At 42.4% G+C, this 66,734-nt stretch overlaps 1 protein-coding gene across 1 annotated transcript; it reads right to left on the bottom strand.

Annotated features, from left to right (window-relative positions):
* Window positions 1-38,089: 38,089 nt before the first annotated feature.
* LOC133385841 (toll-like receptor 7) lies at window positions 38,090-56,914 on the bottom strand. Its single transcript, XM_061629425.1, has 3 exons — window positions 56,883-56,914; window positions 46,705-46,794; window positions 38,090-42,613 (listed from the first exon to the last, which is right to left on the bottom strand). Exons 2-3 carry the CDS (start codon window positions 46,747-46,749, stop codon window positions 39,506-39,508), a joined length of 3,153 nt encoding a protein of 1,050 aa, XP_061485409.1. The 5' UTR covers window positions 46,750-46,794; window positions 56,883-56,914; the 3' UTR covers window positions 38,090-39,505.
* Window positions 56,915-66,734: the final 9,820 nt, after the last annotated feature.

The raw sequence follows: 66,734 nt of genomic DNA, 5'->3' as shown, positions 1-66,734 counted from the left end.
GTGGTAAATTGTTCCTGGACTGTGCCACTTCAATCTGCAGTTGGGGGGGGGGAAGTGTGTTTGAATGCTCCCCTATGGAAAAAAAATATCTACATACAGAAATCTAACATGTCATATTGAGGGCTGGGCTAGAGAACCTGTCTCCCTGACATCTAATTTTCTACACAGAAATAGGTTTCTTTTGTTTTGCTTTAATTTGAAGGAGATTCATTTGAAGAATTCCCCAGCTGCAGTCCTAAACTGGTACAGTCCAAAATCAGTTTTACTGCATAATCTGCTGTTTCTGTAGACAACCCATACCGGTGAAAATGTACCCAGAAATGTATGTCAACAGGAAGACTGAGGGGGTAGAGAAGGCTAAACAGATTTTTAAACAAGGGAAGGTGCATTCAAAATTCGGTTCAGGCTTTCTCACTTTGAATTATGTTTCTTATTCATGAGCAGCCTCAACTATTCTGGGAAAACCTATACGAAAAAATGTGATTAGACAACAATTGAGTGACAGACAGATGCAACTAGCAGTGATTCCTGCTGTTGTCATCATTACAGAAAGCAGATTTCCACAAAAGTTTCTTCACAAAAATGGTGAGCATGCACATGGCCGAGGAGGCCTGCGCAGGCTGCTTATATGTGGAACAATAAGTCCTGTATCAACCAGCTCTCTGTACTAGACTGCTTAGATGGCCCACAAAAACCATCACAGCTTCCTGATCCAGTTTCTCATCTGTAAAATACTACTGGGTTTATTTTTGTTTGTTTAGAAATGACATTCATAAAACATCTGGCACACAACAAAAACTAAATATAAAATGTTATAAACTAAGGTTATGTGTGTGTTTATGTTCAGATATATAATTGCTGTGTTGGTCTTGCATGAGAAAATAACTTTTGAATTATTGCAGGGCCTGAAGGGACCCAACGCCTCTCTTTTCTTATGATCCCCTTGGCTACTGTTTTAAGAAAGCTACATAGAGCTCACTTTTCATGTATAGTTTATTAAGGTTTTCACATTATTACAATAAAACAGTATGATCCCTTATTCCCTCCCCCACCCTTCCCACCTCCCCTCCCTCCCTTTGCCCTCATGCTCCCCCCTTTTTAAACATACATTTTAATTTCTGATGTTCAGTTGTTTGGCATGTTATGCACTGTTAAGGTTCATATGCTCAGATAAGATTTAAATAAACGACTGTCAATGTTCTGCAGGTTCATTAGGAGTCAGGGATCAGGCTAAATTTAATTAATGGTCCCCTATCATTTTCCCCAGTCATTTCAGCACCATGTGGAATACCCCCCCTCCCAAGACCCTGGCTCAGCTCAGTAGAGCTAAGCTAATCATTCCACATATCCAAAAATCATTAGACCGGTTACCTATGGAATTGGTTTCAAAATCACCATTGGAATTGATGGCTTACTGAATTTGTAAACAGTGCTACAATTATGCTTGACAGTTTTGCACAGCCTCAAGTAGTGCAGTGTCTAACTACATTTGAAAGGTGACAACCCTGTACTTGTTTTTCTAAATGTATCTTGTAACTTCTTAGGAAACCCCTAAAACCACAAGGCTCTCACTTTATCACAAGAATTGGCAGCTCTGCTGGAGAGGAAGACTCTCTGTGTATTGTCTCTCTTGTCTTGCAAGCATTCTGGGTATTGAGAAGGGGGAAATGAAAGGACCAAGTTTTAGCTTGGCCGTTCACCCTGTATCAGGGTGTGGCCCTCCAGATGTTGCTGGACTACAACTCCCATCATTCCTGACTGTTATCCATGCTGACTGGGACTGATGGGAGTTGGGGTCCAACAACATCAGGAGAACCACAAGTTCCCCATCCCTGCCATATTTTCATGACTCAGTAACAACAGTGGTAAGATGTTAGTACCTGCAGTATTTTTTACATTGGTCACGGATGTGTTTTTCTTTCTAGAGTAAATTAAGAGAGTTACACCTCTGCCTGGTGCATTGTTGAGAGACTACTACCAGTACCACTCTGAGGTTCTAGTGGGGAAGATTCTTCCTTCACAGCCTGTCTTCTTTGTGTCTTGTGCTGCTATTTCACTGCTGCCAGTGGTGTAACACTCTTCTATTCATTCCTGTACTTCCAATCACTAGAAATAACTGCCGCAGTATCATTGCCTGCGTTGCTCTCAATGTGTAGTACACTGCCTATAGCCCATACACAATAGTATGCCACTATTATTATAACTCTGGTTGCCACAGTTGTGTATATAATGCATGAGTTACACAAGTTCTGGAGAACTGAAAAGTTTGACACAATTTTGTGTCATCTTGGGTGGCCCCAGTAAAGGTATTACCCAACTGTGGATTTTGGAGCCCACCCCTGCCCCCGTATAGATATTTTTATTGATTTTTATTGGTAATTGTATTGATAATTCTGGAATTATTTTCACCAAAAATTCTGTCTCACAATCATTTTATATACTGATGATACAGAGCTATTGTCTCTTTTTGAGCTGGCACTCAAAAGGAAGCTTGAAATTTTTAATTACCATTGTAAAAAGGAAGTTGTCTCTTAATTAAAACAAAATAAAGTTCTTATGCTTGGCCATAAACCAAATTAAATCTTTCTTCATTACTTGGAATTACTTGGGTTCAAGTTGCAGGAAGCCAAATTTCGACTGAACAACAGGAAAAACTTCCTAACTGTTACAGCAGTACGGCAATGGAACCAATGACCTAGGGAGGTCGTAGGGCTCTCTAACACTGGAGGCATTCAAGAAGCAGCTGGACAGCCACCTGTTGGGCATGCTTTAATATAGATTCCTGCATTGAGCAAGGGGTTGCACTTGATGGCTGTATAGGCCCCTTCCAACTCTATGATTCTATGGTTCTGTGATTCTATGAATCACTTTTTTCTGTTGACTGCCTCAGGACAGGAGTAAGGTACAAGATTTAAAATGGAAAGACAATAACTCATGCCTTGCATTAATGTATATGCTTTGATGAGCAATGTAGTCATTTTAGCTGTCAAGGTTTTCACATCTAAAATGTTTTTGTGCTACTTTAAATTGCTGAGGTGTGTGGTCTGGGGATGATAAATCATCATCATCAATTTATTATGGTCAAGAACTAAACAAAAAACAGAACCATGCAATGTACCATAATTTTAATTACAGAGTAAAATGTAAATTAAGATACAACATAAATGCCATCAGCTCAGGTATGCATATATGTATAACAGATGACCTAACCAAGGGGTTCCCAAACTGTGGTCTGTTGGCCATCAGTGGTCTGTGAGCTTCATTCAGGTGGTCCATGGCTTGTCTGTGGATTTGTGGTTGAAGACGGGAAATGGTTCATCATCACATTTAATATTTAATATTCACATTGATTATTATGTTTTTATTGCTTCTTTTATTTTTATATTGTATTTTATTGTATTACAGTCTGAATTCTATGGAATTCAAATTGTAATACAATAAAATACAAGATATAAGAAATAAAAGTGATAAAAATATAATTAAAAATCATACAGCATCTAGCACAGCACATTAAAATTGCTATATCTGGCTGAAAAATAATAAAGTGGTCTGTGAAGACCCTCAGCAATTTTCAAGTGGAAAGTTTAGCAACCACTGACCTAGGTAGTTCCCCCCCCAAAAAAAGAAGATTCTTACCATTTCATATGGTTAATTGCCTCCCAGTTCTCACTTCCATTGATGAAAAAATTGGCCACTACTAAATGACAACTGTTGGATTTAATCTCCCAGTAACAATTTAACATAAAATTGAACTGACTTTGGTAGTTTGGCCAAAAAAGGGGCAATCATTTGTTGATGAGCTTCAGCATAAAAATTACACAACAACAGAACATGTTTCACAGATTCCATCTCCTGGTTATTGCAAGGGCAAACCCTTAAGAAGAGAGGAGCACCAACATACAATATCTACCCCAATCAAAGCAACTGAGAAGGCAACACATTAAATCTGGCTAGAGTAAATGTCTTAGGATATTTAACTATATGCAAATTCCTAAAATAAGCAGCTAATGGAAAAAGATCACCATAAGAAATGGAGCAAGGTAAGCAGGTTGTGCATGTGTGAGATAAAAAGGCCCTGAATAAAAGTATCTAGTTGTCTTTGCTTTACCAAAGCTAATGCAGAAACAAAACACAATGGAAGGATAGGAGGGTAGCAATCCTGCTGTTCCAAATTGTAAACCGAAGCTTCTGGGCTGCTGGCTAGGCTCTTGCCTCAAGGGAAGAGAAATGATCTTGAGGTGCAAGGAGGAAAGTTGGTTGCTCCATTTGCCACCCCCTATATTTGCACTCAAAACTCAGTCTGTTATTCTCAAGAATATTCTCAAGACCCAACAATCAGCTGATTATTGCATCTTGCTGAGCCCGTTGTAAAGTGTTGTGCAAGGCAGGTGATTGACAGGTGAGTAGCTCCCTCCACATGTCAAACTTCACCCACAAGAGGTGGGGAACATAACAATTTGGCCTGTCAGCCAAATCCAGTTCTCCACCCCTACTGTAAAAATTGATCTTGCAGTTTGCATTCCTCTTGGATTGGTTTCAGCATTGTCTCTGGAAGCACAAGTAACCTGGCTCAGAGCATCTTTTAGCAGCTTCAGCCAATATACCAAATGCAATTCTATCTGGCAGACAGAGCCTTGCTCCTGTTATCTATGTTTTGGTAACCTCCTGCTTGGATTACTGCAGTGCCTTTGAAGATGGTCCAGAAACATCAGTTGGTCCGAAATTGAGCAACACTTTGTTAACAAGAAGTGGCTGTTATAACCATATTACGCTTTTCCATCAGCACTGGCTGTCAGTGCATTTCCAGGCTCAATTCAAAATGCTAGTATTAATCTTTGAATGGTTTGGGATCAGATTACCTGAAGAATCATCTCCCACCATGTATAGCTGCTTGTACCCTCTGGGTGCCCCCCTCAAATAACCTATGGCAGGGGGATACTGGAGAGAGAGTCTCTCTAGTGGTGGCACTCCAGTTACAGAATACCATTACCAGAAAGGGCTGCCTGGTGCCCACCAGGTACAGACTTTTTATTTTCACAGGCCTTCAAAATTCTTACAGTCTTTTAGATGCTGTTTTATTTGGTTTGCTGCTGGTGGTTTTATCTATTTTTAATTTTGATTTTCTCGTTTGTTGCCTTTTAAAATTACTTCTAAATTGTATTGTTCACTGCCCAGAGTATGTTTGGCAGTATATAAATGTTGTAAACAAACAAATAAACTCCTGTTATAGGAACAAAGTTAGGGAAACCTCAGGCTCATACAGACCCCCTTCCCTGGCATGGCTGTGAGAAAGGGATTCTTGTCATTCTTGTGGAGTAGATAGGTCTAAGATCCTGTGCACCCCTCCCCTATATTATCTTCATAACAATCCTTTGAGGGAGGTTAGGCTGAGAGATAATTATTGGCCCAAGATCACCTAGTGACCTATGAGGCTGAGCAGAAATTTGAACCCAGATTTCCCTGTCTGACACACAACTATATCATGCTGAAAACCGTGGGTTATAATTATATACAATATAAACTCTTAAAGGAACAAGAGACTTCTCAGGGTCTGAACCTAGAAATCCTATAAACAGTAAGGTGTAGCATAGGATGCATTTTACCTAAACCTAGTATTTTAGTCCTACTGAAGCCAAAACAAATTATTAAATAAATATTAGTGGCAGTTACTTAATCAGAAGAAATATCTGTACATAAACCCTCCCCTTGTAATATTTAGTTCAACAGTGGTGAAATTACAGAATTTGATGGCAGTTAGGAAGTTGCCTGTTGTGCAACCTTAACTCATTGCAAAACACCCATGGAGAAAAAAAGGCCCAGAAATGCATTTTAAGGCTGCATTTGCATTTGAATTTATAAACTAAATATTGGCTTAAGATAGTGGTGGCCTGCTAATTACTTGTGCTATGTTAGAACAGTCTTACTTTGAATTTAAACCAATGTGTATTTAAGCAATTTAACAGCAGAGTGGTGGGATGGTGTGTCCATACAGTTTCCTCCTCCCATTGGTTTGTATGGAGAGAGTAATCTGAAAACACATTTTTTCTTTTTCTTTTTATATGAGGGCTTTTTGTTTGTGTTGTGATTTTGCAGACCTTATATAGATCAATTGTTCCCAAACAGTGTACCTTGGACTTGAGGCACGCTTTAGAAAGGGGGTGTCTAACTTCTTTCTTGGCCTGAGGGCTCTATTCATCCTTGGCCAACCCTCCATGTGTGGCATGCTTGTGGTGGGTGTGGCCACCATACACTCTGTCTCGCATATACAGTCTCTCATGTGGACACACACAGACCCACAGACCCCCATCCTCAGCTGATCTGGAGGGTTATTGCCCCATGCAATGTCTATGTTATTTTTTTTCTTTTTTGCTGTCTCTAAATTGGTGGGGTCTTTGGAGCCAAAAAAAGTTGCTTAGGAAGATATATCAGCCCCCCACTGATGGTTAGCAGCCCCTGCCTTAGAAGCTTAGAAAGAGTCCCATAAGGAGATGCTTGGGAGGAGTGACGAGTGTCCCTGAAAGTAAGCTTCACTATTTCTGTGCTTCTGCTCTTCAGCAATGCTTAGCGACATGTTTGAAGCTGTGCTCTTGGTTCATACTGTGTGACAGCAAGACCCTATCAGCATCCTCTACCCCTCCTAATCCTGTACTACAAGTCTTCCATGGCAGATTTCTAAGATTCCTTGGCAGACAAGTGCATGTGGAAAAAATGTCATAAAGTAGGGCCAGCCCAAGATATTTTGCTGCCTAAGGTGGAAGCCCAAGTCAAGATCTATAGTGCCTAGGGTTGCCAGGTCCATGGCCTGAGACTGATCCTGTATCTTTAGGAGAAGAGAAAGTCAGCCAAGTGCAGGTGTTCTTGCAACTCTGTAATGGGAAAAACCACAAGGTGGAATTCTCCCTTCCCCCCTGCACTACTTTTAAAGATACAGAAGACTTTTTCATTGCCAGGCCCAGCCTCCAACAGGTCTTCTGTATCTTTAAAAGTTGTGCAGGGGGAAGGGAGAATTCCACCTTGTGGTTTTTCCCATTACACAGTCACAAGAACACCTGCACTTGGCTGACTTTCTCTTCTCCTAAAGATACAGGATCAGTCTCAGGCCATGGACTTGGCAACCCTAATAGTGCCCCAATCCACATAAGCTTTTTTTGGCACCAGAGGCAGAAAATCCCACAAGCACCTTTCTCCACCCTGGACAGTAAAATACAGCAGTGACGAAATAACTAACCATTTGATGCCCTTTCATGGCACCTGAAACCAGCCAGGTGCCATTATCTCTTTTTGTTTGTTTTTTGTTCTATTTATATTTGAATGGTTTTATTCTTTTTTGTATACTGCTTTGGGAATATGATTGAAGTGGTCACACCACTTGTCCTACAACAAGAAAGGTTAGTGAAGGCTTCACATCTTCCCTTTCTTTCAAGGCAACTGTTTCTTTTGCAGGTTAAGGAAAAGCAGAAGCGTCCAAAAGGAAGTAAGTGTGTAAGCACAGAGCACACACAGTAAAGTTGCCAGCCTTTTCACTGTAGCTGTGCCTTTAACAGCAATTAGATTTTCTGCAGTTAGCAGGTGAAAAAAAGGGTTATCATTAACTCCCAGCCCAGCCTGGAAATGCATTCAAAAGAAGAAAACCAGCTGAACTGTTGTCATTCATACAGCTTTTAAAGGTAGAGAAACCCCATAAAAGAAAAAAATTGACAGCCCTAAAATAAATGCTAAAGAAAAATATGGCACATATGACATCTCAATGAAATGAGTGATTCTAAAATTATTATGTGCCTTGTTCATTTATTTGACACACTTATATACCACTTTTCATCTCTCAGTGACCAGAAAACTGTTTCCAACATACCATGAAGCAGCATATTGAAACTTTTATAACAGAATTAAAAATATCAACAATTAATTATAACAACAATAAAATGATCAGGACTGCAGTGCAAAACAATACCAAAACTCAGAGCAATCTAAATAATAAAGTTTGATCATCCTTTGCAAAAACTGTAAAGCATGGCGACTTTCATGGCATGCAAAGAAAGTTCAGCCCACACACACAAAAAAGCGTTCCTACTCCACAGCCCATCTCATCTTTGTTTGGCTCTGTTTCACCTTTTTTTGTTTGGCCAGCATGGAAAGAGGACTAACAAAGAGTCCTTTTGTTTTATGTGCCAGCTGATACATAATTCTGATATGTCTGCTGTTTCTATTTATGAAGAAGCTTTAATGCTGCAAAGCCACAACCCACTTATTCCTGAAGATTCCCTGAGTTTGAATAGGGTGACTCCAAACCAGTTTTCCCACTAGTCCCACTTTCCTGCAGGTGTTTTGAACTACAGCCTAAGCCAGCATTGACTCGGGCTGATAGGAATTGTAGTCCAAAACATCTGGAGGGTATCAGCTTGGGGAAACCTACCCTGACTGGTTAATTGTAGCCAAATACCATTCTTTCAGTAAAGGAACTCCATGCATCCCTCTGGCTTTTCCTGCAACATATCCTGGAAAGATGGTTTGCCAGTATTATTTGAAAACATAACACGAGATGGAACAAACTCCTAAAAGGCTGAGTGTTGTACAACATTATCCCACTCTGGGATGACAACCATGCTCATTTACCAGCTGTAAAGGTTAGCCCCCCTTTCGTGGTAGAGGTTGTGGGAGACTTTTTTTTAAAAAAAAGCAACCTCTTGTACTTGCAGCCGACGGCACCTAGCACAGCACCTAAGCACGTTAGGTCAGATCCATGGCCATGTCATTTACCCCATTGTGATCTCCATGGATTGCCCGTGAGTCATTGACTCATGGCTTGGAAATGTTGGTCAAAGAGCTAGTAAAAAGTCAGTGTGAGTTCCATAATATTATGAACTAATCCCTTCAGCAGGGAAGGACTGAGAAACAGGCATGCTATTTTATTTGTTAATTGCATTTCTATCCTCCCCTTCCCCCTTGGAACTCGAGGCAGAATACATGGTTCTGCTACCCCCCACCTCATGTTACAAGAGTCACGTGAGGTAGGTCAGACCAAGAGACACAGCGAGGTTCACGGTCACATGGGGATTTGAACCTGGGTTTCCCTGATCCTAGTCCAACACTCTAACCACTACACCATGCTGGTAGCAGAGAGGACGATATGAGAACACAAACCTCACACAAGGCTGCAACCATATGCAAGCTTGCCTGGGAGTAAGTCTCAGTGAACTTAGTGGAACGTAGGTCAGAGTTAATGACATTGAAATAGGCACCAGGCAAGCCTCTCTGGCAACACTCTTCCCAGGAGGACTGCCCTGGCAGTGGCAACCACCTTAATGGCATTTCAGTGCCCTCTCCGTCCCCAGATTTTAATCCTAAATAGCACATTAATCCTCTGCACATTGCTGCCTAGTGCTTGTTTTACATTTTCCTAATGGCTTTACTGCTTTTTTAATACGGTGGAGTTTTAACGTTCCAGTTAGTGTTGGTGATGTTAACTTTTTGTAAGCCACCCTGGGAACCTGCTGAAGGGTGCAGAAGAAATTCCTTATAAATAATAATAAAAATGTGTTCAGTCAGGCTGCACAAGAGGCCTGCCTATTTCACTAGGACTGCGTAGCTGTGAAAAGGCACAAGAAGTTTATCTGGTTAATTGGCAACCTTTCATTTTGGATAGCAATCTGAATCCTGTGCAATCTTATACAGGGGTCTACTCAGAAGTAAGCCTCATTGTGTTCAAAGTGACTCCCAGCAGTAAGTGTGTCTAGGATTGTAGCCCTAGGCCCTTACATATGTTTTTGAATGTGCAAAGGGCCTTATATAAATATCTCAGAAATCATGATAAATCCTACATGGATATTCTATCTATGTCATCCACCCATTGGGTTTTTTGTTTTTAATGAAGCATAAAATGGGTTTTTCCTCCCTTTGCTGTGTGTTGCATTCACCCTTTCTTCCTTTCCGTTTAACTTAGGAAAGTAAACTTGCAATATAGGAATAATACTACTGACCTACTGTCCAGGGTTGCTGTAATAATTTATGTAAGGCACTTTGCGTGCTGAAAAAGCACTATATAAATGTTGTGTTACTATTATTGTATTCCCTAAGAGAACCATAGCACAGTGGTAGACTAGATGTGTTGTGTGTAAAAGGTTCCAGGTTCAATCCTGGCATCTCCACTTTAAAAAGCTCAGGTAGCAGGTGCTATAAAATATTCAGTACTGGGCAAGCAAAATGATCAAGGGAGCTGGAGCAACACCTTTATGAGGAAAGATTTCAACATCTGGGACTTTTATAGGAGGACATGATGGAGTGGTATAACATTATTAATAGTGTGGAGAAAGTGGATAGAGGAACGTTGTTCTCCCTCTCTCATAACGCTAGAGCTGGGGGCTGTCCAATGAAGCTGAATGTTGGAAGCTTCAGGACAGACAAAAGAAAGGCCTTCACACAGCACATAGATAAAATGATGGAATTCACTCCCATAGGAAGCAGTGATGGCTAACCTCTTGGACAGCTTTGAAAGAGACACATTCGTGGAGGACAGGGCTATTGATGGCTTCACGTCACAAGAGCTATGTTCTCCCTCCATTGTCAAAGGCAGTATGCCTCTGACTACCGATTGCTGGGAATCACAAATGGAGAAAGTGCTGTTGTGCTCACGTCTTGCTTGCAGGCTTCCCATAGGCATCTGGCTGGCCACTGTGAGGCCTTTGGTCTCATCTGGTAGGGCTCTTCTTATGCTCTTACGCAAAAGATCTGTGCCTGAGATCTTGGAGAGCCATTGACAATCAGAGAAAAGGATATTCAGCTAGATGGGCGTATACTCTTAGTATAAACATTTTCTTATGGCCCTGTGAATACTTTTTGGATAGCGTACCATACTTACCTTGCCAAATATATTTGGGAAAAGACTCTAGCTCAGTGGGTAGAACATGTACTTCTCTTGTAAAAGTTTCCATGTTAAATCCCAGGTATCTTCAGGTAGAACTGGGAATGTGTAGAGTTGGATTTTCATGGTTTTAATTCTGTTTTTAATCCGTGTTTTAGATATTGTTAGCCACACGAAACTCTGTATGAGGAAGGGTTGGATACAAGAAATAATAACAGCAGCAGCAGTGGATCAATGGTCTGACTTGGTATAAAGCAATTTCCTGTGTTATTAAAAATACCCAATAGTCAATGAAATCCCTCACATTTACTTCTGAATAGTGGACAAGATCCCAAAAGCCAGTTAAATATACACAATACAGAAATACTTTCCCATATGCTCTGAGATTTACCTGTCTGAACAAGGTATAATGCAGGCGTGGAAAACTTTTGGCCCTCCAGATGTTGCTGAACTGCAATTCCCATCAGCCCCAGCAAGCATGACCAATGGCTAGATTCCTTACAGCTGCTATATGATGTAAGTAAGCAGGTAATACTTTTTCCTATAATGATATTAAAGTACTCGTTGTGGCTCATTCCCCAGGTTACATCTGAGGGCAGTCAGTGTAAGAATGACACCATGAGATGCATTCTCAATCCTGGGAAAATTTAGGACAATAAACTACTTTAAAAAAGAAAAGAAAAGGCACAACAAGAGGTTTGTGTACATCCATTATTAGGAAGGACTTCCTAATTGGAAGAGCAGGTTAATTCCAGATCAAGCTGCTACAAAAATTGTCTTTCTTGGAAGAGAGGAAAAGCTGCCTTGATGTTTAGTTAAAGTCCTGTTTTGGTACAGAGGGTTCGATGTAGTGCTAACTTTTGACATACAGGAGCTCATAATGACATCCCCCAGAGGCACACCCCAAACCAAATCCATAGCCATACTCCAAAGGAGTTAAAAAAAAAACCATGCACAAGTTGGCAAGGGTGATGTCTGCCTTCATGTCAGACTCTGGCTGTGGAGACCTGGGTTGACATCCGTAATCAGACATGACGTTCACAAGGTGACCTTGGGCAAATCACTGTCTGAGGCTAGCCTACCTAACAAAGGAATCATCTGTAAGGCCAGACCTGTTCTCTGCAAGCTTTCAACGTTAACCAATACCACTCCAGCAGATGTCCTTGCTCTTGCTGTGAAAAAAGTACTGGGGCTCTTCTTCATCAGATTCCTGCTCCATTATAACACAGGATGGACAATGATGAGCCCTCCAGAAGATGTTGTTACTATAACCCTCCTCATCCCTGATCATTGACTATGTGCTGGGACTGATGGGAAATGGAGTCTAGGAGCATACGGAGAGCCAACAGGTTTACCACCCCACTTTAAGTCATTTCCAAACATTTTTTTAAAAACATGGGAAGCACAATAAACTCTTGTTGTGCCTGTGCCATTTTACAGTGTGGATCTTTTCCTGCATTGGTGTTAATTCCTGTGCACTGTATTCTTTTTTGATGTGTATTTTGTATTTGTGTTTATTTTATTTTATTTTATTTTGTGAGCCGCCTTGAGGGCCTTTTGGCCAAAAGGCGGCATAGAAATAGAATTAATAATAATAATACTCACCAAAGTATTTATAAAGGAAAAAGGAACTGACATGAGTAATTCACAAAGAAGTACATGAACACTTTTGCCTTCTCCAGGGGTCACAGGGATGACTGATTTGTAGAAGCCCTCCTGTAACTAGAAATGGTCACCTGAGAAGTAGAATCCACAAAGGCCACTTCCTGTTTCTGCTGCAAATGAAGATTACTGCATTGCCACAGATTCTCAGGGCACTGCATGCAAGGACCACATAAGAAAATGAATAGAATATCTCCTCCACATCTTTGAGTGTAAACAGAGCTAATTAGTTTTGAAAGGCAAATCCATTGTAAACATTCACAGCTTATGGAACAAGGACAATGGAGAGAAGAATGGGCCATTGTCATCACCTTATTTAGCTCAGTATCTTTGCAAAGATAAATTTGACTTTGCCATAGTTTCAGTATACAATGCACATACAAATCCCAGGCAGGAGAGCATTGTCCATGGAAACCCCCTTTGGAAAAAAAACCTGGTGTATAGGACGAGGGTTGGTTTAGCTTTGTTGCGCATGGCTACAGTTTCAAACACTCCTCATAATAACAGGAAAGGGAAAAAAATAACTCTCAAGTTTCCCAGCAGCCACAGACCTCACGTATGTCCAACTGCTCTGAAACATCAAGTTCTTCAGAGATATGCCGGCGGCTGCTTGATACAGAGAAGCTATCACATCACAATGCTGACAAAGCAATGCCACACATTTTCTCACAAGGCTGCCCCTTGCCTGACCAAACAGTAATGGCATTTGGCTCTGATGAAGGCATCCCACACATCACATTCTTTTTCACATAACTTCTTACAGAAATGGATAGTGTACTATATATGTTTGCTTTCAAAGCCCATATTCCTATTTCATTTCTCTTATGCAGCATGACAGAGGCATATGCGATAGGCATTTACTACCACTAGTTACATGAGAGCTGAAATAATTAGGCACCTAGGAATACGAGCTATGAGCAAGGAAGCCTGCTTCAAAATTTCACCTCAGTCACCAATCTGGTAGGAGAACCTAACAGAAGCCATTATTTTTTAGCCTCAGTCCCTCAGTTGCAATGTGAATGCATGAATGAAAGAAAGAAATTTATTTCGGTCATAGACCAGCCAACAGTTGCAATGTGGGAATAATAATAGTAGCCTACCTTTCAGGGTTGTTGTAAAGTAAAGCATTATGGTTAGAAATTCATTTAAATGTGACAAAGAAAGAAAAAGATAATTCACTCCCCCTACACAGTGGGGCTTTATTTCTCTTTTCTCTTGGCAGGTTACATGTTACAAGATGGGGGATACTTGGCTCAGCAGTACGACATGTGAGAAGGATCTTGGAATTGTCGTTGATCACAAGCTGAATATGAGCCAACAGTGTGATGTGGCTGCAAAAAAGGCAAATGCTATATTAGGCTGCATTAACAGAAGTATAGTTTCCAAATCGCGTGAAGTATTAGTTCCCCTCTATTCAGCACTGGTTAGGCCTCATCTTGAATACTGCATCCAGTTCTGGTCTCTGCACTTCAAGAAGGATGCAGACAAACGAACGGGTTCAGAGGAGGGCAACAAGAATGATCAGGGGACTGGACACATAGCTCTATGAGGAGAGACTGAAAGAACTGGGCATGTTTAGCCTGGAGAAGAGAAGAATGAGGGGAGATATGATAGTACTAACAAATACATGAAAGGTTGTCATACAGAGGAGGGCCGGGATCTCTTCTCGATTGTCCCAGAGTGCAGGACACGGAATAATGGGCTCAAGTTGCAGGAAGCCAGATTTCGACTGGACATCAGGAAAAACATCCTAACTGTTAGAGCCATCTGACAATGGAACCAATTACCTAGAGAGGTCGTGGGCTCTCTGACACTGGAGGCATTCAAGGGGCTGCTGGACAGCCATCTGTTGGGAATGCTTTTATTTGGATTCCTGCATTGAGCAGGGGGTTGGACTCAATAGCCTTATAGGCCCCTTCCAACTCTACTATTCTATGATTCTATGTGTCCATCATCTCCATGCTCTTGTATATATCCCTCATCCTCCTAGATTATTATTGATACAGCCCATTAAATTTATCCTAGAACATGGAATAAGTTGACAAGCAAGGGAACATGTGCTTTGACAGCAAATGAATTTTATCATAGGTATGCTACCCATTTCTGAGGTGGTTTTTTTTTTAAAGAACAAAAGGTCTCTTGTTGTCCCCATTTTATCTGTGGGGAAGTAGGCTGAGTCACTTTGTGACTTGCAAGGCCACAAAGAGCAGTTTTAGATGTTAATTATATGCCCAAACACAGGCAGTGTGAGTAAGTCGTGCTTCTTTTATTGATGCATGTCATTAAGGTCAAAAATAGGGAGTTGCACATCTCTCCCACAGGGAAATGCATCTCATCAGGGGCTTATGTTTTCAGGGTTAATAAAAGGCATGGATATTAGAAATGTGTTTGAGTTGTGCTTCCTATACTTGAGGACATTGTTAGCCTACAGAGGTGCTCTGTGACCATGCCAAGTGTGTCTCAAATCCTAGACTCCCAAATCCAAGCCAAGGACTCTAGTCACTGGAAAAGAGTGAGGTTGTAGCATGTGACAACTGCTGACAAAGCCTCTTACCAGCTGACATGCAGCCTCTTCCACCCTTGCCAATCCTGTAATATTACACACTGCTATATGTTGTGGCAGTGCTGGCTGGGCCTAATGGGAGTTGTAGTCCAGAATATTTGGAAGGCATCTGTTGTTTTGAAGCCACCATTGCTAACTCACATTTTGCATGGTTTGTGGCACCAGGCCCCAAAGCCAACTGTAGGTTTGGCAGCAGTATATATGTGCACACGCTCGATTGCACAGACAAAGATGAAGTCTCTAGAAGCTAACGCGGACTCCCTTTGCCCCATGCCCCGCGTGGTTGTGACACTAGGCCACATCCCTTATTCATATGGATGATGAAGGGAAGCTGCTTCAGAATTTGCTGATTACAGTTCACAGCTGCTGCTCCTGTTTTTGAGCATTGTTTATTATCTCTTTATTATCCACATGAGCCATGGATAACAATCTGGCTGAACTTTAAGGATTGTCAAGAGACAGCTCATTTCATAATGGTTATCTCCTGCACTTGGTTGCTGTCGGCTACTGTACAAAAGGGTGATGAGAACCCAGTGACTTTGGACATCTCAGAAGTTAAAAATACTTCCAGAGTCCATTTCCTGTCGTGGCCACCAAGAGACCTTTATGAAATCAACACATCAGTCCTCACTAACGGTCTAACTAACTGCTGGCTATTTTATTTTTCAAGGGACAGCAGCCATCCCTACTTTGCCCCACTGTATGATGATGGTAAAGGTGTACCTCTTTTTGCATTGGGCAAAATCCAGGGGGCTCTCACACAGATTTTTTTTTTTTGCACTGCTCATGCATGCAAGGTTTTGGATTTTTTTGCCACATCTGCATGACAATGTCATTTTCAAAATGCCATCCCATATATCCCCCTCCCCAATTTAATCCAGATTTATCATTTACATATTTTGCTTTTACTTCTCAAGTTTTCCACAGAAATGACACACCCAGATTACATGCAAAAATATGGAACATTTTTTTTAAAAAAATTATTATTACATTTATACCCACTTTTCTCCAAGGAGCTCAAGGTGGCATACATGGTTCTCCTCCCTCCCTGTTTTATCCTCACAACAACCCTTTGAGGAAGGTTAGGCTGAGAGATTGTGACTGGCCCAAGGTAACCCAGCAAGCTTCATGGCTGGATGGGGATCATAAACCCTGGTCTCCCAGATATTAGTCCAACATGCCAACCACTACATCACACTGGCTCTCGGTGATAATAATATCAGTGACATAATTTTCATGAGGACTTTGTTGTGTTGTCAACACAGTATGTGCATGCATGGGCAGCACTGAGTCCACAAGACACTGCCACGTGGAAGCACCCCTAATCAGTCTGGAAAAGCTTCTTGAATGACCACTTCATAATATATTGCAGGCTAGGATTCAATGGGTATCAGCAATATCACCTATTTTGTTTGTTTAACACAGAAACTTGGGTGTTTCCGGATGGGTGTTTATGCTGGGATGGATGCTCCTTTTGCATGCATGTTGTTGGCATCAAAATGACAGCCTGTATATCCCCTCCCCCTTAATGACCCATCTGTAATATTAAGGTACTATCTGGAAGTGCGCCCTTAGGTCAAAAGCTCTGTGATTTTTAGTTGATCTCAATATAGATAATCTGTTTCTTTTTCTGTTTGCATTTTTGCTAATGATACTGCTAATTTTTACACTGCTATCTGAATTTTTAGTCTGGGAATATATGCCGAGAATATTTAATCATGTTTAGCTAGTGAGAAAAGCCTGCAACTGTTTATATAACATTAATGTTTTCCCATTACTCCAGCATATTATGTTTGGTGGTGGTGAAGGAGGAATGACAAGATACAAGAAGAATTGTCCTGTGTTTTGACCATGATTTTTTCCCTGCTAAAATAATAGAAGGTTTTGCAAGAACAAGACAGGGCCAATACTGTCTGTGCTGTTGCTGAATATATGTCTGATAATAACATCTTATCAGAACAATTGGACAAAGCCACTTATTTAAACGTAGATTTCACTCCTGATTACTACACACACACACGATTTAAAAAATAGGCAAAATTTTACAACTCTGGTGGTTTAAATCGGAATTTGATGCCAACAGCAATGAACTGCTGCCACCTACAGGAAGGAACATTAACGAGCACATATTTGTTATATTTGAATATAGATTCAAATCCTATTATCTCCCAAAACAATTTAAAAATCAGAGGAACAAGAACCCCAATGCTTTAATCCATAATTAGTCAGCACAGGACATGAGGCAAAGCTTTTGCTTGGCAGAATTCCTATTGTAGCTTTCTATCATTTATGCCAGAGTGACCAGATTTATGTCAAGAAGACTAAAGTAATGACAACAGAAGATTTATGTAACTTGAAAGTTGACAATGAGGACATTGAACTTGTCAAGGATTATCAATACCTTGGCACAGTCATTAACCAAAATTGAGACAATACTTAAAAAATCAGAAGAACGCTAGGACTGGGAAGGGCAGCTATGAGAGAACTAGAAAAGGTCCTCAAATGCAAAGATGTATCACTGAACACTAAAGTCAGGATCACTCAGACCATGGTATTCCGGATCTCTATGTATGGATGTGAAAGTTGGACAGTGAAAAAAGCGGATAAGAGAAAAATCAACTCATTTGAAATGTGGTGTTGGAGGAGAGCTTTGCACATACCATGGACTGCGAAAAAGACAAAGAATTGGGTGTTAGAACAAATTAAACCAGAACTGTCACTAGAAGCTAAAATGATGAAACTGAGGTTGTCATACTTTGGACACATAATGAGAAGACATGATTCACTAGAAAATACAATAAAGGTGGGGAAAACAGAAGGGAGTAGAAAAAGAGGAAGATCAAACAAGAGATGAATTGATTCCATAAAGGAAGCCACAGGCCTGAACTTACAAGATCTGAACAAGGTGGTTTATAAGAGATGCTCTTGGAGGTCACTGATTCATACAGTCACCATAAGTTGTAATCAACTTGAAGACACATAACAACAACAACAGGGCAGCTTCCATGAAAAGTGAATTCTGTTTTTATACTTGTAGGGAAGGAATCCAAAGCTGTGAGATGAAGACAATAACAATGAAAAAAGAAGGCATTTTCAAAGCAGGCATCTTTGCTAATCCAAAAGAGTTGTGTGTGTGTGTGTGTTAAATAGTGTAGTATAGCATAGTAGTTAGAGTGCTGGACAAATCTCAACTCAGCCATGAATCTCACTGGGCAACCTCACTGTCTCTCAGTCTAGCCTACCTCACAGGGTTGTTCTGAAGATAAAACAGGAAGAGAGAACCATGCATGACACCTTGATCTCTTTTGGGGAGAGGTGGCATGTAAATGTATGCTATTATACTATATTAATCATTATCCATCAACATATTAGACTGAATGCAGAGAAAGTTCATCACCTAGCAGACAAGAGTACTCTGTTAGTGTTTATATGGTAATGTTAATGTCAAGCGGAAATTAATCAGAAGCATTTATCACTGGATATGAAAACCATATATAGCTTATGATATAATCATCATAGTGCAAATGGAACTAAATATTATATATTAAGGGGACATTCTTGTGGTTCTCCTTAAAATGCGCTCTCATGAATGCATGTATCCCAACACCAGGATGCGTGTTTGAACCAACGATGGGGAGCCTCTGGCCCATGGGCCTAATTAGATTCGCCCGGCCTCTCTATTTGATACATGAGGCCATTTTGGCCAAGCCACCACATCCTGCCCTACACCTGGCAGGTAAAGACAGGGCTAGGCCAAAGGGGGCATCTGCAAAACCCTGTGCAAAGCCTGTTCACACTGCTTGGTAACCAAGCCTCTGAGCAGATCCAATTCTCTGCCCCTGCTCTAAACAGTACTTATCTGAGCAATAAGTTAGGCTCCACTAGGACCACGTTTCTGCCCCTTGCTTTTGGCCTTCAGCAAGTGGACACTGATGTACACATGGAACATCTCTGCATGCAAGGTCATTTCCCATTCACTTCTCTGGTGGGGTCAGTTCTCTGCAGGTGCATGCTGGGCTGCCCCATTCACTGAAATGAACAGGGCATCTGCAGAAGCAAGATGCGAAGTACTGCAGCTCTGTGGTAGGTCGCATACTTTTCCTTGCAGTAGGTTCTAGGCTCAGTTCTTTGTATCTCCAGGTAGAAATGGGAAAGATCCCTGTCTGAAATCCTGGACAGCTGCTGCCAGTCATACCAAACTAGGTGACCAATGGTCAAACCTGGAATAACGCAGCTTCATATTTTCATTTTTTTCTACTTGTGCCAATTGTAACCTCTCCTAATGCAAATAGGATTACCTGCTATCTACAGGCTCATTCACAATGGAGCTGAACTTCATATTAAAGACGCAGCTTTTGTCATTGTGACAGATTTGCAAGGTTCACACTTCCTACCTTCCAATTCGCTGATTTCTATTCACACTAGTCGGAGTTCCTCTGGAAAGATTTAGTATTGCTATTTCCTTTTGGCCCTGCCCCCAATTTTACATGTTTACTCCCACTGGAGCATCGATATTGCTAATGGAGAAGGGGAGGGTTTTTAAAATCAGTTTAATTGTTCATGTCAATTGCACACTGAGGCTGGAGAGCATGAGGGTGCAATTGACACGAAAGTATATATGAAGCGAGTGAAAGGCAGAGTAGGCATTCACCCCTCCTTTTTACTGTCGGTTTCATTTCCTCCTGACATATTTATAGTAAAAGCCATTTTTAAAAAAGTAGGTATGAAATGCAATTTCTCTGTGTGTGTGTGTGTGTGTGTGTGTGTGTGTGTGTGTGTGAGTGAGTGAGTGAGTGAGTGAGAGAGAGAGAGAGAGAGAGAGAGAGAGAGAGAGAAAATGGGATACAGGTGCAGAGAGGGACTGAAGAGTTCTCTCGGCAAAGATAAGAGAATGGGATGTCAGAAAGAATGTTGAGAGGAATTCTTTTTAAAAAAAAAATAAACTTAATTGAAAATAAAATCTAAATACGACATACAATTCGATTACATGAAAGTATTAAAAGAGGGTAGAGGATAGATGAAAAAAGGAAGAGACAAAAAATGGATAAGATGAGAGAACATTAGGATTAGCTCTTTGCACATTTATATTTTTAAACATACTAATAAGATATAATGTTACTATATTGAAGTAAATAAGTTAAATGGGGCTATTTCATCTACCTTATCATTCCAAAATTGTATAAACAAAGCCCATTTCTCTAAAAATTTATTTTGATGGTTATGATCCACCACATTTCTATTATAAGTAATTTTTATCATTAATACTGTTTCCCAAGTTTTTTTCAACCAATCTATCAATGTTGGGGGTTTGTTATTCTTCCATTTTTGGGCAATACATATTTTCACCACCGTGAGCAGAGTTGCTACTAATTGAGAATTTACATTAATAATTTCTTCCCGAAATAAACACAAGAGAGTTGTTCTAGGATTTTTTTGATATCGTTTGACCTATAATTTCCTGTATTACATCTAAAATTTTGTTCCAAAAAGGTTTTAACTTAACACAACTCCAAAAAACATGTATAAAATCTGCCTTACTTCTTCTACAGCTCCAGCAGTACATATTTTGATTAAACATTTTGCTTAACCTGTGTGGTGTCAACTACCATTGATAAATTACTTTAAAGAAGTTTTCTTTCAGATTGCTATTTGATAATGTGATTGGGATGTTCTTAAACAGCCAAGTCCACTCCTCTTCTGATATTGATAAATTAAATTTCTCTAGGTCTCCATTCCATTTCTTTTTGTATGTTGAGTGTGAATGTTGCATTTTCAATGAAGAGAGAATCTGATATATTTTAGCAATAGCATTCTTTTTCTTTGACTGTATTAGAAAAATTTCAAAGGCAGTAGGAAGGCGTGGAATTCCGTATTTTGTTTTTATTTGTTCTACTATATGTCTTAATTGGAAAAACTGAAATAATGGAGGTCTCTCATTATTCAAAATTGCAACCACATTTTCATAAGAAATAGTAGATCCTTGTTTAAACCAATCGCAATACTTAAGCAATCTTCCCCATATATGGTAATTGATGGTTTGTCGTACTTGATTATTTACAAATTCATTTCTCAAGATTGAAGTCATAGGGGAAAATCCCGGGGCCAACTTTTGTGCACAGTTGATCCATACTTTAAATGCTGTATTTGTGGATGTAAGAAAATTTTGTTTAGTTATTATTGTTTTTGACTTAAACCATATTTCCTGTAGTTTTCTACTATACAATTCTTGCTCCGCTTTTAATAAAATATCGCTATCTTCAAACCATTCTGAGATAAGCGATAATTTGACTGCTTGGTAGTACCTAATAATATTAGGTACTCCCAGTCCTCCATTACTAGTTTTTTGATACAAATGCTCATTTGCTGTTCTGCTTGGCTTGTTTGACCAAATAAATTTCAGTATTTTTTTTTAATTGAATGAGTTTGTGATTTTCTATTTCTAACGGTACGGTCATAAAAATAAATAATATCTTAGGGAGGATCATCATAGATATAGCTGCTATTTTTCCTAGCCATGACAGTTGTAATATTTCCCATTTTTTAAAATCTTCTTCGGTTTGTTTAATCAATCTTTTATAATTGTAATCTTTAATTATTTGAAGATTAGGATGTAACCAAATGCCTAGATATCTTATTGGTTTGTTTTCCCATTGTAAACCCATGTCACTTAGTTGTTTTTCTATTTGCCTCTTAGATATATTGATTCCAAAGCACTTGGATTTAGCTGTATTTATTTTGTATCCAGATACTTCACTGTATAGTTGTAACACATTAAGAGTGTTTTCAATGGATGGTTCTGGTTGTGTTAAAGTTAATGCTGTATCATCTGCATACAAGTTTATTTTAAATTCCTCAGTACCATATTTAATTCCTCTTATTTGTTGATTATTTCTTATTAAAATTGCTAATGGTTCCAAAAAGATAGCAAATAATAATGGTGAGAGTGGACATCCCTGACGAGTGCCACATTTCAGCAAAATAGGTTTTGATAACTGATTGTTAACAAATACTTTTGCTGTGGGATTTTGATATAATAACTCTATCCAAGATTTGAATGTACCTCCCAAGTTCATTTCTTGTAGGGTTCTAATCAGAAATGTCCATTCCACCCTATCAAATGCTTTCTCTGCATCTAGAAACAAAAATAAAGCTTGTAAATTTTGCTTTTGACTTAATTCTATGCAGTCAACTATTTTTTTGACATTATGTTGTAATTTCCTGTTTTTTTATGAATCCTGTTTGGTCTTGTTTAATATAACTTGGTATTATATTATTAAGCCTTTTTGCTGTAATGGAGGTCCAAATTTTTGCATCTTTGTTTAGTAATGAAATTGGCCTATATGACTCCGGCAAGGTGGGATCTTTATTTGGTAGTATAACTTTAATTATAGCTTCTGACCATGATGCTGGTAATTTTCTTTGTTGTATAGATTCATTTATCATTGTTAAATAATATGGTGTTAATATCTCTACAAATGTTTTATAAAATTCACTTGTTAATCCATCTGGACCAGGAGCTTTTTTATTTCCCAATGCCTTAATTGTACTTCTTATTTCTTCTTCTAATATATTTATCTCTAGAGTACTTAAGTCTTGTTCTGTAACTTTAGGCATGTTGATATTTAGAAATATTTTGTCCATTTGTTCCCTTGATGGTTTGTGCGAAGAATACAATTGTTGATAGAATTTTTGACAACATTCTGCTATATCTGTTGAGTTTTTTTTATCTTTATATTTGATAGATGGAACTAGAGCTCTTGTTTGTTTATCTTTTAAGAATTTAGATAACACTCTAGATGGTTTATTAGCATATTCAAACCATGTTTGCTTCATACTATTAGTATATTTTTCTAGTTTTTCAATTTGCATCTTTTGATATAATTGTCTCAATGTGTTTAGTTGTTCTAATACTTCTGATGATTGAGTCAGCTTATGTTCAGTTTCTTTTTCAACAATAGATGAGATCAATTCTTCTTCCTTTTGCTTAAATTTTCTCCTGAAAGAATGTTGAGAGGAATTCTAAATGCCTGGATATAGAGTGCATCGTTAAATAATGTGGAAACAGAGCACATCACTGGTTTCAAGGAGCGAGGGAAGGAATTTAACGGGGTGAAGGGGGAAGGGGGGAAGGCTATAGCAAACTCCGATGCAGGAGGACAGAGTGAGTCAGAAGTGGCTGGTTAAACCACTGGAAACAAAATGGAATTCATGGAGAGTTTAGTGGGCGGAGAAAGGGGAGTATTTGAAAGTGACAATCCACTTGCCCAGCAAAAACCATCAGAGCAAAGCACCTACATGGAGGAACATAGTGAAGCAGAGACAGTTTTTCCTTCACTTTTCCCATTATCAGCGGATTGGGTTAATATGAATTTAAAGGGGAAAACTGCATCATAGCTTTGACTTACCTGCAAAGTCATGTGAACCATGCAAATTAAACTGTGAACGAGCCCTACATTTCTAAAAAGGTTCATACAACTTAAAGAGTTACATTTAGTGTCACATTAGGGAAGGGCTATGGCTCAGAGGCAGAGCTCCTGCTTTGCATGCAAAAGGTCCCAGGTTTAATCCCTGGCATCTTTGGGAGGGCTGGAAATGTCCTCTCTCCAAAAACCTGGAGAGACACTGCCAGTCAGTGTAGACAGTACTGAGTCAGATGGACCAAATTGTCTGTCTCAGTAAAGGATATTACAAGGCCTATGTTGTTATATGTAGTGTGGCCCTAACTTGGATCAGAAATGGAAAAAGTTCCAAAAAGTTAACACAGGGGCAGTGTCTGTTCATTATTTTTAAACAAACCACTGAATGTTAATCACATAATCATTTTGATTGATCAGTTGACAATGCAGCTTTACTGTTTGTTTTACGGAGTTTTGCATCTCAGGCAACAACATTTCTTAGTTAAATATTTGCTGATTAAATATAAGTAGTATAACGTCCACCATATGGTGGGAATGTGCGTGAAAATATGCTCATAAAGATCATTTAGCTGAGTGAAAGTGCCACATTTAGCTTCCCTTCTCAGCTGGTTTCATCCCACTTCAGTTGCCCTTTTTCCTGCTTTTCACCTTCTCTTTGGGACCCTCATCTATGTTTTCTACCTCAGTGTCACCCTTGCCTAAGCTTTATGTCTGTGTCCATATCAGTTAGGAACAAATGGTGCCTTTGTGACATCAGCAACTATCACACCAGTCCACACACTTCTCAGATCTCTTTTTCCCTTCCCTTAGGCATGTCTGAATTGAGCAGAATGATTAGCAAGATTACTGCTGATGTCACAGAGGTCTTGCATTTCCCCTAAAGTGTGGGAAAGTAGACAGTTCCATTTGGGAGACTGAATTCCAAGTGAAAGGTTACAAGTTCCTTAAATACAGCCCATTACATTTCCTTTCCTCCCAGGATTATGATGGTACAGTAGGGCCCCACTCATATGGCGGGTTACATTCCCGACCCCCGCCGAATGCGAAAGCTGCCCAAAAGCGGAACTCCGTCAATAAAGTGGCTCCCAACGCCTGAAAAATGCCATAAAAGCAGAACAAGCGCCATATGAGTGGGGCCTTACTCTAATTGAAAACTGTTGTATTAGCAGAACGCTGAAAAGCTGGCCGCCGAAAATCGGGGCCCTACTGTACCTCTTTCACCCATGACAGCATTTTGGTTCAGGAAGAGTAGCTGGGTGAAGAGACTGACAAACTCGCAGAGGTATGAGACATTACTATATCAAAAGTTTTCAATTCCAGGCTGATGTGTGAGTTTTGCCATCTTTGCTACTGAACCTGCATTTTTTGAAGTTTTCTTTATCGAGACTTGGAAAACCATGGAAAATCTTCATAATTTGGTATTGGCAAACTAAACTTGGAGTTTCCTCTAATGGAATCTCAAAAACAGAATACATTTTCAGTAAACAGTTATTTCTTACAGACTGGGGTTAGATTTAGGGCACTCTGTCCAAGTATTCAGTTATTATATAATTGAAGCAATTATATAATAATTCAAGCAATAATTCAAGCATTCAAGCAATTAATTGCAGCACATAAACTCCATGTTGGATAACTATATTGGATCTGCTCTAACTGCAGACATAATTTCCCTTCAGAACTACATCAGGGAACGTAGTGGAAGTGGGGGTTTACTTAAGAAAGGAAGATGACTTCTTGTGTTATTGTAACATGGGGGTGGCTAACCTTTTGAAGGGCAGCTATTCATTCCTCTGAGGGCCACATGCCAACTTCTCTAAGGAGTGGCTTGTCAGGATCCCACCTCAGGCCACCACCTGTCAGGTCCCTCCAGTCAGGATCATGGTTTATTTGTTCTCTCACCGGCTCTAGCACAGATCTCGCAAGATCCCACTGCTAGGCAGCACCACCAGCCACTCCCTATTTCACAATATTGCCTTGGGACCTTGCCTTAGTCTCCTTCTGGCTTATTGTTACTTTGTGTCTGGGTGCACTTGCAGACCACAACCCCCCTGTATCTTTGTGCCTATAAAGCATACAGCCCTGGGTTGCCCTGGATACCTGATGATGTTACACTATCTCTTCACCGCTGCCACCATTTGATACTGTTTCTCCACCTTGGTAAATACCCCGCCCACCCCTCTGGTCTGTGAAAGCCCCAGCCAAGGATCAGGCTTTTGGTAAACCAAGAAAATATTTATTTATAAACACCAGGAAATTACAAGATTACTTATGGTATATTTAACAAGCGTATGGTTTCATATATTGTGTTACTCTTTAGGTTTCTAGTCATATATAATCTGCTTCACTACCAGCCTAATACAATCCAGCCCACAACCAACTCCAACCCACAACAACCTCCAACAGAATTCCCAAACTCACTCTCATTTATACTTTCAGACACTCCAAACGCTCAGCCAATCACACTACAACATTCTCCAGCATTCCAGCCCATGTACTCCCCCTCTCACTCCACCTGCTTACCTCATTTACTCTAATAAACCCGCACTTACCATATTTACAGTAATATCTATATACAGGGACATCACATGGCCCAAGAGATCTTTTATTTCTGATCTCAGCACTAATCACTACAGTGCTGAGATCCCTTTGACTGCTCTTTGGGGGGATAAAGCTTTCTGTTCTTTAGACAATGATCTCTAAAAAGCAGATAGAGACCTTTATCTGCTGAACAGATTGGGAGATAAAGCTACGGGGCTTGGCAGGCCACATCTTCCAGTTTAGTGAGTCAGATCAGGCCTACAGGCCACAGGTTAGCCACCTCTGTTGTAATGGAGTGATGCTTTAGAAGATTGTTTATTAATTGGATGCAAATTTTCCTACATTATTTATGCTTACAAGCACATACAATCTAGGACCATGCTGTGCCTGAACACATCTATGGATACTGCAGTATATAACTTTCCCAATTCTGCCTACCTCACTTTATCTTCCTCAGTACTTACTTTTGAGAGGGAGTGTAATGATATGAGGATCCTCTTCAGACATAACAACCAAATAGACTCTGGCCAGTTTGTGATGACACTCACAGGACTCTCCTTGGAAATGGACTTTTGGATTTGGCCATATATGCATAGCCAATATAACCACATGAGTGGGTGTATAAACACCAGAAATGATATGAGCACTACACATACCTACATGTTTCCCACTACCATCTAGAGCAGGAATGTGAAACTGATGACCCTCCAAATATTGCTGGACTTCAGCTCCCATCAGCATCAGTCAACATGGTCAGTGATGATGGGAATCATAGTCCAACAGCATCTGGAGGGTCACAGGCTATCTATCCCATTCTAGATGTTTAACAGCAATGTTAAAGTTTACAAGGTTGCTATGGTCCTAATAACTGGTAGTTTCTAACCAGTAGAGATTCCAACATGAATCTTCTGGAATTCATTAGAAAATCTAAAACTGTAGAATTTGTTATCAGTAAATCCTCAGAATAGCTAGTTCCTCTTGATGTGTTTAGATACACCATTGATCTTTGTCTGTTCAATACCAGTGGTTATTAACTGGCTGTGGGTCATACAGCTATACTGACTGGATATTATTAATTGAATTGGATCCTATATTCAGTTATGCTCTGCATGATACCATGATACACCTGCAGCGGTCTCTTGCATTGCTTGACTTCTGGCCTCACAAAAGGTTCACTCCTCTGCTGAAGGGGTTCTGTTACTACCCTAATTAGATACACAAGCAAGTTAAGAAAGAGAAATATATAGATATCTTCATATGATATCACTAGTATATGGTCAATGTGAGTTGAATGGAGCTAATCCCTAGATAGATATGCAACTCTTCCTTAGGCTTATGACCACCAGTTACTGTCAGAATAGCTCCGATTACTCATCAGTTCGTAAACCACATTTGAAAGTTTAGCAATGCCTTGTGTGCACTGATCAGGTGAAAAAATAACAGAATACAAAAAAGTCTATGGAACTCCCCAAAGCCAAAACCAATGAAACAAAAACAAATCTGTTAACTGTTTCAAATCAGTTCTCCCCCAGCCCCCATTGTTAAAAACTGAGGTTGTGAGCCTGTGAAAACCACAGATTCTGTGCTTCTGGATTCATTTGGTAGAGTGCAGTGGGGGTAGGTCCACTGGGGCAAAGGGGGCATTGCCCCACCTACCTTAACATGCTATCAGCCACCTGCACCACCTTCCTGCCTGTCTTCTTACTTACAACCAGTCCAGAGGAGGCACTACCTGTCACAATCCTCCTCCTTAGTCTCAGTGTTGCCCTATACACCTCAGCAGGTGAGTTGGCTCTGCCTGTCATTGGTTCTGGCTCCACCTCCTGTTTGGGCTCCCTGCCTTCTGCCCCACCAGTCCTGATGGGCACCAGCCCAGCCACCACTGGTAGAGTAGAAAGTGATCATTTCATGATAAACCCCAAAAGACGATGGGTGTGTTGGTATGGACATCTTACAGTTTTGTGTGGGGCTTCATCCTATGGGTCAGGTTTGCATCCTGTCTTGTGAAAAATGGAAAGCTCTGGATTTTAATGAGAATGCCACCACTGGTTTATCCATGCGCAACCTCTAACATCTCTTCTAATTTCCTATAGCAGTGCTCTGTGAATGCTCTGGCTGCTTCCCTTTGTCTGGATAGCAATCCCTCCAGTTAGCATCACTGGCTCAGCAACCTGTAATGAATGCATTTATGGGAATGTGTTTGTGTAACATAATGCTAGTTTCTTTCTTTCTTTCTTTCTTTCTTTCTTTCTTTCTTTCTTTCTTTCTTTCTTTCTTTCTTTCTTTCTTTCTTTCTTTCTTTCTTTCTTTTAGTTTTGAAAAAATATATATATTCATCAACAATCTAAACAATACTACGTTACCCCATTCCCCCCCTCACATAAATCTTCCCTCTTCCCACCTATTCAACATCTTCCATTTTCCATTGAAATACACAGTTACAGAGTCTAATGAGAATGTTAACTTAGCCATAGTCTTTTAAAAGGAGCTGGTACACATAATGGTAGCTTCATTCCACTGTAGTTAATGGAAATGTATTTATTCCATTAAAAACCTCAGATTTGAGCCCACTAGTACTGTAACCCTCAGAAAGGTGATGAGGAAGAAAAAAGCTTCCTTCTTCCTTTCCCTCCTCCTGTAACATTTCCCCTTCCCTCTTCAGCTCCTAAACAACATAACAAGCTCCTGTTCAGATTGGGTAAAGTCCCTCACAGGAGCGCTCTTCAGATGGACACTGCAACATTTTGTTGCTGTGCCCACATGTTATATTTTTTCCAGAAATAAAATCAGGAATACAAGGATTTTAGTTATGTATATATGAATAAAAATAATATTGATTTTTGAGAAATCAAACTATTTCTTCTCATTCTGACAAAGTTATATGACTGAAATACATTTAGGGTGCAATCCTATGCTATGTTTAACCAGCTGGAGCCCTTGGGGTTTTTGGAGCTCTGGTGGCTTCCAAAACTGGTGTAATGCCAAAGATATCTCCTCTGTTGGTGCCAGTGCAGCAACCAAAAATAGAGGTGGGGGCTTGTTGGGGGACAGGTGGAACAAGTCCCTTAGACTCTGCTTCAGGTCCCTAAGCACACAATGTTCCCCTATCAAAAAGGCAGCGTAAGTTAAAAACACTCTTGTTATAATAATAATAATAATAATAAAATTTAATTTTTGTGTCACCTATCTGGCCGAAGCCACTCTAGGCGACGTACACAGTCGTGTATGTGCCTTGTTCCGGTTCTCCTCATACCCACAGGATTGTTGGTTGTACTGTCAGCCAGCTCTCGGATCTCCAGGTGCTGCTTTTAAATGCTAGGTCGGTCGTTAATAAACCCCCCCTTATCCACGATTTGATTGTGGAAAAGGGCGCTGACCTTGCGTGCATTACCGAGACCTGGGTGGATGAGGAGGGAGGAGTTGCTCTTTCCCAGCTTTGCCCACCTGGGTATTCGGTGCAGCACTGTGGTAGATCTGAGGGCCGGGGAGGCGGGGTTGCTGTGGTCTATTGGAGTTTTTTCTCTCTCACCAAGCACCCTGTCCAGTCGGCGACTGGTTTGGAGTGTCTTCATCTTGTGTTGGGCCATGGAGACAGATTGGGAATACTGTTGGTGTACCGCCCACCTTGCTGCCCAACGGCTTCCCTAGCTGAGCTGACGGAGATAGTCTTGGAGGTATTGTTGAGGTCCCCCAGACTGGTGGTACTGGGAGATATCAACATTCATGCTGAGGCTGTCTTGTTCGGGGCGGCTCAGGACTTCATGGCCTCCATGACAATCATGGGACTGTCTCAAGTTGTTACTGGCCCTACGTATGTATCAGGACATACTCTTGATTTGATCTTCGCCACTGGTCATGGAGATGGTGATCTGAGGGTGGGGTATTTTTCATCTACCCCATTGTCATGGACAGATCACCGCTTGCTGAGCTTTAGACTCACGACAGCCCTTTCCCTTTGCAGAGGTGGGGGACCTATTAAGTTGGTCCGCTACCGGAGGCTTATGGATCCTGTTGCTTTCCAGAGTGCTCTGGGAGTTTTTCCGGCCGATAGTACTGGCGCTCCTGTTGAGGCCATGGTCGACCTGTGGAACACGGAGATGACCCGGGCCATTGACATGATTGCCCCCGCGTGCCCCCTTCGGTGCAGAACACAAACAGCACCGTGGTATACCCCGGAGCTGAGAGTGATGAAGCAAGAGAGAAGGAGGCTAGAGTGCAGGTGGAGGCGAACTCCTGATGGATGCAGTCATTCTTTGGTGAGTGCCTCCACTAAGGCGTATGTAAAAGCGGTTAGGGCGGCAAAAAAGTCTTACTTTGCTGCCACCATTAGATCATCTCTTTGCCGCCCAGCGGAGCTTTTTAGGGTGGTACGAGGGCTCTTACATTCTGCCCCTCATGACACTAAAGAAACATCAGAAGCCCTCTGCAACGAATTTGCGGAACACTTCCAAGACAGGATTGCTTGCATCCGTCGGGACTTAGACTCTGATGTTATTACAGATTATTCCATTGGAGTGTCCAGAGCGCGGTCTTGTCCTCCATTGTTGGATGAATTTCAGTTGGTGCAGCTTGAGGAAGTGGACAAGGTGCTTGGAATGGTGCGGGCGACCATGTCCACCCTGGATCCTTGCCCATCTTGGCTGGTGAAGGCCAGCAGGGCTGTAACCACCGGCTGGGCCAAAGAGGTGATAAATGCCTCCTTGAGTGAGGGAGTAGTCCCTGGTAGTCTCAAGGAGGCAGTAGTGAGACCTCTTTTGAAGAAACCTTCTTTGGACCCAGATGTTTTGAACAACTACAGGCTGGTGGCGAATGTCCCTTTTTTGGGCAAGGTCTTGGAATGGGTGGTCGCCGGCCAGCTCCAGGCGCTTTTGGATGAAACCAATTATCTGGATCCATTTCAATCCGGTTTTAGGCCCGGTTTTGGCACCGAAACAGCCTTGGTCGCCCTGTATGATGACCTTTGTCGGGAGAGGGACAGGGGGAGTGTGACTCTGTTGATTCTCCTTGATCTCTCAGCGGCGTTTGATACCATCGACCATGGTATCCTTCTGGGGAGGCTCGCGGAGTTGGGAGTTGGGGGCACTGCTTGGCAGTGGCTCCGCTCCTACTTAGCGGATCGTCACCAGAAGGTAGTGCTTGGGGAACATTACTCGACACCCTGGAATCTCCATTGTGGAGTCCTTCAGGGGTCGGTCTTGTCCCCCATGCTTTTTAACATCTACATGCAGCCTCTGGGTGCGGTCATCAGGAGTTTTGGAGTGCGTTGCCATCAGTACGCTGATGACACGCAACTCTACTTCTTTTCACCTTCTTCAGGTGAGGCTGTTGATGTGCTGAACCGTTGCCTGACCGCGATAATGGACTGGATGAGAGCTAATAAACTGAAACTCAATCCAGACAAGACTGAGACACTGTTGGTGAGCTCTTTACCTGCCCAGATGGTGGATGTTCAGCCTGTTCTAGATGGGGTTACACTCCCCTTGAAGGAACAGGTTCGTAGTTTGGGGGTCCTTTTTGACCCTTCCTTGTCGCTTGAGGCTCAAGTGGCCTCGGTGGCGTGGAATGCATTTTACCATCTTCGCTTAGTAGCCCAACTACGCCCCTATCTGGACAGTGACGATCTCGCCTCTGTTGTTCATGCTCTGGTAACTTCTAGATTGGACTACTGTAATGCGCTCTACGTAGGGCTGCCCTTGAAGACCGTTTGGAAACTTCAGCTAGTGCAAAACGCGGCAGCCAGGTTGTTGACGGGGACCCATTGGTCCGCGCATATAACACCTGTCCTGGCCCGCTTGCACTGGCTACCTATTTGTTTCCGAGCCAGATTCAAGGTGCTGGTTTTGACCTATAAAGCCTTACACGGTGTGGGACCGCAATATCTGATGGAACGCCTCTCCCGCTATGAACCTACCCGTTCACTTCGTTCAGTATCTAAGGCCCTCCTCCGGGTACCAACCCATCAGGATGCCCGGAGGATTGTTATTAGATCCAGGGCCTTTTCTGTGGTGGCCCCCGAACTATGGAACAGCTTACCTGAGGAGATACGCCTGGCGCCTACGGTACTTTCTTTTAGGCGCCAGGTTAAGACCTGGTTATACTCCCAGGCATTTTAACGTTCATGTTTTATATTCAATGTTTTTTACTCTACCTTGTTGTGACCTTGTATGTTTTATTGTAACTTTGTATTTTAACTCTGCTGTTCACCGCCCAGAGAGCTATTCGCTATGGGCGGTCTATAAATAAAATAAAATAAATAAATAATAAATAAATTAAAATTCAATAAAACACACTATGATTACAAAACAAAATACAATGCAGTCAACAATGATGCAGGCATAAATTATGTAGGGCAATCAATAAACAATTTCCACAAAAACAATAAACAATCACAGAAAAAATTACCCCACCCCGGAGATCCCAAAGGCCTGTCCAAAGAGCCAAGTTTTTAAGGCTCGGCGGAATGTATTCAGGGAAGGGGCATGGCGAAGATCAAACGGGAGGGAGTTCCAGAGAGTGGGGGCCGCCACTGAAAATGCCCTCTCTCTAGTCCTTGTTGAAGTGCATGGACACCAAAACCCACAGGCTGTGTCCACACCAGGGCACTGATGCATATGTCGGTTGTTGTTTCTGTGTGTGCATTTGTGCACCCTGGTCCGCAGGAGAGCGCTTTCAGTTTCATGCCTCAGAGATCTGTCTCAATGTTTCCACACCAGAGGGTGATGCTTGGCAATATACATTTGTGCTGTGTGTTGTTGTTCCATCTCCTCAAATAGTCTTTCTCTACCAACCATAAGTTCTGGAAGCATGAAGTCAGTTGTGGGCATGAAGACAGGTACTGGCTTACTTGTTCCCCTGCGCCTGTGAGTTCTGAAACAAAGTATTTCGATATACCAGATTTCCACAAAGTTACAGTTTAAAAAAAGAGTATGTGGTTCCAAGCCAGGCAAAGATTTGGAGTTGTTCACATGAAAGGCGGCCTCTTCCTTTCCTGTCTTTATTTTAAAGACAGCAGTTTTGTGCAAGAACACCTCTGTACAAAAGAGCTGTTTTAAAAATAAAAATACTGCACCATGCATTCAGCATGTTTGCAACAACAGGTGGAAAAGGGTAGGTTGCATCCTTTCCTTTGGGCTGATGGAAACAGAATGGAAGCAAGGGTGGTGGCAATAAATGGCACCCGGTAAATGTCAGCAGACATGTTTAAAAAGCCAACAACAAACCACCTGCACTGGATTTGTCAGAATGAGCCCACTACCAGTTTCCCTATTGCCACCACAGAGTATAGAATCCCAGCTACCCCACAATAGTGTATACAAGTATAAATCTTTACCAAGGATCCCATTATTCAAATGATAGGCTATGTAGTACTGAACTACATCTCTGTGGCCATCATGTGGCCTGATATCATGCACAGTTAGAGCATGCAAGGGGTAACTTTGGTGACAATAACTGGACAAGAGGGATTTATGTGAAAGGGGAGCAGTCTCCTGTTTGTCCTGCCCCAAGAAGACAAGACTCTTAGCATCCTCGGACATTCGCCCTTCTTCTAAAACTCACCTGATCTCTGATACCGGTCAAGAAAAGCTTTCCCCTCGTTACAGCTGTTGTTTCTTTGCTGATGCTGTTTTGCAGCTGAGCAATCCCTCTTCTCCCTGACTAGTTTTTTCTTGTTCACTCCAGCTGGCGTCAGGATGGGACTCTGTGTAGAAAGGGGGAAGCTCAGTAGCTCTATGTGAGCTCCATCAAGGGGGTAGGACGCTACAGCTCATCAGCTTTCTGATTACTACTGATGTGCTGAAGCAAGGGGGGGAAGGTCTGCTGCTGGGGCAATATCCCATAGTCCTGGGCAAATTAAGGAAGTGAAGGGGGGTACATGTTGTTAGGTGGGATGCCATTGGTTGGTTGACTCAAAAAGGTTGCAGGAACCAGGCAATTGTTCCGTGTGGTTCTCCTTCTGATTGGCTCAGGTGCTGGACCCTCTCAGGCACATGGCAACTCCTCTCAGCCTTTTCTCCTGAGATTGCATCTAGGCTTTGAACCTAGACCTCCTGCGTGTCAAACCTGGGCTGTTTCACAGATTGCAGGCTCCTGTGCACCTTCCAGCAGGCAATGGGAGGGAAGACAAGTGCCCCACAATGTGTGCTTTTCTCGTCTGCTGTTGCTGTCTCTGGGATGGTTCTACTCCTGCATGTCCCCTGCCCATTTTGCCTCTGGCAGCCGGCCATGCAAAAGGTGAGTGTGACCTTAATTCTCTTTGCTGGGTTCAAGGCTGCCTCAGCTGTTTCCCACCTGAATGGTGCATCCTGTGAGCCACCTGTATCTACAGTGCTGGTGGTATTTCTCCCTTGCAGGGACCTGACCCCTCATCTTAGGACAGCAGGAATGTGTTGTGTGCCAAATGTGTTTCCTCCCAAGTGAGCTGTCCACCCCTCCTTCTCTCCCTGTGTATTGGGCCTTCAAAAGGGGGCTATTGGTTATTTGCTGCCTGTGTGTGAGCGGTATAAGGGAGATTGAGAAGCCTGGGTGAAGGGATCCTTCTGTTTCTGAGCTTTTGCTTCCTGCACCACAGTATGTGGTTGCTATTATAGGGTGTGTTGTGATGTCTTTGTGTTAGGTTGGCCATGCTTTGTGGGTATGGTAGAGTGATGTTGTGGGGATGTCCCCTTGTCACCCTGACTCCATCCATGTACAACTCACGAGGGGGTATCATTGGCATGCTATTCCATGATTAGCATGTGCTGGTAGTGTTGCAATGGATACAAATGGGAATGGCTGGGAGAGTTATTGTAGTCTGAGGCATTTCCCTATGGCAGTTTCTTATGAACGCCCTGTGGACACCATGCAAAATTTGCATGCATGAGTAACACTATGTTGTCCTCATCAAAATGCATCCCACATTATTTTCCCATTTAGTCCAGATCTGCCATTTCTGTGAAAAAAAATGGAATAACTAATAAAATCAGCAGAAACAGTAAATCCAGATTAAATGGGGAGAAAAAGAGGTTGGCATTTCAGTGTGGATGCTGTGGGGAAAGTGCATGCATGAGCAGCAGCACGTTCACAATAAACTGCCATGTGGAAGCACCTTTGGAGTGCTGCTGTTTCTTCTCAAATTTGCTGCAAGGAGTGAATAGGATGCTAAGTACGCTATGTTGATGTGAAGCCAATGTGACTGGGCTGCTGGCATGGTGAGACCATAGGGTCAGTATAGAGCAGGAAATATGGCTATCACACCATCTGTGTTCTGTTTGTTAACTAAAATGCACTGGCCAACTTCCTCAAACTGGCCACTTAGGTTAGCAACAGGAAGCACCTTGGGGTTAAATGCAGAGCAGGAGAAGAAGTTGCATCAAATATGACGTATCTCAGAAAAATCAAAGCTTCTTTATACACCAGAGAGAGCTTGGAAATGACCTGTTAACTTATCTAGAACTGTGATCTTCAACAATGGGTTCTGACCCACATTTGGGTCAAAGCTCAAGCAAAGTTGGATGTTGCCAACTTTACTGTTTTCTTCTTGCTATGGTGTTGAAAGACACAGGCAAAGGGAACAGATAAAGGAGGATATTGATAGAGGGGGGAAATAAGATGGACCGAAGGAGAAGAGAGGACAGATAAGTAAAACAAACAAACAAATTAAAGTGGGTTCCATGTTACAGCATGGAGTTCAAGGTGGGTTCTGGTTTGAGAGCTTGAAGACTACTGATCTAGAAGGAATAAACAGAGGAGAAAAATGGGGGGGGGATAAAAGCAGATTTGGTCCTGCCAAATTTGTCTTCTGTATTTTTTCTTCTTTTCTTTTTTAAGTTTTAAGGCCAAAGTGACAGGTCTCCCTGTATAGATGCAAAATGATGCTCTTGTTCAGGAGAACTGATAAGACTGAATTTAGGCCATGTCTGCATGATTGTTGATTCATGAGCAGTTGTGCTACAACTTGGAATAATTCTGATGAAGTAGAAGCATGAGAATCCATTTCAGTATAGACGCAAAACAATGTAGGACAACTCAATGCCTCAGACCTCTGCAAAGTTGTAGACATATCGCACCATAACCAAACATGCGAATCTGATGGGCAATAAAGCTGTCAATAACGGGCACAGTGGGCCAGATGCACATCAGAGCAATAGTAGATATGCATGACAACTTATAAAACTGATTCAAATGAAAAATCCTATTCTGAAATATTAAATAAGAATACTAGCAGCAGCAAAATCAGGAACAAGAGGTGCCTGAGAAGGACACAGTACAAGCCTAAAGCCCCAAAGGCAAAACAAAGCTGAACAAGAATGGAAGCCCAGCAGAACAAGAAAGTTCTAAGGCATGGCAGCTGAGAGTACAAAGTGAAGTTGCCATGCAGGCCCATGGCCTTCCCACCTTGACTCGTGCTTTTCCCTATTGGGAAAGGTTGCAAGCAATAACTGAAATTGGCATGTGAGGGACAGACATATTTGTCCTATGTATAGAATGCTTCCAGGTGGGAACTCAGTATTGCAAAAGGACCATTGGTAACAGGATTTTTAAAAAGTGTTGGATTTTCCATGGAGAAGATAAACTTGAATGAAACCAGAGGGGAGGGGGAAACTGTGTGGATGCTGTGAAATACTTTTCATGCACGAGAAGCAGATTCCACAATAAATACCTGTGTAACATGAGAAAAGTCTTTAAAGACCTCCATTAGGGCATTGAGGAATAGTGTGATAGTTTGTGGCTAGCTTACTTTTAAGGAAAAAGGCCTGCATCAGGTGTGAGTATCCTTTGTCCCTCCAGATGTTGCTGAACTAAAACTCCCATCAGCCCTAGCAAGCATGGCCAGTGGGTAAGAATGATGGGAGTTATAGTTCCGCAGCATCTGGAGGGACAAAAGATCCCCACATCTCGTTTGCATGTATCAGCAATACGTACAAAAACCATATTTTTCCCACAAAGGGCAGCATTTTTGGATGACGAGAGGCAGGGCGGTGACAACAGGCAGCACTGACTATCTCAGTCAGGTATGCATTTCTTTGGAAGAGTTTGTTCACTTTTCTTTAGTAATATCAACAAGAAGCTCATTCACAGAGCACATAAGGTGAGTTCAGGCATTCACCTGAACGTGGCAGCACCAAACTGTGTAAGGGGGTAGGGTTATGTATGCAAGCCCTGCCACCAACTTCCTCGTGCATGTCTTACTCCCCCACTCAGCCCTCTGCCTTGTCCATCTACAAAGGGAGTTTACCTGCAGGACTGGGGACCCCACTTCATTTCTAAACCAAAGGTGGGGAATCTGTGCCCCACCCGATGTTGAAGTCCTATCGGCCCCAGCCAGCATGACCAATGGTCAGAGATAGGAGTTGTGGTCCAGCAACATCTGGTGGACCTGAGTTCCTCATCCCTGCTCTAGACCTTCTCTACACAGCATGGGGAAGTGGGGGACCGTGCATTCACACGTGACAATGTTGGAGACAGGGCTTGTGTGCACACCCCAATCTCTTACACAGTTTGGCATTCACATGTTCATGCAAACCCTTGAACTTGCCTTTAATGTCAGACATTTTAATATTTCCTCAGAGTGCATTGCTGAGCTAAGTCGACCTGGCACAAAAAGGGTGCCATATAGAACTTACTGTGCAAAAAGGCCCAATTAAAGGTCAATATGAGGAGACATGTAATTCTCTGAAGAGGTATGTGAAAATTCAAAGAACTCCCATTTGTCTGTGGTTTAGAATGAAAGCTCATTAAAACCCAGAATTTCCCCAGAAGCAGAGCAATTCTAGACATAGAAAAAGGCGAGCAGCGCAATCCTGTTCATGTCTACTTGGCGGTAAGTCTCACTGAATTCAATGGGATTTACTCCTAAGTAAGTGTGTATAGAATTGCAGATGTGTTTAGGATTTGCATTCTGTTAAGGAAATTAGGATATAGCTGTTTCCTCATCCCACATACCCATAGGTGCCTGGAATTCTATAAATGTACTCTTCTGCCAGCAGGGAGAGGTTGACATAAAGTTTATTAAACACTAACACAAGAATATTCACAACACAGTTGAGTAAAACAGTTAACAGTGTTTACAAATACCTTCCATAGCAAGCGGATATTCTCACACGCAAGAAGAAGTCATTCTGGGGGGCAGGATTTATTATTTATGTATTTATTAGATTTATATCCTGCCCTTCCTCCCAGTAGGAGCCCAGGGGGCAGATTTAATCTAGCAGTGGAAAAAGAAGTAGCAGTAGCTGTTTGTGGTACCACTGAACTCCTCCATGACATAGAAAAACAGCATGTATATTATTTCTGGTTTTTGGAGCGCTCTTATAGAAAGTCAAATGAAAATCTGTATTTGTGATATGAGTCCTTCCGGTTTCTGGTGTAGCTTGTCAGAGCACCAGATGTTAACAACAACCGTCAGCTAAGATTCATACCATTTTAAAGGTATTTTGGATAATCCATTGTGATAAACTTATTTGCAATGTAAGTATTAATAGGAAGTATAAGCAAAAAAAGTTACCTCAAAATTATTTTCTGTATCAAATCTGTATCAAAATTATTTACGGGAGCTGAGGCTGAGATGCACTGATTTGCCTCATGAACAGGTGGAGAACTACTTTTCAGCCTGAGGGCCACATTTCCATCTGGGCAACCGGAGGGGGGGGCAGAAGAGCAAATGTGAATCTTACTGTTGTGCAGTAGGCTAATTTCCACAACAGACCTCTATAGCCTCCATCCAGGCAAATAAGAAGCATTCTCTGAGTTCAAGGATACAGTCCAACCAAGCAAAGCCAATCAGGGAAGGTACAAAGCAGGGCTGGTATGGAGAGTGTCTGTGTAGGGATATGGCCTAGGGAGGGGAGTTCTCAAGGGCCAAATAGAGATGGCTGGAGGGCTGCATGTGTCCCTCAGGTCTGCCATTTCCCATCCCTGGCTGAATGCTACCAATTGCCTTTACAGACGACGTGAGATTTCAACCAGTGACTTCTCCAAACCTCCCTCGCCATTACACTGCTGCAGGGAAACAGGCTATCTTCACCCAGTTGCAAGACATCTCCTGGTTTCTCAAGGATGCTACTAGCAGAGGCACAAGACCTATATACACAAGTAAAACCTATGAACAGCGGCTACCGAAGCTTATAGCTACAACATGTCTCCTCAGTTTATCTTTCCCACCTCATGGCAGTTTTGTATATACTCTTAAGCATCTGAGGTGGGAAAGATAAACTGAGGAGACATGTAGCTACAAGCTCCTTTACGTATCCCAATATTTATCATCTGAAAAGTTCAGTTGACAAACTAGACTTCCTTTGCAGCAGTTGTCTCAAATAAGGTAACCTCCCTATGCTCCAAAAAAAGTGTTTAATGGTTTATGAGTGGCTGCTATTCAGTTCTACCTCCAATGCTTAAAAACCTCCTGCAGAGTGAAGGCTGAGATTTAGCCTCATTCCATTTGCTCAGGGTGGCTTATCCTACGAAACATTTTCCTAGAATGTGACCAAGCTATACCATTTCTTTAAAAAGCTTATTATAGCTCAATTTATGGTTTGCTGCTAGTGAATTTCTCAGGCAATGCCAGAAATAACACTGAGACTGAGGATTAGTTGGCCATTCAAGGACAGACCTACTACACAGTCTTTTCCTGAGACGGAGATACTTTGATGTTTGCAAAACCTTTTCAAGGAATATCAGGATGATTACATCAACTTTTTCATCCACAAGGCGCTGGTGTGCCAAGTAAAAGGCCGTCTTGAAGTTTCCGCTTGTAATATACCTGTTTGTTAGCACAAATATAGTTTTTCTGCTCACTTGGATACTCTCAGAAAGGTTATCCAGGACTGGCTGACCTGGTAGCCAGTCTCTATCTTCCAAGCATAAATGGAATCGTTTCTCTGTCCCGTCTTCCAGTTTTCCAGCTAATTCTTTTAGGACCCATTCGGTCACAGCTGAATCTTTCTTATCGTAAGCAATAAAAGCATCATACACTACTTTAGATGAAAGACGTTCATATCCATTTAAACTGGCAGTGCAGAAATGATAGATATACCACACATCCCAGAAATATAAGTGGCTCATAACTGCGATCAGCATCAGAACCATGATGACTGAGACAGACAATAAGTACAGGATCTGGGAGAAGTTCAGCTCACAAGTATTCAAATCTAACAAAACCATACTTTTCCCTTTCCATGCACCCGGGCCAGCACAAGTCACATCTGTTGCCAGGAAAGGAATTGTCACATTTGTCTGATTGATCCAGGAGACAAACCACACAAGATCGCAGTCGCACCTGAAAGGATTACCATGTAAAAGTAATGTGTCCAGATTGTCAATAACATTTTTTGGGAAGCTGAAATTACTAAGTGTTTTGATTTTATTGAAACTGAGATCTAAATATTTCAGTTGGAAAGCATCTCGAAGAAAGTTTTTTGGCAGCTTCTTGATCCTGTTGTTTTGCAGAGTGAGGTTTTTCAGGGTCCTAGAGCAGTTGGACAGCTCACAGGAAACTGTAATCAACTGGTTGTTGCTAAGATCCAAGGCTTCTAGGTTTTTCAGAAGCGGGAGATTTTTCCATTGGAAACATTTCAGTTTGTTCCTGCCCAATATTAACACCGTGAGATTTGGAGGCAGGCTCCTAAACACATCATTAGGTAAAAAGCTTAGAGAGTTGTCAGAAATGTCAAGAGTCTCCAGGCTGGTCAGGTTCTTGAACAGTGACCAGAATTCAGCAGTCCCCTCCTGCCATAAAACATCTAAGCGATTCTTTCGAAATTCTAGTGTTTTTAGTGAATTACTGGCCATGGCTTTATCAGTGGATGTAGAAATCTCATTCCCATTCATGATCAATGTTTTTAAATTTACCAGATTTCCAATAAAGCCCAGCATGTGAGTGACGCCTTCTGCCTTAAAATAATAACTATTATCACTAAGGTCTAGAACTTCCAGTTCTTTCAGCTCTTTAAAGGCATCTGTATTTAGCAAATCAATCCGGTTGTTAGAAAAATCCAAATATTTCAAGCCGGAAAGATATTTGAATTCAGTTCCTTTCAAAGTTTGGCTCATAGCATTACCAGACAAGTTAAGGCACTTAAGAAAAGTGAGATGCTTGAAATCTGAGGAATTGATAAAAAACATGTTGTTTCTGCTTAAATCCAACGTTTTTCCATATTTGCTACAAGACAGTTCAGGCAAGAAATAAGCAGCTTCTCTGTCTTTACATTTGCAACTTCGACCATATTTGTCATATCTGAAATACTGCACATCTTGTAGCACAATACTATTACTTTCATCTCCTGAATGCTCAGGGAGAGAGTTAGACTTAGCACTGGATTCATTTGAAATGAGAGATATTTTATTGAAGGAAAGATTTATAACTTGAAGACCTGAGAAATTTTTGAACATAGTCACATCAACGTTCCTGATGAAATTAGTCCCAAAGTCCAGCACCATAAGATTTCGAAGAGGAATTAATTTGTGTAAAGTATGGCGACCCAGTTCCGAGAAGATGTAACCCCTCAAACCTAAGAACTGCAATTGAGTCAGATTAGAAAATGTATCTGATAGCTTCAAATATTGAGGGTATGACCCCAGTTCAAAATTGAAAGACAAATCCAAGCTTTCTAGTTCAGGAAGAAACTTTAGAAAATGGGCTTGCTCAATTTCTTTAGCCAAATAATTTTGTGAAAGATCAAGCACTTTCAGTTTCTCAATATTTTTAAACCAGTCCGGATCCACTGCGTGAAGGGAGGTGCTGTGCAGCCGCAGGACTTCTAATTGCTTTAAGGAGTCAAAGGCATTGGGATGGATGAAAATACTTGCCTGACCACATTCAACACAATGATACGGAGCATTGTGACAGCGAGGGCAGTTGCCACTTAAGTCAAGAATTTTCAAGTTGTGAAGGTTGGCTAGATCATGCTCACTAATATTGCGTATTACATTATTATAAAGGTAAAGTTCTGTTAAGGAGGGTGGCAGATTCTGTGGGACATTTGATATGTTATTACTTTTTAAGGATAACACATGTAACATTCTGAGGGCCTGAAATGCTGTTCCGTTAATATCATAGGAAGTGTGGCAGGGATTGCGGTAATAGCAGTTTTGACCCAGGAAGAGACTTTCTAGGTTGCCAAGTCCTGACAAATTATTGATGGAAAAAATGTAGTTTGCTTCAAGGCTCAGAAGACGCAAATTTGGAGGTAGATCCAGAGGGATTGCTGAGAGCTGATTTGCATCTAAGTACAGTGATTTCAGTCTGTGGAGTTTGGCAAAACTGCGCGGTTTGATCATTAGACTCCTGGTGCACGCATGATCCTTAGGGCCCAACATGTGAGGAACACAGTTACACCTGAAATCAATTTCCTGAAGATTCCCAAGGTTGTCAAAGTAGCTTTGGGCAATTGTTGGGATGTGATTAATGGCAAGTGTCAAGTTAGTAACATTGGTAGGAATTTCTTCTGGGAATGTTGTGAGGCCACGTTCAGTGCAATTTACCACTAGATATTTTTCTGAGCTAGAATTCACATCACAAGGCAAGGTTTTGTGAAAATGTATGGCTGGAATCATCTTTGGAAACAGGGTCATCATAGAGAAAAACAAAGGATGGATTACCTAGAGGGAAGGGAGAATGCAGTCACAACAAACTCAAATTAAAAGACTTCGCATTTCAGTATTGTAGCAAAAACAACAAAGAGTTAAAGACAAAACTTTGTATAATGTAGACTACAGGTTCCTGCTGCAAATAGAGTATTTATAAAGTTTAGACAATTTCTGAAGGGCTTACTACCATAGTGGACAGAAATGAGATCCCCCCCCCCGCGCCTTATCATACTAGAAACCGGGGCCATCCAGTGAAGCCAAATGGTGGAAAAAAAGCACTTTTTTCACACAGCACATGAACTATGGCATCTGACACCACAAGATGCAGTGATGGCCACAACCTAGATGGCTTTACTGGGGAATTAGACTAATTCATGGATGATGAGGTTGTCATTGGTTATTAGCTAATTAAGAGTAATTGGTTTTAACATCTTAATAGTTTAATCCTGTTTTAATGCTGATTTTATATGTTTATATGTTTTATATTTTTATAGGTTCTTGATATGTATTTATTTTTATCTGGAAGCCGCCTTGAGTTCCAGTTTGGAAAAAAGGCGGGGTATAAATAATAATAATAATAATAATAATAATAGTAATAATAGTAATAATAATAATAGTAATAATAGTAATAATAATAATAGTAATAATAATAATAATAATAATAATAATAATAATAATAATAATAATAATAATAATAATAATAATAATTAGCTATGACTATTAGTTCTGATCCCCCAGGCTCAGAGGCAGCAGAACTCTGCACACCAGTCCCTGGGGAACAGCAGCAAGAATGTGTTCTTGCCCTCATGTCCTATTCCTGGGCTTCCCATCGGCATCCAGTTACCTACTGCGGAAAAGTGGATGCTGGGCTAGATAGGCGTTTGGTCTGATCCAGCAAAACTCTTCTTGTATTCTTATGTTCTTTAACCACATTATGGTTTAAGCACTTTTAAAAAGCAGGTCTTTAATCCGAAAGGAGTACGAAGTACAGTGAAACCAACCCTTCACCTTGTCTTCTATCGCTATCCTTGACTGATATTAAGCAGTTCTTCTCTAGCCTGGCTTCAATACTGGAAGCAAGCCAGGCAAAGAGAAAATTTCAGCACTCAAGGCAAGGGATGGGAGAGGCTGGTTTCACTTTCCCTCTTCTACCCTGCACAGCCCTTTTTGTGTAAACAGAACAAAGGCCTGCCTGACATACACACAGCTGCCCTGCACATCTACTTTGGCCCCTTGGTAATGCTACAAACATAATGGTGAAGAGTGGAACATGGCTGCAGAGGGAAAAGCATATCTGCTCCATTTTCCCATTTCTGAACTGCTAACTGCAGCTGCTGTCCCAAGACATGAGAGTGGCGAAACTGACTAGTTGAGTCACCTTTATGTCTGGGGAAGAAAAAACGAAATTGACTGAATGGCAGGATGTGTGTGTGTGTGTGAGAGAGAGAGAGAGTGAGAGTGAGAGAGAGAGAGAGAGAGAGAGAGAGAGATTGCACTTTTTTCTGTTTCAAGAGCTACTACTCATGTAGGTAAATGTCCCCCCCCCAAAAAAAACCCCTAAGAAGCAGTTCTGATACATTAGAAAAGAGTATGTTGTCATAACCATTATTGAATCACTGCTCATGACAATTGCATCAAGATATACATGTCTGCTGCATGGACAAAGCTAGTTTAGTTGTACTGCACTACTGCTTGAAGAAAATATAGGTGATCCTGGGAATAATTGTGTGTGGTCAAAACTATGAACAGGCTTACCTACTCTTTGCAAGGTCTACTTCTTCTTTACTAAAACCCTAAAGGTCCACTGATGTGTGTTAGATTCTAAAGAGCAAGAAGGCATTCTCAGGATTGTTATTGTTGTTGTGTATTTATATCCTGCTGTTTTACAATAAGTACCTAGAGCAGCTTATAAAAAAGTATAAATAGAAACATTAATATGTGAATTCATAAACATGGCCAAGTGCTCTTTTTTAACCAAACATAACATATTCTCACAACAAGGATATCATATCCAGATCTCAGTATAAGGATCTCTTAACATTTAAGACGTATGTACTGGATTTGAAATTTGATATATGCAATTGTTTTTTAGTAGTTTTATATGTAATTATATTTGTTTTGTATATGTAATTGTTTTATACAGTGCCTGAAAAAGTATTTGCTCCCTGTGTGATTTCCTGTGTGGTTACATATTTTTGGCACTGAATGTTATCAGATCTTGAACCAAAACCTAATATTTGAGAAAAGGGAACCTGAATGAAAAAACACAAATTTTTCATTCTTTAATAAATAAATGAAATAACTAAGTTAAGCAACACCCCATGCCATTGTAGAAAAAGTAATTGCCCCCTTAGACTCAAAACCTGGTTACGTCACCTTTAGCAGCAATGACTGTAACCAAACGCTTCCTTGGTCAATCTCTCACACTACTGTGGTGGACTTTTGGCCCACTCCTCCACGCAGAACTGCTTTAACTCAGTGACATTTGTGAGTTTTCAAGCATGAACTGCTCCTTTCAGGTCCTGCCACAACATCTCAATTGTTTCAAGATGCCTCATAGGAGGCAATTCAAACATGAAATAAGGAATAATAAACAATAGTTAATGCTGTTCAGATGAAACCATAGTGTGTGAGCCTGCCCTCTCTCTGTGTCCCTTAGATGCTGCAACAAGGAGGAGATCAGAAACAACTGCTTCCTTATCCACTAGTTGCAGTTTGTCACTGACTCAGTTCACATGTTTTCAGTGGTGGCTGGTGGCTCCATGTCAGTGAGGCAGTGGAATCTGCTCCAGGTTTTAGTCCAAACTTTCAAGGTGTTGTCCAAGGTTCTGGGCAGCTCCTTGAAAGTTCAAACTAAAACTCAGAGTGGATTCCACTGCTCCACGGACATGGTGCCACCAGTCTCCACTGCATGTAATGCTAAACCAAACCATGGTTTAGCGTGAACACATGAGCATGCAGGCTTCCAGAGGGGAGACTGTAGCCAATTTGCTTCTTCTCCAGTCCTGCCACTGCTGTATGCTGTGAAGCTATGCCATAGTGCAGCTTCATGTGTTGTGCTTGTGATTTATCTCCCTCACACAAATCACAGGCAATATACCACAGAACAAACCATAGCTACAGTCTGTGGTTTGTCTGGAAGGAGACAAACATGAACCTGACTTTGGACGACATGCTAAGTCAAACCATGGCTTAGTTCATAGCAATGCAGCAGCAGCAGCAGCAGCAGCAGCAGCACCAAGACCAGAAGAGAAGCAAAGCAGCTACAATCTCCTCCCCAGGGATCCATGCATTTGTGCAAAGCCATGGTTTAGTTTAGCATTGTGTGTGAACTGGGTCAATCTGAATTAGTACTGCAGCTTGTTTTGATGATGGCTTATCCCAGGAGAGGGTAGCTTGCAGCCCAAGGCCTCAACCTAATTTCAAAAGCCCTCTGAAAACAATACACTCAGGTCTCTCGCAAGAAGGAACTTCATATCTCCTAGCTGCCTGCTAACCAGTGAAAAAGAGGAGGAAAGAAAAGGAGCAACCATGCCTACTTTTAGCTCTGACCCCTGACAGATTACTCTCTCCCCTGTTTGATGGAATGCAGCCCTTGACAGAAAGAGCTTGTCCACCTCTTGTTTATTTAGACAATCCAGAAATGTAAACTATGGTTTGAAGTTGACTTCTCTGGACAACCACTGCTAAAACTAAAAATAGTTTGTCCCAGTTCACATATAACACATTGTGGTGATGTAATTAGTGACCCTGGGTATCTGGTAACAATGTATAGACACACCAAATCATTTTATTTTCTCTCTTTACCTCCATATTTTTAATGAGATCGCTGTTCAGTTTATTTGCATTTGATTTAGGCACCACAATTTACAGTCTTTATTTACAGAACAGCCTTTTGATTTTGAGTTTTTATACAGTAAGTGAAGATTAATAATTAATCTCAGAATTAAACCTGTCCCCTAATTTAATTTGCAAGAGCCAAAAACAACACACTGCATGCCAACTGGTTTCAGCTGAAACATAATTAACTGCCCAAGAAATGGGTGTTAGTAGATGTGAATGCTCAGTTTAGCAGCAAATTATGTTAAAAAGCAGATGCTTACCCTGAGTCCCAAAGGTGTGCACCGGTATTTCTTTTCTCTCTCCATGGTGGGGGAATGTGAACAATTTCTTGCAATTTCTTACCTGTGAAACTGAAGGCGGGAGCAGAGTGCATTTTTAAAACGTGTCAAAAAAAGAACTTTCCCTTTGGTCAGCTGAGTTGGGATGGAAGCATTTTGCTCAGATGAGCAATGATTATGCTCTGCCACAACTTCTATGATAACTTCTATAATTTTGTTGAGACAGTTTGAAAAAAGAATAAATTGTTCCCACTCAGAATGGCTTGTGGTTTCTATGAGTGAAGATAGAACAGTTTGGCTTGGTGTGTGTGTGTTATGTGCCTTCGAGTCGATTACGACTTATGGTGACCCTATGAATCAGTAACCTCCAATAGCATTTGCTATAAACCACCCTGGAATACTGAGGCCCTGTGGACAAGGGCAAGGCTGTTGCTCAGTGGCAGAGAGCACACACTTTGTACATAGAAGGTCCTAGGATCAATCCTGGGTAGATGCGAGAGAGACCCCTGCCTGAAACAAGGGAGAGCTACTGTCACTTGGTATATACAATGCTGAGCAAGATGACCCTGGTCTGACTTGGTGAAAGGCAGCTTTCTATGTTCTTATGACAAGAAAATCATTGTTGGGATAAGCTATAAAGCTTTCCTGTTCTTAGGAAACAGGTCAAGGAGAAAGGGTGGCTAGGCAAAACAGTCAGGGACTGTGTCCTCAAGGCTGACTGCCTGCTAGGAAGCTGAGTAGAAAGAGGCAGAATGGCTGATGGGCATAGACTGAGTCACCCCCATATTAAACGTGTTTTTTTTAAAGGTTTATTTTTTAAAACATGTTTAACTGTTGTTAAGGATAAAATGAAATCCCCAGCGCTGTAAAACTATAGTTCACCTGTCCTGATCTAAACCAGCTTGGGCTTCATGGGAAATAGAACCAAAGTGGCCTTTATTTGACTTTTGATATAAAATGTCGGTTTATTTCCTTGTGACCTGACCCTTACCTACATTCCAGTGGCTCGCATAATAAAAGCCAGTGTAAGCTGGAAACTTCCCTACTATGCATTTCTGTATCACATCCCTTTGATATGTAAGCAATAGTGATATCATGCCTGCCTCCAGTTTAGGGGGCGCCCGGTTGCAGCTGGACCTCCCCTCAATAGTTGCCTTTGTCTGCTCCTGCATAGTGCTTATCTCAAGGACATGCGAAATGTGCAGACATAGAGTCTAAGAGATAGTCTTGATGTTTCCACTTTGTCCTTTTCCCTGTACCCCTTTTGTCTCCTTACACATGCCCCAAAGCTATGACAGTTAGCAATTGCTTCTTTTGTATTTTATGACGTGAACCTGATATTGTATACTTCGGGGTAAGCTTATATAAACTGCTAAACACCAATAAACGAGGTTCCCATGCTGGCCTGCTTCGGCGAGTAAGTATTGGGTCCCCTTTGCAAAGGTTTTGTGTCGTGTTACTTGATCTCTGATAGTGGGTTCATTTGTACTCAGCTCCGCACTCTTCCCGGGTGTCATAAGCGAGTTGGGGTAGACAGGACAGCTTGCGTGTTGGGTTTGGACCTAACAATTGGGGGCTCGTCCGGGATCCCTTGTGCGGACCCCCTTTTTGCCATTGCACCCCTTAATTTGATAACAGGCGCCACGAGAGAATTTTCTCGGTTATCAATAAAAGTGGGCGGCTTTGACATTTTGGGGATAAAGCACAGTTGAGGAAAACCCGCTATCAGACGTCATGGGAAATAAAGGGAGCGTGCCGGTAAAGGACAGCCCTTTGGGAATAATGTGTATGCTGTGGCAAGAGGAGGACTTGTCTGTGCGTGAGAGAGGCCTGAAAAAGAGAAAGATGATTGAGCTCTGTGCGGTAGCGAGACCGCGGGTAACTGCAGTATTGGCACCGGGTGAACGGTAGCCAAAGAGTGGCTCCTTTAAACCCGTTCCTTTAAGAGGAGTAGGGGAGCGGATTGAGGTAAAACATTCAGATTAATTGCATTTCTGGCTCCTATGGCAGATGGGAGTGCAGAGATTGCAGGGTTTTTACAATGCTGAAAGACAGATCTTTGACCGGTGAGGCCCCCCCCTCCAAGTTATTTTTCTGAGGATGACTCAGATAGAAGAATGATTTTAAGTCGTTCTATTATGCTTTCCGCGCCAGCACCGCCTTCCAGCCCCAAAGGCGGGGCTCCTCGGCCGGCGCGGAAACAAGTCTCTTCCGATTCAAGTGCTGAGACGGAAGAGAAGGATCCAGGATAGGGGCCCTCAGGGGGGAACGGTCACGCGCTTGCGAAAAGGAGAAAAAGAGAAAAAGAGAAATGGTTATTGACTAAGGAAACGCCATTGATTGTGTGAGACCAGCCGTACCTGGACGCCCAGGGACGGGTCAGACTCCTAGGTGTGTAAGGCTTGTGTTTTCCCGGGAAGTAAGAACGTAAGGATGGTAATAGGAAGATTTGCATAAAAGAAATGTGTATGAGTTGGGTACCCAAGTGAGAGGTTGTATGCGTATAGCTTTTTTTGAGTGTATGTATGAAAGTTTTTCTGTGGGTTTGCTTTCAAGGGAACTTTCCTTCCATTACTGTCGTTCATAAATCATGCTGATTTTACCTTTTCCTCTTTTAACTGCTTGGATCAGCTGCGCTGCCCACCTATTCTCTTAGTAGTTCTTAGCATTTTTTTAATAGAAAGTATAGGATTTGAACTAAGCGATTCCTTTTAGAATGTCGGGGTTTCTTTTTCTTTTGTTCCTGTACTGGGTTAACTCCTTCTTCCCTTCCTCCTTATTTGATATGAATTTAGATTATTAAGGGGGTTTTTTGTGTTTGTCTGTCTTGCTTGCTACAAATTACTTGTGTGCATCTTCCTTCCTGATGTAATGTTTTATATCTTCCTTATCTCAGTCCTTGCCATTGAGGAACGTTTTATTTCTTTGGAGCTCCCTTCCTTTTCAAGCTTCTTAAAATTGTTTTCTCCAGTCTGTTTAAACCGTGGGATGATTGTTTTCTCTGCAGCAGTTTTATGCTTTAAGTCTAACGTGATCCTTATGGTTTGCTATGTTTTATATAAAGACGGATTGGCTGTGTTTTCCTAATTATTGTGCTGTCTGTTATGTGATTGTAACTTATTAAATATAATTTCTTATTTCAGCCCTTGCCGTTTGACATTAATCCCAATAGCAGATGTTCACAGAGGGGGGGATATTTGTCTAGAATAAGTTTTGCTTTTCATTATTTGTCAGTTATTTCTTATCTTGTAAATGTTACGTTTCTTTTGACGTGGTTCTGGTTTTTGTTTGTTTGTTTTGTTACTGCATGTTGAGCCAGAATTAAGAGATTGGTTTCCCCCCCCTTGTTCTCTAGATCTAGCACAAACGTATTAAGCATACATCTTGAAATCAGGAGAAGATACTAGAGTTCCTTTTGTTTAGATTAGACCTGAACCTTGGCTGTTGCTTGTAGATAAAAGCCTGGCACAGTTAGTTTTTCTGTCAGTGGCCAAAGGGGCAAAAATAACAAAATTACTTTTGAAACTATTCTACCCATTTACCTGTATATAAAGGGAGGCAATTGTAAGTGCCAACTAAATTTGTATGTAGTGCCTTGTGGGTAGAAATGTTTTCCTCCCCCCATACATTTTGACAGGGAAGAGATACCCATGAATTAGAAAGGTTGTAAGTAAAATGAAGGATTCTAGGAAATAAGTTATTTTGATGGTAGAGGAAGAATAGTTTGAGAAATAGTTATTGATGGTAATAAGAAAAGGGAAAAATGACAGGAAAAGGGAAAAATGACAGGAAACAACAAAATGTTGTATGTGGGGTTTTTTCTCTCTCTTCTTCATCATTGTTGCTAGATTGTGGATTAGAACCTACACCTGTTTAAACTTTTGAACTTGAGTAAAATATATATATATATTTGGAAGTCAACAACAAAACTTCTTGAAGGTTCTTTCTTCCATAAGGAAAATAAAACCTCTTCTTGAGGTACTCGATCCCAGGTAATTGTTTTAAATTTGTCTGTGAAATGTATGATTTGCCCATTTCCTAGATAGGCAAAACTGAGGCCACCTTGCTGTTTAAACCTAATGTGATGCCCTCTTGTGACTAGGTAAATTCATTAGCAAAAGGGGACCAAAATGCAGAGCTTCCAGCCACAGTAATTGTTTACCTCATATTAGAATTCACATTGGGAATCAATATTACTTTGCTTCCAAAACAGAAACTCATCCCCAGTTGCTCTTTGACTGAAGATGGACCAGGACTTTCAACAGGAAAATGCTTTCCTCATTGTCATACCTTGTGCATATAAATCACACTATTACTAATGAACTTTTTTCTTTTAAAATGACGTTCACAATTATAACGCATGTTAGTGCATTTATTCCTTGACAGGCACTTAGAGCAACTGCTCTACATACAGGATGAGCACCATTGGAACACCCTGCTGATTTGGAACAGAACTTAATCTATTTGTGCCACTAACATCTCTTTGTTTTGCATTCATAGCAAGAGGTACAAATCCTTTTTCTCTGCTTTCTGTGGCTACTTTTCATGAGCAAGGCTCTACATAGCCAGAGGATGGGGAAACTCAGGAGTTTAGAATATGTTGTACTGTTGTGTGTTTTGTCTGTCTGTTGCAAAAACAATATTTTGGTTTTGTCCACTTTGATCAGAAGTCTCATCTGTGGCCATGGATGTTTTATTTTTATATTTTCCTTCCTGTACTGAAGTGTTTTCTCCCCAAGGAACATTTTCCTTTTGCGTGTGTATCACAGAAGATTTTTATTTTGAGACATTTTGGACTCGATCTTTGAAGTGGTCCAGGACCAGAACACGATATGCAACTGGCATGCTATTTTCCTGTATTGCTGCAATAACAGCATAGAGGCCTGCTTCATTCTACCTAACCACAGAACTATTTTCGGGCCTATTTTGGCCAGCAACCTGAAACGGGCACCTTGTGCAAGTTTGCAATCTTTTCATACAGTCCTTTCTTTGCCTAGCATCAGCAAAAGACACACATGTTCAGTGGAAGCTAACTGAACATGAACAGGAACAGGAGACTTTGTGCAAGCCATCCCACAGTGTGTTTATTTGTTTTATTTACTTGTTTTCTTTGTAATATTTCCATTGTAATATTGAATGTAACTGTTTATGCATTGTCCTTTAAGAATGTGTTGTTGTTATTGTTTTCCCTTCATAATTTATATGTTATGGCTGTTTTGTTCTTTAGATGTTTTTACTTTTCAAATCCTTCTGAGTGATTCTGTAATAGGGGTTTACTGAATTTGGCTACTTCAGATGTGAGGTTCATCAATGTGAAGTTTTGACCCATTTGTTTATTTTCTCACTCTGTCATTACAATGGCTAGGAATAGGTAACAATTAATGTGAATGGATGTCAACACCATAAGAATCTAGGAAGATGATAGTTTGGAATTCCATCAAGATTGCTTTTCTCTCAAAATGATTAATGTATCTTATGGCCTTTTCATGCTAAGAAATGAATTAAGTTCAACTATTGTATATTCTGGACATGGGTGCATGTGCCTTAGAACATTTTGTGATTATGATGTTATTGATAAGTATTATACACAACCTATGCTAACATTTCAATAGATGCCTTTGTGGTATTAAGGAAATGGTAGGATGTGATTTTCCATTTAAAGTCCCTGTATGGATCATCCAGAGAATATTAGTTAATCCAGATTTGTTTCAACACCTCAAACCCATCACATTAGGTTATGACCTAGCTGATCTTCAGACACTACTTTCTCATCCTATGTACAGAAACAATTAGAAGCAGTTAAACAAATGGGGGAGCAAGTACACTCTAGATAGCACATGATTGCCATACAGTCATTTACATTATAGATAAGCACTCACAGATATAGTAACATGGATGTATTTGGAATTCCCTGTTTGGCTGGGATAAGGATGCCAAAGAAGGTTTAACCCTTATAATGCACCCCATTGTGGTGATTTGAATTCTGATCTTTGTCTAATTAGCCCTTGTAATGTGTATCCATCTCATATGGCACAGTCACACCCTGGAAGTCAGTATTGGAGCCAGGGGGCAGAACGGTGCTTGCTAATATGTGAAAGGTCATCTGTGTACATCTGCCTTTCACATAAAAGGAGGGAGTGGTACGGCTTGGCTAACCCCGTTTTGGTTCAAGTGGAATCTAGGAGGTGCAAAAGCCAAGAGCTATAACTTCCACCCCAACTCCCACATACCCCCACGGCTGGTAATGCGTTCCAGAGGTTTTGTGCATAGAAAAACAAGGGCAGAGTTAAACGCTGTCGCATAAATGTTATCTTAATCCTTGGCGGATACACCCCCATCCACAGGGAATCCCATTGCTCGTTAGAAATAGCATTAGTTTTCCTTTTTTCTTGACTAGAAGCACAAAATATATACAGACATAGGGGGTCTTCTTATATTGAGACCCCCCCACTGGCCTGGACTTTACAGGAGACAGGGACAACCAAAACAAGGAACACACACTTCACCACATGGATAAGTGGGAGTCCCCTTTGTTACTTAAGGAGTACAGTCTCCTTTGCTTCCTGCTACAGCTTAAAGGAGGTAGAGGAGGGCTGGGTGATAAGCGGTTTAGTAAGAGGTGAGGTCTGTGTGACCAATACATGTGATATACCCACTTGAAAATGGCAATTGGACTTTGAAGAATGGGACATAAAACAGTGGGTAAGGTAATATTACTGTTGAGATGGTAGCATTTGTTGCATTTGATTTTCCTTAGGTCACTGACTTGTTCTTTTCCTATGGGGCTTAACGGGTCACCAAATGCCTGCTGGCCCTTGGTGGCTCTGTGAATTTTGGTCTAGCTGGCAGAAGATATTGTTTTATGTGATTATAGTAATAGTTTTTTTATTATTATTACTGGATGTTGTTACTTGCAATGTATTTCTAATGCTATTCAGTTAATGTCTATAGGTCTCTGAGTTTAGTTTTAGGGACCAAAACCAAGCAAACGGGCCATTCTAGTAGTATCAAAAGGACCAGTCATACTTGACAGTTCCTTGGTCGATGTACTGAAAAGGAAGTTGAGCAGACTGACGCAAGATTGTGTTTTATGTTGTAATAGTTATAGTATTATTAATAGCTGTTTGTTGCTGTATACAATGCATCCCAAATTTAATCCAGCTTGCTTCCGCCTGCCTGCATAGGCTGATTTCTTCATTTTCCCGAAAGCCTCAATCTGCTATTCCAAATTTGATGCAATTGGCCTCAGTCTGTATAAACAAGCTCACACTGTCATTTTTCCGAAAACCGCAACCAACTTACATGGAAATGGCTTTGAGACCGATTTGGCAACCCAAGCAAGGTAATACAGCTACCTGAGAGACTAGAGAGTCTCTCAGGGCTGAAAGGGGGGATTGTTAAGGATAAAATGAAATCCCCAGCGCTGTAAAACTATAGTTCACCTGTCCTGATCTAAACCAGCTTGGGCTTCATGGGAAATAGAACCAAAGTGGCCTTTATTTGACTTTTGATATAAAATGTCGGTTTATTTCCTTGTGACCTGACCCTTACCTACATTCCAGTGGCTCGCATAATAAAAGCCAGTGTAAGCTGGAAACTTCCCTACTATGCATTTCTGTATCACATCCCTTTGATATGTAAGCAATAGTGATATCATGCCTGCCTCCAGTTTAGGGGGCGCCCGGTTGCAGCTGGACCTCCCCTCAATAGTTGCCTTTGTCTGCTCCTGCATAGTGCTTATCTCAAGGACATGCGAAATGTGCAGACATAGAGTCTAAGAGATAGTCTTGATGTTTCCACTTTGTCCTTTTCCCTGTACCCCTTTTGTCTCCTTACACATGCCCCAAAGCTATGACAGTTAGCAATTGCTTCTTTTGTATTTTATGACGTGAACCTGATATTGTATACTTCGGGGTAAGCTTATATAAACTGCTAAACACCAATAAACGAGGTTCCCATGCTGGCCTGCTTCGGCGAGTAAGTATTGGGTCCCCTTTGCAAAGGTTTTGTGTCGTGTTACTTGATCTCTGATAGTGGGTTCATTTGTACTCAGCTCCGCACTCTTCCCGGGTGTCATAAGCGAGTTGGGGTAGACAGGACAGCTTGCGTGTTGGGTTTGGACCTAACATTAACAGCAGCTTGATCTGCAGGCAGTAGCCTCTATGCAATGAAAAGCTTCGCCTGCTAGTAGTTTGTGCAAAAACCCAAGCGTTTTTTTGTCTTTTTTTGGTAAAAGTGCAGGAGCAGACCAAGCAGTGTTGGCTGTTCTCTATTCGCAGCTCAGTAGACATGTGTGGAGGAAGCAGAAGCCTAATGGCAAGGAGGGAGGGAGGACAAGGAGTTGCAGACATTTTGGATTATAACTCCTGCCAGGACCTGCTGGGGCGTTCTAGTCCAAAACATCCGGAAGGCGTCAGGTTGGTGAAGGCTGTTTTAATGTCTGTATATTTGGCCAGGCCAGAACATGTGAGGTTGGGACATCCTCCCCCCTCCCCAAATAGCATATTTCTTTTCATGTCTGCATTGTAGGGCAGGGGTGGGGAACCTGGGGGTCTCCTGCTGTTGCTGGGCTCCAATTCTAGGGCTGTGCACAACCTCCCTATGGGCACCCTGGCTGGGATCTGAGGGTTCTTCAGGCCAACCCGCTCTGGGCTGACCTTGGGACCACCCCCCTGCCCCACCTCAGTTTCGCTCCCAAATAAGTTGGGGGGCAGGGCTAATGTTTAACTAGGGTTTTAAAACCCTAATTAAATATGTAGCAGGGAGAGGGGCGGGAAAGGAGACTTGCATCTCCTCTTCTCCATGACTGAGACGGGGGTCAATTGTGCAGGGTGTTGCGATGCCATCTCCCCCCCACCCAGCATTGATGGGGGGGAGGCATTGCAGCGTAATGCAGAATCCCCCCATCTGCTGAACAGCTGATCAATTGGGGGCAATTCTTAGGAAAGCCACTTGCACAGCATCCCCCTTGCCATGCAGAACTGCCAAGGGATTGGTCCTGCTGGCTGGAGGGGGCAGGCAGGCAGGCAGGCAGGCAGCTAGGCCTACCTTCTCCCAGAAGACACAGCAAGGGATCCAAGGTATGTCTTCGCCTTTTCTTGAAGCTTTCCCGCTCTGCCTGCCCTGCGCCCCACCCCCTGACAGCCATGGATTGCTCTGGGCCATCCAATCTGACCTGTGTAAATGTACTGCCTTCTAGTTGATTCTGACTTATGGTGACCCTATGACTAGGGTTTTCATGAGGCTGAGAGGCAGTGACTGGCCCAAGGTCACCTGGTGAGCTTCATGGCTATGTGGGGATTCAAACCCTGGCCTCCCAGGTCGTAGTTCAAAACCTTAACCGCTACACCACACTGACTCTCTGTGGCTGCCTGAACCTGACTTGGTGAATGCCTAAATGCCTCCAAAGAGGACAGATTCAGTTTGGGCCTCAGCTGAACATGGATCACAGCCCTATCTAGTTCCTATCAGCCTCAGCCTGCATGGCCAATAGTCAGGTACAATGAGAGCCACAGTACAATAATACCTGAAGGGCCACAGGTTTTTTATCCCTGTCTAGGGTGACTTTATTGCTTTCTGTTTTAGAATAACAAGCAGCCATGTCAGTAAGATAAAACCTGCTCTAGCAACACCCTTCTATATGCAGTTCAAATGAGGAAAGTCTTGGGCATAGTTACCACTCTGACAGGCCCAATATCTTGCAATGTTTGTATATGTTTATCTCAGCCCACTTGTCCCATTCCAGCTGACTGAGTCATAAATTATAAGCAACCCACCTCGCACATGATTATTATGTAACAACCCATCACTTTTGGTATCTAGGTGGGACCTAAGGTAGCTATCCTCAAGTCCCATTGAGCTCAGATTTTCTCCAGAGGTAAATATAAATTTATAAATATAAGGCTTAGCCTCTGATGTTTTGTGGTCTCCAACTATATGGAACTATCAATGACAATTTTCTAAACTGACTAACCCCTATATTAACCTTGTTTTGCAGAGAGATAATATTCATTAGATATTTAAGAAAATATACACTTTTACAGAAGGCATCAGGTAGGAATGGAGTAGAAGAGAACAATGAATTTTCAAACATACTTCTTGCATGCAACAGTCACTTCCAAATACAAACACTCAAGAATACGTGGAAAAAATGAGCCTACCATTCTCTGCAGAATTTTTGGGGGTGCTGTGAAAGATGGAGATAAGAGTGAAAGAAGCCTTCGAACTGCAGGTCAGGTACAAATGAGAGAGATGACAGAACAAAGAAGGATTAATGTTTCTGTAAACTACTTTGGTACTTTTTTCTTTTAACACCTTGTAAAATTAATAGCTTGTGAGGCAGCTGTCACCAATGCCCACTTCCTCAAAGGTTAAAAATAGCTTGGGGCTTTGTCTTCAAAGCATGAACCTATCAGTGCAATGAAGCGGTCATAGGGTTAGTTTTCATTGTTAGTTTGTGTCTGACCTGTACTACTTCAGAATGCAGGTTGGGACTCAAATGATTTGATGTTCCTCCATACATGAAAATAAATGAAAATCATAAAAATCCCCTGCATGGAAGGGTGATGAATAGGCTAGGACCCTCCTCCCTGACATGGTTGTTAATAAATAAGCAAAATGTTATCCTACTCAAACATTAACACTGTTTTTCTTAAGAATATCCTATTTACTTATTTCTTTAAAAACATATATATACCGCCCTTCAATTCAAAATTTGCAAGGCAGTTTTCAATCATGAATAAAAGAAAAGTATGTCATCTTATTTAACATGATAAAAACCAAAATAAGACTATCCTGACCAGAAAAAAACCCTGTGTGTGCAAAAAAGTCAAGGTAGCATTTAATTTAATACATGTTTTTACATGCAGCTAACATCATCTATAGAACGATTGCTTTGTAAAATATCATTGTCAGCTATGGCTAATGATATAACTTTTTTAAAAGCAGACTGCACGTTTGCTGCTTTGAGTTCTGAATTGTGTATATCCCTGGGGAGCAACCAGCTATATAAAACAGCCAGTTTGAAGAATGTGTGAGTCCCCATCTATGGCCTTTCATCCCCTCCTCAGATGGCGGCTTCTGGCAAACTTCACTACCTATAGCAGCTTCTGCTCCTTCACTGAACGTTTAATATTGTTCTGAAGAACTTGAAAGCTGGAACACAACTTCATGACAGTTAGGGTGATCCTAAATATGGACCTGCTGTGGCTTTTTGTGTTTTTTTAATGAACTAACATGGCTACCTACAATTTATGTGTCCTTCACTCTTGCCTCTAGATTGATAACTGGTAAACCAGCTAGCATGTCTCAGAAGTCAGATTTGGCTGTGGAGCCACTAGTTTGTGATCACTAATATCACCTGGATACAGTGGACTGGATAGGGGCTGGCACATTCAGATTCAGTCCAGATAAGGCAGATATAGTTAGTCAATAGATGGCCTGGTTCCTGGTTGTGAGCGCAGCCTGTTCTGGATGGGACTGTACTCCCTCTGAAGGATCATGCTTGCAGTAAGGTGCTCCTGAATGCACAGATGGCTGCTGTGGCCAGGAGTCCTTTTGCCTAGCTTCAACTTGACTGCCAGCTGCACCACTTCCTGAAAAAAGCAGATCTGGCCACAGTAATGCATGCCTTAGTTAACGCCACCCAGCTATTTTATTGTAACATGCTCTACATGGGACTGTCCTGGAAGAGCATTCAGAGACTGCAGCTGGTGCAAAATGTGGCAGCCAGACTGCTTTCTGGTGAACATTTGTAGACCACGTTACACTGGCCTTATATCAACAACACTGCTTTTGATTTGTTTTTGGGGCCCAATTCAAGATGCTGGAGCTTACCTGTAAAGCTGTAAATGGATTAAATCAAGGATATAGGACGACTGCCTCATCCCATATGAACCAGCTGGTAAATTAAGATAATCTTGCAAACTGAGCTAATAACTGAAAGATCATCTTACCCTTTATATACGAAGTTGGCCACTGTGTTTTGTGGGTGAGGGCCTCTTGCAGATACCACCTTATCAGGATGTCCATTCCGCACAATATAGGAAGCGGACCTTTAGTGTTGTGGCACCTACCCTTTGGAATTCCCTCCCCTTAAATATTAGACAGGTGCCATCTCTGTTATCTTTTTGGCGCCTACAGAAGACCTTCCTCTTTTAACAAGCCTTTTAAGTAGAGACCTTATCCCAGTCTGCATCTGTGTTGGAATTGTTTTTTAAAGATGTTTTGTTTTATAGATGTTTTTAGTGATTTATTGCCTGTTTACCACCTTGGACTCCTTTTGGGAAGAAGGGCAGGTTATACATTTAACAAATAAATCTTCAAAGGCCCTGTTTATATGCCCCACTATCAAAGGAAGTTCCATTCATTGGAATGTGGGATGGGTCCTCTCTCTCTCCATAGGGTTAAGGCAGCCCCATTCCCGATGACTTTTGAGTGGGCTGCAAAAAGATTATTCTGCTTTTCTTTTAATGGTCTTTAATGAGATTGAAGATTTTTAACTCTGCTGTTCTTGTTTTTTAATATCTTTAATGATGTGTATTATTCTGTTTTTATTTTGTTATTGTTTGGTTCGGTTTTGTATTTTTCTTGCCCGCCCTTTTTGTAAACGACCTTGGGGGCCCTTCTTAAGACCCAAAGGTGTTTACAAAAATGTTTTACGACCAAAAAATCAATCTACTCAATTTTATTGGTTTGGTTTGTATTCTATCATGGTGTAAGTGATGCACAGTGAGGAAATACAAGTTAAAGTGTGCCCCCTCTCCCAAAACCTTCAAATTCCATCATCTTACACTGCTTGGTTAATTTTTGATTGCCATTATTTGGAAAAGAATACTTCCTAAGTTCTGAAGGTGACCCTGTGTCCTCTTTCACAGAGGATGGCCCTGTGATCCAAGACCAGTTTACAGATGAAGAACCCTAAGTAGTAAGAGAAGGGGCCTTGACGTTGTCCATCAGCAGCACTGAACAACAGCCCGAGCAGTCCTGATCCTTGTCTTCCCATTATGTTGAAATATGTTTCTATTTATAGTAATTAGTTCTAAATTGGCATCTATACATATAAATTAGTATGTGCAAATTGTATACAAATCTGTGTCCTCTCCTCTTTTTTGGGGCAACATGTGACTGGCCATCTAGTAAGTTTTGCCCATAATCCTTTTGAGTTTAATGCCATCCCTACATCATAAATCAAAGCAGCCTTTTCATTCTCCTGGGTGAATATGCTACAGTTCCCCTATATGCTTCCAGGTTTGGGCCAGTCTGACATTGCCAGGACCAAATAAAAAATGGAAGCCACTGAAAGCCAGAGAGAGCTCACCTCCACATGCTTTCTCCCTCTCCAGCTATGCTTAAAAGGTAAAGGTGTCCCCGCACTTGTAGCGCGAGTTGTTTCCGACTCTTAGGGTAACATCTTGCGACGTTACTAGGCAGACCATATATATGGGGTGGGATTGCCAGTTCCGTCCCCAGCTTTTCTTTACCTCCCAGCATACGCCTGGTACTCATTTTACTGACCACGGATGCATAGAAGGCTGAGTGGACCTCGACCCCTTTTACCAGAGATTCGGCTTCCTCCTTTCGTTGGAATCGAACTCCAGCCATGAAGCTTTGGCTGCGTTACCGCCACTTACCATTCTGCGCCACTATGCTTACCAAGGCTTTTTTCCTCCCCCACCCCCATGTTTGGAGGAGGCTGCCAGCTATCAAATGGCATTCTAGTTTCAATTCACAGTGAAACGAAACTTAATTATGGAGTCATTCACAAGCTAGGGTTACTTTCTTTTCATGCTAAAGTCATGCAGGTGTGATATCCTGTATGCAAACCAATACAGATGTTTCTTAAATAATAATGGGCTGCCGTTTACAATGGACTTCCATGAAATTCCACTTTAAGAAATGAATATTATGCTGCTGAGGAAACACTCCATTAAGGTAAAACATATCCTATGGAATACAGTTAGGTAACTGTGGCATTATGAGTGTAATTGAGGGCGGGAAAAGGACAATTGTGGCTACCAAAAAGCACCATGTGCAAACCTCCTGAAATAATACCCCTGAAACTAGCCAACCAGTGACTATGACTATGGGAATTACACATACAAGCAAATAATGATACTGTCACTAGAGTGGCTGTATACTATAGTCAGCATTCCGCAATGTTAAATTGAAAATATTCCCCCATGACATTCTGCTGCTTCCCATAAGCGCATTTCAAAACAAAACCTTACAAAACATATAGTCCTGAACTCAGAAACGCTTGCTTAATAACCCTCTCAATTTTCATGGCAATACACAAAACAAGAGTTCAAAGAGAGAGAGAACAACCAGAGCCCTTTTGGACTTTTTTCTGTCAGAGTTCTCATAATCTATTGAAATTAATTAAATATCAGCCATGTTCACAGAGTACCTGTAATCCTATTATTGACCTTGCCCCATACTCTGACCTTCATCTTCTGCAGTTTAAAAGTTAAAAAATGCCTGGCTGATTTTTAATTAATTTAAGAAATTTAGCATTGAACTCAATGATAGGGCCAGGCATGCTCAGTAAGAACCAACTGTCCTTGTTCTAAAAGCCAGACTCACAGCTGCTGGGCTTGGCTAATCAGGGGACCACATCCACACCAGACCTTTATTTCATGTTAGTCAATCCTGGCTTCCCCCCAACAATCCTGGGAAGTGCAGTTTGTGAAGGAGGCTGAGAGGATACTCCTATTCCCCTGACAGAGCTCCAGTGGTCAGAGGGGTTTGAACAGATTAAGCTTTCTGAGGGAAGCAGGGCATCTCCTAGCAACTCTCAGCACCCTTCACTAACTACACTTCCGAGGATTCTTTGGGAGAAGCCATGACTCTCCAAAATGAAATAAAGGTCTGGTGTGGATGTGGCCAGGGACAGCTTTGATTTAAATTTGGGTGGGACACTACATGTACCTGCTGTAGAATAAAAAGGTGGGGGAAACGCTGAAAAAGAATGATACTGTTCACAATGTTTTCCTTTTGGAAAGGAAAGGGGCTTCCCCTTTGCCCAGTGCCCACCCACCCAATCTCCTCCCCCCCTGCCCTTCCCCCAGGTCAATTTCACCTATCCTAAGCATGATTGCACAGGAGTAAATCCCATTGAACTCAAAAAGCATGCAAATGATCAAACTTGCCCTCCCTTCCTCCTACCCCTTCCCTCCTCCTTCCTTCCCTTCCCCTTCCCCATGGTCAGTTTTACTTATCCTAGGACTACAACCTGGGAGACCAGGGTTCGAATCCCCACACAGCCATGCAGCTCATTGGGAGATCTTCAGCCAGTCACTGCCTCAGAGAAAGGCAATGGTAAACCACCTGAATACTGCTTGCCACAAAAATCCTATGCATAGGGTCGCCATAAGTCGGAATTGACTTGAAGGCAGTAAATTTTATTTTCAAGTATAATTGCATGAGAGTAAATTCTATTGAACTCAATAAGAATGCAAAGGATCAAACCTGCCCTCCCCTCCCCTCCTCCCTCCCATCACCACCCTTTTGCCCCTTTTCCCTCCCCCTTCCTTCACCCCTCCCCCTCCCCCTCCAATTCCCTCTTTCTCCCTCCCCTTCAACCTTCTGCTCCCCTCTCCCCCCCCTTCTTCCTTCCATCTACTCTCCACTCCCCCTCCTCTTCCATGGTCAGTTTTATGTATCCTAGCCATGATTGCATGGGAGTAAATCCCACTGAACGCAATAAGCATGCAAATGATCGGACCTGCCTTTCCCCTCCTTTCCCTCTCCTCTCCCTTCCTCTCCTCCCCTCTTCCTTCTTCCTCCTCCCCTGTCCACTCCAGGCCTGCCTCCCCAAGGTCACTTTTACCTATCCTATGCATGAACGCACAGGAGTAAATCCCACTGAACTCAACCATGCAAATGATCAAACCTGCACTCCTCCTCCTCCTCCCCTCCCCCTCCCCTGTGGTCAGCTTAACCAATCCTAAACATGACTGCAGGGGAGTAAATCCCACTGAACTCAATAAGCATGCAAATGATCAATCCATTCTTGCACAGGATCCCATTTCTTACCTCCCAGATTAAAAAGCAGAGAAATTCACTAACAGGCAAAAAACCTTGCTGTCTAAGAACATTCCTATAGCCCACAGATATTTCTGTCACACACTAAAAAGCAGGGAAATTGGGCAGTTGTAGTGAATTCACCAGGGGAGCAGGAGACCTCACTTTGTCTCTGAGATATTGTACTGCCCTACAAATTGGTCAAAATGCAAACACCATTTGGGTTGGTCTTTCACAGTCCAATCCACTTCCTGTGTAGCTTGGAAGAATTTGGTACCATGTGCCTCTGAGCATATGGTGAGTGGTGGCAACACCTGTAATCAGCCCAAATAACAAATAATGTATGTGCTGTGCTGATCTTGTTTTAGCAGGGAGGAAGCAACAATATCAAAACAGCTGATATAGTTCAGATAGTCACTTTAAATATGTTTGATTTAATTTGCAATTTTAGTGAAGTTTCCTATAGTAAATCATTCCCTTTTGCCTCTGTTCCTGTGAATATGTGAAGTACAGCAACACCCCGCAACACTTAAAAAAAGCTCCAAAACAATTGTGGAATAATGGCACTGACTGTTCTGCAGAATAGTTTCCGATGGACATGAAAGTGTCTCAGTTTGCACAAGATAGAACAGTGGGAGGGGAAATATTTTGTGGCCTATTGCCGAAATAAAACACAAACACCATTCATTGGGTTAAATCATGGGCCACTTTATTAAACGGAATCAATTAGAATAATGAACCTGCAGAGGGGAAATCAAGTGCGGGAGCATTCTGATGATCCAGGCAAAGCCTGCTTGCAGCCATAGGGCAACCAAACCCTTGCCTGAGCCCGGGGCTGCCCTGTGCCAGACCCCAGCTCAGGCCACACCCTGAAGATGTGTAGGGGGTCCAACCCGCATCACCGCCCCCCGGAGCCGTGAAACTCTGAGCGGATGAGGCACATTGGCCCCAAAGGCGGCCCGTGTTCTGCCCCCGGGCCGTTTAGCCCTGAGCTGCAGGCCCCCAGACCGCCAATCGCCCCCAAAGGTGCCTAAAGGTGTCACCTAGCTGCGCTTTCCCTTTAAACCTTTTCCCGCACTTCTTTGCCACAAGTGACCATTGATATATTAAAGCTAGAAACAGACCAATCAGCCTATTAACCCCAAAGGCACCCGTGCTAACCCTTGACCCATCCCCCCAACCACAGTGTGGAGTAGGCAAAAGAAACCTGCCAGCAAAGCGAGGCAGGCAGGCCAAAAATTCCTAGTCGGCCCCGTAGCGACCAAATGAATCACACTGCAGCAGAGGGAGGGTCGGGCGGGCACCGCCAAAATTCAAAGGAGGGCGGGAGGCTGGTGGAGTGGCCTTAAATGGCCTTCAGCCGCCCTGCCTCCTTCCTGTGTGTCACGATGGCGCACCGCGTGCACACCCGATGGCGGCCTGAGCTTCGGCTGTGGCCACAAACTCGCCCCTTTGCCCGGAAGTACCGGGCACGGAACGGGATTGTGGCCTATTGCCGAAATAAAACACAAACACCATTCATTGGGTTAAATCATGGGCCACTTTATTAAATGGAATCAATTAGAATAATGAACCTGCAGAGGGGAAATCAAGTGCGGGAGCATTCTGATGATCCAGGCAAAGCCTGCTTGCAGCCATAGGGCGACTAAACCTTGCCTGAGCCCGGGGCTGCCCTGTGCCAGGCCCCAGCTCAGGCCACACCCTGAAGATGTGTAGGGGGTCCAACCCGCATCACCGCCCCCCGGAGCCGTGAAACTCCGAGCGGATGAGGCACATTGGCCCCAAAGGCGGCCCGTGTTCTGCCCCCCGGGCCGTATAGCCCTGAGTTGCAGGCCCCCGGACCGCCAATCGCCCCCAAAGGTGCCTAAAGGTGTCACCTAGCTGCCCTTTCCCTTTAAACCTTTTCCCGCACTTCTTTGCCACAAAAGGGGGACAAGCCTCTGCTTAGTCTCCCTTTACCCCACACCCGATAAGAATCTTGTGCAGACCCCTCTGCAGGTCCATCAGGAAGATGCCATCGTTGCCCCACAAACTGCATGTCCACGCATGCCTGCTACTGAGGGCCTTGCCCTCCATGTCTGACCACAGCAGACGACCCAAGGCTACCGAGGCCTCAACTGCATGTCCTCACATGCCTGCCACTGAGGGCCTTGCCCTCCCTGTCTGACCACAGCAGACGACCAGAGGCTATTGTGGCCTCAACTGCATGTCCTCACATGCCTGCCACTGAGGGCCTTGCCCTCCCTGTCTGACCACAGCAGACGACCAGAGGCTATTGTGGCCTCAACTGCATGTCCTCACATGCCTGCCACTGAGGGCCTTGCCCTCCATGTCTGACCACAGCAGACGACCCAAGGCTACCGAGGCCTCAACTGCATGTCCTCACATGCCTGCCACTGAGGGCCTTACCTTTCCTGTCTGACCACAGCAGACGAACAGATGCTATTGTGGCCTCAACTGCATGTCCTCACATGTCTTGCCCTTCAGTAACCAAGGTAATTCCCACCCAGGGGAATGAACACCACCTGCAGAACCTTCCGCCCTGAACCCTGCTGGAACAACATGGGTAGGAGACCATTCCAGTGCATACTCTGTCGACCCAGCCACCAAACTGTGGCCCACCATCAGAGGCCCAGCTGTGAACCAATGTGCGTTTGCGGCCCCAAGGCCAGCCTATGAGATCATGCCATGGCTGCAGAGTAGGCTGCGCGTTTGCTCCATCCCCATCCAGCAACCTGCCAAAACAGAAACAATCGTGAACAGTTGGGTCGCGGACCTTCAGACTCGCCCCCAGGGTGAATGTATTCCATGCGTCCCCTACTTCCACCTCCTGACGGCCTGCACCTGCATATACCAAAACCAAATAGACTGTCCCAGGTAGGCAATTCCACTGCCGGGTAGGCAACCCCCATTCCGGAGGAGCATGTCCCTCAAACCCCCATGGGTCTGCTCCCAGGCACTGCGACACGAGACTGAAACTTTATAAGGGAAGATCCCTCCCCCTGAATATCAGGCAACCAGGCCTGTAGCTTCAGGCCAAAAACACTATAATGCTGTCATGGGGAAGTGTCCAGTCCAGGGGGAGGGTAAAATAATGTGGACTGACTCTTGTACCCCTGGTCTGTCTGGAAGTCTGACCTGGCCCCCAAACACCCTTGCCCCCCATCCGGAAGGCTCCAAATTAAGTGTGAGGGCCGCTACATGCAACTGCTGAGCTTTGAAACATGATGGTCACACGGCACCTCCCTGATCTACAATCCCTGGCGGGTCAGGTGAACACGGATGATGAGGATAAGGGGTATGGGGGTGTGCATGGGCCAGCTGGCCAGCACATGACATATCCCAAGACATCTGAATGGTCCTAAAGGCCCCCTGCCAGCCTACCTTGCGACACACTGACAGACAAGCTACACTCCTACCATCTGTGATGAATTCCAGCACGTGATTCATAGGAATAGGCCACACTTTGCATAGCCCTTGCCAGCCCCTAACTCCCAGGAATCCCCTCCTGCCCTCTGATAGCTGGTGAGCATGCTGGGGCAGCAGATAGGCATATGGCCATCTCTGACTCCCTTTCCCCACCTCCCAGTATGCGGTATGGGACTAGCTGAGTCGGTCCTTCCTCTAACTGATGCGCCGCAGGAAAGGAGGGGGCCACACCACAGGTTGGCGCATAAGGCAGCCAAAAACTTTGAACTTGTGGTAAGGCTGTGAAATCCCTGTTATGGCACCATAACCCCCACCGTAGACGGCCCCCAACACCTGAAGGGCAGGAAGCAAACACCTTCCCCAGCCCCTGAAAACTCCAGGATCTTGATCTGCAACAGTCCAAGCTTTCCAGGGCAGCCTTTCCCCAGCTGCCAAAGGAACCCCCCAGTTCATAGCTACGCTATAAACTGTGCCATCAGGTGCCAACATGCACCCAAAGTCTGCCCTACCCGTGAACTGTAAATCATGAAAGTAGTGCCCCACTGCTTCTGAGCCCTCTC

This window comes from Rhineura floridana, chromosome 5, assembly GCF_030035675.1.
Source record: "Rhineura floridana isolate rRhiFlo1 chromosome 5, rRhiFlo1.hap2, whole genome shotgun sequence".
Taxonomy (NCBI): Eukaryota; Metazoa; Chordata; class Lepidosauria; order Squamata; family Rhineuridae; genus Rhineura; species Rhineura floridana.
This window is presented reverse-complemented; position numbering and strand designations above follow the sequence as displayed.

Coding starts and splice junctions, on each gene's coding strand:
- LOC133385841 (XM_061629425.1), bottom strand. CDS start 46,749: ATGGAGAGAGAAAAGAAATACCGGTGCACACCTTTGGGACTCAGG. Junction 42,614..46,704: donor GCACACCTTTGGGACTCAGG/GTAAGCATCTGC, acceptor CCTTCCCTCTAG/GTAATCCATCCTTTGTTTTT.